Below are 72,089 nucleotides of genomic sequence, written 5' to 3'. Positions count from 1 at the left end.
CTGGGGCCAGGCACAAGGAGCCACATTCCAGGAGACCCAACCTCAGGCACATTGCTGCCTCTCTAGCTACTGAAGACTGACAAGCCTACAGGCCAGGAGATAGCTTGAAGAACACCCAGAACCCTCCCTAGACCTGAGCATGCTCTTCAGACTGGCTGGTCCAATGAAGGAGAAGTGTTTTGTTTTGCTTTTTTTTTTCTCCTTCCTCTGACTTCACAGTCAACAGGCTTTTTGTTCCAAGGAAGCAGCATCCTAATTTGGCTAATGGAAGTAGTAAGGGAGTTTATTTGTGAGATCTGGGTGACTCCCAGATCTCCAGAGGGGCCCAGACTAGGTCCGACACAACACAGCCAGAACCACGTGTCCACTGTGTACAGAGGTGTTTGTCCTCTCAGGACCCTGCTGCCCAGCTGTGGCTTCTGAACATTCTCTGATGGTAGAGGGGGTAGTTAGATCTTTCTGCTGATGTCTGCCACCCAGGGAGATTCTTGCCTCCTTTTCACAATAAAATCCCAGTTCAGGACCAGGGCCAGGACATAGGCACTGTACCTAGGTGACTGGGACCTTAGTTCTGGGATTTTAGTTTCTAAAAGCCAGAAGGGTTTTTGCTTAAAGGAAGAGTCAGTGGCAGACAGACACAGGTACAGAAACTTCTGCTTTATAGGGCAGAAGAAAGCTTGTCACTAGCCCTACTGCCTCCCTTGACAGCAGAATCTACCTTCCAGAGTCCAGGCCCCCATGCTCAGGGGGAAGACATGAGCACACCATCCAAGAATAGACTTAGGGTCTCTAGGAGACCAGGGAGGAGTGTTGTTCAGTGCCTGTGGATCCTCCCAGCTCTCCCAGCATCCCTCAGTACCTATGGCTCCTCCTAGCACTTCTCACACCATCCCCTACCCTAAACTTCTCCTTCCTGGGAGCTAGACTTTAGATTCCCTTCCCCAAGCCTGATCCCTGTATAACTCAGCCATTTGGGTTGTGCTGTACTCTTGGCACTGGCCACCTCTCTTGGTCAGTGATTCTCTCTCTCTCTCTCTCTCTCTCTCTCTCTCTCTCTCTCTCTCTCTCTCTTCTCATGGTTTAGTCTGCCGGCAAGTTCAGTCTGGCCTCTTTCCTCTGTCTGCTTTCTTCCTTATAGCTACAATAAAAACCTTCCCCGTGCTTTAGGAGTAGTTGTGCCCCTTCTACTATTTAATTTTTCATTCAGATTGTGAAGTTGATTTTCATCCTTGAAGCCATACTAGAATCACCCAGATGATTTAAACATTCCCAGCATATGGGGATTGGATCAGAACCTTGGGACCTGGAACCTGCCCACAGTTGTCTTTTTTTTTTTAACATTTTGTTTATGTATTTGTATACATGGGTGGTGTGCATGGTCAGAGGACAACTTGCTAGAGTCTGTTCTCTCCTTCCACCACATTTGTGCACAGGATCAATTAAGCTTGGTAATAAGCTCCTTTGCCCACTAAAGACATCATGCCAGGCCTCGTGAATATTCTTCAACTTTCTACTTAACTGATCTTACCTCACATCAAGGCTGGGAGTCATGTGTCTTAGTGTGAAATCCTATCTTGACTGTGTTCACTAGGGAAGGAGGATTAGAGAAGTAAGGGACTGGGGAGCAGTGCTCCTGAGTTAGAAGTAAGGAAACAGCCAGGTAGGGCACCTCAGGAGGGACATGGGGGTGGGCCTGTCTTTGCATTCCTGTGCCTGAGCCCCAGGTCCAAACAGGAGCCAGGGAGAGCTATTTAGTTTCCCACTAGGTGGATCTGACTCGGTTTACAGAGTTTATTACATCCTCGGGCACAGGGAACAGTCAAAGGTTTTTCCTTCTTTGACAGAGACAAATTCAGTCTGGATACTCAAATCAGTGATCAGAGAGAGTCCTTGTAGCCTGAAAGAAACTTGTGATTTGGACATTAGAAAGGGTGGCCAGATAGACCGGACACTCAACTGGACAGATAGAAGATGTCAGCTGTACCACAGACACACATTCTGGGATTCTGACATCCATCGATATTTAGTCTGTGGTGAGTTGCAACACCCTGTAAGGGTTCCAGCTTGCTCACCTGTAAAACAAGATGGATTCTCTTAGTTCTTTGATAGGGGGTGTGCTGGTTAGTGGTTTTGTCAGCCTAACATGAGTTAGAGTCATTTAAGTAGCGAGAACTTGAATTGGGAAAATGCCTCTATCAGATGGCCTGTAGGCAAGTCTTTGAGACATTGTTTGATTAAAGGTTGATGTGTGGGAAGGCCAAGCCACTGTGATTAGTGGGCCTGGCTTCTATAAATAATGATATCTGAGGAGATGGAGAGATGGCTTAGTGGTTAACACTGGCTGCTCTTCTAGAGGACCTAGTTTCAACTTCCAGAATCCACATGGTGGCTCACGACCATTTGTTTTTCCAGTTTCAGGGGATCTGGAGCCCTCTCATTGCTGCTTAGGACACAGCATGCACATTTTATTCAAACAAACAATAAGTAAATAAATAAATACATACATATGCTAAAAATAGATAAGTCTCAAAAAAAAAAATAAAAATAAAAAAGCAAGCCGAGCACATTGTGAGGAGCAAGACCATAAGCAGCCCTCCTCCATGGTCTCTGCTTCAGTTCCTGCCTCTTGGTCCCTGCCCTGTTTGGGTTTCTCCCTTCTTTTCCTTCATAATGTACTCTGAGCTGCCAAATGAAATGAAATAATTCCTCCCCAAGTTGTTTCTGATCATAGCGTTTAACGCAGCAATACTAAGCAAATTAGTTCAGTGAGTTAGATGTTGCTTTTATTGGCATTTGAGGACCATGAAGAGCTGTGTTCAGTTAATACTGGAGGGAGGTTATCCTCCATAGATCCACACATGACTGTGTAGGTGTCAGGGAGATCAGCAATAACTCTGAGGAGGTGGGGAGCAGATGAACACAGATGGTTTAGTTTTATCATGAATCAACTGAAAAATGTCTTGCATTGGCCGGGCTTTACTCCCAGCACCTCAGGGGACTGGACCCTAAAGACAGAAAGGTAAGTCTAACCTGGAAAGGAAAGAACCTAAAGAAAACTAAATAAACTAAGAAAAGTAAGGAATGCACCTGAGCATGCAGATAAAAGACAAGCTTTTTCAGCCAGGCTGTGGTGATGGTGGGGGCTTCCCTCTCACCTTTAATCCCAGTACTTGGAGTGTGGGGAAGAGGCAGACAGATCTCTGAGTTCAAGGCCAGCCTGGTCTTCAGATCGAGTTTCAAGACAGCCAGGGCTACACAGAAAAACCCTGTCTTGAAAAACCAAAATTCAACCAACTAACCAAACACACAACCAAAAAACAAACACAAAAACTACAACAAAAAAATCCAGACAAACATACAAAACCCAAAAAGTTCTCCAGGACAAGAGAGATGGATCAATGAAAGTCCTTGTTTTTCTTGCAGAGGACCCAGATTTGATTCCCAGGACCTGCTCACAACCATGGTAACTCTTGTTCCAGATGAGAGGGGTGGGGTTTATGCTCTCTTTTTTCCTCCACAGGCAGCAGACACACATGCACTGTACACCTCTAGCATGAATGCATAAAAACTGTTTCCCTTGACATTTTACATCAGTGAATGTTTTATCTAAATTTTCTTTGATATTTAATTATGTAGAGATGTGTGTGTGTGTGTGTGTATACACACACACACACACACACACACACACACACACACACATATATATATATATATATATATATATATATATATATATATATATATATATATATAGTCTCCCCTCCCCCAGCCTGGTACCTGCTTGCTCAGGGGTGGAGTTTCCTGCTCATTCGCTCATTTGTTCTGCCATGCCCACTGCTGGACCGTGCAGCTTTGCTGTTTGGAGCCACACACGTGCTCATCCTGCTACTGGACCCCGAGTTATTTGGCGGGAATCGGGTCCCCTTCCCCCTTCCTTTAATAACTGAGTGTCTGAACAAGTAAAATTGAGCTTTGATCAGAATGAACCTATCTTGGCTCCGTTTCTTCTTTCTCCCCGTCTAGTTCCTCTCTCTTAGCTCGAGTGGCCATCTCAGTTGAACCGTTCTTTGAGAGCTGCTGGCCAGCCATAACAGTTTGGCACCAGAAATGGGACCTGAAGAATGACAGAGGGACGCTAAGAGAAACGCTGTTGGTGTGGAGCTCCACAGGAAAGGCAAAGGATCTTCGTATCGAGCACTGGAGCAATGAACAGGTACACATGCTAGCACTAGCTTAAAATTTCAGCTTTGTAAGGTGTTGCTGAGGGTGCGGTAGGATACGAACTAAGCTTGAATCGGTGCTAACCCAACGCTGGTTCTGCTTGGGTCAGCAGCGTGTTAATCGGAACTTGAAACGGAATCAGGCGGGTCGGCTGCAGCTTTTTAGGAAGCTGCTTAGGTGGAAGAAGGAAGGGTTTAAAGTTATGGATCAGGCGGTTGCCCTTAGTTTTCAGGAGTTGTTTCAGGCCAGAAGAGTAAGGCTTGAAGTACAATTAGTAAGAAATTTTTTAGGTAAGATAGATAGCTGTTGCCCATGGTTCAAGGAAGAAGAAACAGCCTCTTAGTTTCTGAGTAAAAAAAGCTGATAAATGGTTCATGATTAATGTGTTTGACAAAGGTAAAGTGTTCTTTATTCTATGATTGTAGCTACAAAAATTAATATTCTCTGATTGGTCTAAAATTAACTGCTTCATTTGGTTCCTTTTTATTGATAATGTGCTCTACGTTTTCGCATTCAGCTCATAAGTTGTTGGTTAAGATTAATAATTGTTACATTGCTACAGATGGTTAGTGTTAAATTTGATAACTCAAGTTTAGAGTCCTTCCGACACGTGGCATAAGGCAGCCCAAGAGGCTGGGTCTCTAAAGATATTTCTAGTTTAGATAATAATGAACGTGGTTCCAATCCTAAATAGTAAAATTTAAGATAAGATTTAAAGCAATGCCTCTTTATTAAAGCATTAAAGCTTGCTTTAATAGGTATTCATAGGTATTAATTGACATCCAAACTTTGTAATATGATAGTAATGCTTCTTATATTGATTTTAAAGATGATAAATTGTTTTAAACTTGGGTTTTGCTTTCCCAAGGTTGTAAGTATTATCCTAACGTTGCACAAGAAACTTAAAAATTATGGTTAAAACTGCCATTGTTCCATTGACTGCAGCTTGCAGTTTGATTGCAAATTTAAGATTGATGCTCAGATTAAAAAGTATTTTACGTTTGAGTCAATACAGGGCTCTAGGCATCCCCAGAGCGACTTGTGGCCTTCTTGTGTTTTGCAAACAGTGCCTGAGAAAGTTTTTCCCTGTGTTCAAGAAAATTTCTTTTTAACAGTGCTGCAGATCTATTCAGATGTTTAATAATACTTATATTCAGAATTTTGCTTCTAGTGAACTATAATCACTAGAAAATTTTGCCTCTAGGTATGGTTAATATAGCTTTACATTATGTAAGAAAAATTTTTATTGTTTCTGCTTCTATACAAGAAGCCAAGTGTTTTAATCTTTCAGTGTATATTGTTTCCTAAGTGGAAATTATTTTATTAACTAATGCTTCTCAAAGGAAGTTTATCTTAAATCCTTGCTCTCACCCAAGAGATTCTGAGACAATATCCTTTTATTACTTAGTGTTTTAGTTTACTACAAAAGGTTTTACAAAAAATAAAGAAAGCTTTTATAATTGTTATTAATTGGTAATTAAATATTAGTTGTGCTCAAGACAATTCTTTGGCCAGAAAAAACATTATTGTAAAGTCATTTTTCTCATCTTCCCAGCCGATCGTTGGCCCACGTGGGCCCAACTAGCTGCTGTGGGGCGGAGTCTTAAGACACACAGTTTCCCCTGTTCCAGCATATTAATAGTCAATGCTATATCTCTGAGCTCATAATTGCTTGAGATTGTTCATCCCTCAGATACTATTAATTCTCAAATTTGCAATTGCTTAGGCATATTTCTAGTTAATAAATAAATTATGCACATGTGACTCTTAATAACTTTTCAAGCTTTCTAGTTACAACCGCTCCTTAAGAAAAATGATTAAAAGTGCAATTAGTCACTGCCCCTTTACAGCCAAGTATTTAAAACGTTTTGTCAACAAGTTATTAATTCAAAAAGTTAGATATTGTGAAATTTTAAACTTTAACTTCTTAAAAGACAAAAAAGGGAGAAATTGTATCCCCATACATACTATTTAGTGCATTCCCATGCACACTATTTAAATCATACCTTTATATTCAAAATTTAAAATTTAAATGTCAAGAATTTAATAAATGCTTTATAGTATCTTAAAAGGATCTACTTATTGGCTTATAGATTGATCCTAAAACAACTACCTTATTAAGAAAGGGAAAAACAGGTTCTCTCCACAGAACGCTACAGAAGCATATTAGTAATTTGTGTGCCAAGCTTGGCAGGTAAGTTGACTCAGTGTCCTGATTAAAATGACTAAAAAACTAAATTAAATTCATGTTTTAGAGCCCTCCTTGCTTGTCATTTTTCCAGTTTAGACTAGCTTCTAGCCTTTTAACTTTATGGCAATAGTACATCAGAGACTGTATATTCAGACTTAGTAAAATTAGTCATTTAATAGAGTCATAATGATTTTTCTCTTTTCTTCAGTATGACCAGTCACTCTAACTCAATCTTAGACTGGTCTAATATTCATTCCAATGTTAGAGATTCCTATTTTCTAAATTACCTAGCAAAGTTAATTCAGAGCATATCCCCCAAGGTCACCAAAGGCTCATCTTGCCTTTACCTTATTTGTTCTGAATATTTTGCAAACTGATATTAAAGGTCAGTCTGCAGCGGATCGCCATTGGCATCCAGTTACTTCTAATTCTTATGCATTGGTAAAATGGAAGGACCCCCTGACTAACGAATGGAAGGGTCCAGATCCGGTTCTAATTTGGGGAAGGGGCTCAGTTTGTGTTTTTTCACGAGATGAAGATGGAGCGTGGTGGCTGCCAGAGAGATTAATTCGTCAGATGAACACAGACTCTGACTCTTCTCGTAAGTATCATTCTGAAGAATAAAATTTCTCTTGTGTTTAGAATTCAGCTGGGAACAGAAGCCCCCAGGAAAGCTGTTTTCCTTCTACTCTCTGAGCCAGCTCCCCTACAGGAGGCCGTATACTAGCCTTAGCTTTACAATTTGCAACTGAATAAAGTACCTGGACTTCACCAAAAAGAAAATTTGCACTGCTACTTTCTCATTGTCTAGATCTCTTTCGTTTTTCAAGCAGGTTAATCCACATTCTCCAGCCGAAACAGCAGGCGTACATTCCCCTCCCCCAAGAGCACACAGGTGGCAACTACTATCTTCCTTCCAAGGACATTCCTACACGTGGCTTTCAGCCTCACTTAGAATTTAGGTTTACCAGAGGGCTAGAAAAGTAGAAATTTCAAACATTTACAGAGATTGGATTTTATTTTGATAGACTGGCTTAGTCCCTTAGCTGGCCTCTGGCTTTTCACCCTTGCTGTTACTGCAAGGTGTCCTTAGTTCCTCAGGCTATGGGAAGAACAGGAATAAGGAGGAACGACTTCCAGCTCCTATTTTAGCCACAAATCGTGGTGTTACTAATGACATAATTCTTGCCTAGGCATTGCTAAATCTGAGGTTGACAATTCTACTTTAGGAGCTGCACAGTACTCAGAATTGTGCATACTGGTTCGTGATCATACGAATACAGTATGGGTATCGCTTGGTGCGGAGAATTACTGCAGGGGAAGGTCCAGCCTGACCATTTCTGAGTTCCCTGTGCAACATACCTGATTTAAAATGCAGGTTGGTATCTGATTCCAGCTAAAAAACAAAAAATATCTAAGGCTCTGCCTCCTCCTCCCCAAAAGATACCAAGAGCCACAGGTGTGGGTCGTGATTGCACCCACGGGAGGAATCGGGTCAATGTCCACCCAAGCCAAGGTTAAAAGCCCACTCATCTACAGATGAGAAAATCATTTGATCACCTCAGTTAAGCATTGCCTTTTTAAACTTAATTAATAGGGGGGAGAGAGGTTGGAGACTGTACTGTTGGAAGGGCAAGCCCTTCACTGCCTCTCACCCAAATAATAAGCAAATTGGCCTTGTACTATGGAGCCAGCTGTCACCCCCTTCTCCCTGTTTCCTGCCTGTCATCCAAAAATGCGGAGGAATATCAACTCAGTACTATTCTTAATAAACTATATTTCAAATTTGTTCAGTCAAACTTAGCCAGGGTTCCAATACCCTACTTAAAATGCAACCAGGAAGTTACCTATTCAGCACTAATTAGCATTATAAAGTCAGAGCCTACAGCTCAGGGCTATTCTGTTAGTTGCTCACTAGGATAGAAAGGACAGTCTTAGCCAGATACAGTTTACCATAAGAAAAGTTAGGGAATCCCACGGAATCAGGTTTTTTCTTTAGCCCTAAGAATTCAGGCAGAACTATTGAACATCAATAAATTTTTTGCCTCAGGCCAGCCCTTTCTTTTTTTTTTTTTCTTTTTGTTATCAAAAGGGAGGAGATATAGTCTCCCCTCCCCGAGCCTGGAACCTGCTTGCTCAGGGGTGGAGTTACCTGCTCATTCGTTCTGCCACGCCCACTGCTGGACCATGCAGCTTTGCTGTTTGGAGCCACACACGTGCTCATCCTGGTACTGGACCCTGGTACTGTTATTTGGCGGGAAACGGGTCCCCTTCCCCTTCCTTTATAACTGAGTGTCTGAACAAGTAAAATTGAGCTTTGATCAGAATGGACCTGTCTTGGCTCCGTTTCTTCTTTCTCCCCGTCCAGTTCCTCTCTCTTAGTTCGAGTGGCCATCTCAGTTGAACCATTCTTTGCGAGCTGCTGGCCGACCCCAACATATATATATATATATATATATATATATATATATATACACACACACACACACACACACACACACACACACACACACACACAGAGATGCTCGCAATTGAGTGAAGTGCACAAAGAAGGTAAAGAGGGGATTGGTTTCCTGGAGCTGACCTTACACTTGGTTGGGAGCTGCCTGATGGAGGTGTTGGGAACTGAACTCCCGTCCTCTGGAAGAGCCTAAAATGCTGTTAACCACTGAGCCATCTCTCTAGCCCCTTCTATTTGTATTTAAATCCAATAAACCCCATAGTGAACTATCTTTGCTTATGTGTCAAAATAGTTAAAATAAAAACAGTGACACACAAAACGCTGGCAAAGGTTCACAGTGACTGAATTTCTCATAAATTGTGGGTGGGGATGTAAAATGTCCCATCCACCTGTACTGGCAACTTTTGGTTGTCAACTTGACTTCATCTGGAATGAAGTAAAACCCAAGCTGCTGGGAACACCTGTGAGACCTTTTTTTCTTTTGAAGTGAGAGTCCCACTTTTAATCCAGGTTTTCCGAGGTGGGAAGACCAACCTGTAATCTAGATCCTTTGAGATGAAAATGTTCACCTTTAATCTGGCTACACTTTCCCGTGGCAGCCTATAGAAAGAACATGGAAAAGGGAAGCTTTTGCTCTTTGCCTGCTTGCCATTGCTCTCACTGGCAAGCTCATTCATTCACTGGCATTGGAGTCTATGTCTTCAGGATTCCAGTGTCTACTGAAGACCAGCTGAGATGCCCATTGTCATGAACTGAAAAACTACTAGATTCCTGGACTGGTAGACAGCCATTTTTGGACTAACTAGACCACAGCCTGGAAGACACTATAATAAATCCCCCTTTTATGTCTCTGTATAGATTTGCTATCTGTTCAGGTCTAATACACCTTCCTAGAAAACATTTCAGCTGTTTTGTAAGAAACAAAACATAGCACACTGTGGATACTAAAGAGGGGCAAAGGAAGGAGGTTGAAGGAAGGATTACCATGTCTAGGCAGTGTTCCTCCTATGCTCTGGGCAAGCAGACGCAGGAAGGCTACCAGGCGCTTTCCACTCGGACCCGCGTGGGCATCTAAGCCACTGACCCCACTCGAAGGGGGGTGGTGGTGGTGGTGGATGAAAAGGGACCGCCCCTGACCTGGGGCCCAGGGACGCCACCCTGTAGCACTGGGGTTATTGGAGTGAGGGCTGAGGGAGAGAGGTTCCCATGCAGGTGAGAGTAAGCACAGCAGACCTAGATGAACAGAGACAGTCTATGGTTTTAGAGCTTTATTATTGAAAGGCAAGGAGAATGAGAAAAGGTAGAAAGAGAGAGAGACCAGCCATGGCCAAGAGGAGAGAAGGAGGAAAAGAAGAGAGAGAAGAAAGTCTAGAGTAAGAGGGAGTGAGTAAGAGGTTAGAGAGGAGAGGAGAGAGGAGAGTGGAGAGTAAGTGTAAGAGGAGTAAGAGCAAGAGAATGAGGAGGGGCCAAACAGCCCCTCTTCTGGTATGCTGTTATCTTTAATGTTGCTAGGTAACTGGGGAGGAGTTTAACCTGAAGTTCAGAAGCTTGGGACATTGCCTATTTGACTAAAACCATGCTTCTCTTGTGAGGGCTGTGGGGACGGTAACTTTGACAGGAGCTAGAGTTCCAGGAGACATGAAAGAACTTCTGTCCCATGTATGTCAATTATCATCACTGGGTCCTGGGGTTACACCTCAGCTTGACTGGAGACCAGACTGTCAGTGTATAGCCCAATGCCCAACAGCACACAGGGTGGTAAGATGGCTAAGTGGGTAATGGTGCTTGATAACCTGAGGCTAAAACCCAGGATCAATGTAGCAAAACTGACTCCTTCAATTTGTCTTCTGACCTCCACATTCATACACTCCACCTATGAAAGTAGTAAATGAATAAAATTTTAAAACAATTGAGCTGAGCATACAATTGCTGTGAGGTCCAACCATTATGTTCCCGGGCAGTTATCCCAGAGACATGGAAACTCGTGTTCACAGATATACCTTTTTGTAAATGTTCACAGTGATTGTATGTAATGGCCATAAGCACTGTCCAGATGTCCTTCAATAGTGACTTGGTAACCCAGATGCCATGCATTGGTGCAGTCGAATGCAGCTTAGCCATAAAGAATGTCTAGGGAATTCTATGGAGTGAAAAAATATCCCAAAATGGAAGAGAGGAAGAGAGAAAGAGGGGGAGAGAGGTATATGATTATTAAAAGGCAATGGGAGGCTCCTGAGGGGGCTGGAACCATCTGAAGAATTTGGGGGGGGGACAGTTGAGACAGGGTTTCTCTGTGTAACCCTGGCTATCCTGGAACTTACTCTGAAGACCAGGCTGGCATCCGACTCAGAAATCCACCTGCCTCTGCCTCCCAAGTGCTGGGATTAAAGGTGTGTACCACTACTGCCTGGCTTATTTGAAATTTTACAAGTGTCATTTATTTGCTTGTTTGTTTCCAAAATAGGGTGTATATAGCCCAATGTGTACCCAAACTTCATGCTTGCTGTTCAGAGGATGACGATGACCTTAAATTTATGATCCTCCTGCCTCCACATCTGACTTCTGGCACTAAAGATTTGTGCAACCATGCCTAATTATATGTAGTACTGAGTACCCGACCCAGGATGTCATGAAAGTTAGGCAAGCCCTCGGCCAACTTTGCTACATGCCAGCCCGAATATGATTTATTTTTGTAACTACAAGGGAGATTTTGCTTTAAAAATAAACCTGTTCTTATTCATAGCAGTTGCTTAAGCCTTGCTAAGCTGGAGACTGAAGAACTTTCTTGGGCTGCTGAGGGGTGGTGAGAAGGCAGACACTTCTATTGCAAATGAGGACTTCTAAATTTCTATCCAACAACTTCCATCTCCACTTAGGTTGGTGACACAAGGTTTCTGAGAGTCACCTAAAGCCTCAAAAGCCCCAAGGATGCTTATACCTCACGAAACATAGGCAGGGGTTCTTGTTCTTTGCCCTCACCTCTTTCTGAAATCCCTGGCTGCTGGAAGATGTATTAACTGCTGGAAGATGTATCTGCTTCTGGAAGATGTATTAACTGCTGGAAGATGTATCTGCTACTGGAAGATGTATCAGTTGCTAGAAGATGTATCTGCTGCTGGAAGATGTATCAGTTGCTGGAAGATGTATTTGCTGCTGGTGTTCCTGTTCATACCCATCTACAGGTCTCTTGATTATCTTCTCTGTCCCTCTCCTACTCCAAACATCCTCTTTGGCTCTATCAGGGCCAGGTATCTCCTTGTTGCATAAGCATGACATGTTTGTTTTTCAGAGGTTGCCTTGCCTGAATTTTTGTAACCAGCTCCCTCATGAAGGATAAGACCCATCTCATTGCTAACAGTTTTCCCTTCTGAATTCCCATGAGCATGTCTGTTCTGCCCATGACTGAGCTGTATCTGTGAGTAAGGAAGAGAGTTAGTTAATACTTAGTTGTACTCAGGCTCTTGGATGAGGCTCTGTGGGGCTTGTGTCTTCTGGGGCAAAGTCAAGAAGCAGCCCCACATGTCAGTGTCCACACGTGCTGCCGTAGGTGTGCTGAGAAAGCCTATTCATCAGTCTAGTCTAGAATGATAGCACCTCCTTTCCTGCCTCCTCACTTGGAAAATGTCATTGAGCTCACATTATGGGGAAAGCAGGACTCGGGAATTTCCTATGTCTGTGCCATGTTGTGTGATTGAAGAGGTCCTGAATCTTTTCTGATGATGGCAATGAGGACATGTTGCTGTCTTGGATTACCCACTTCCGAGTCTTGCTACTATGGAAGAAAGGTTCTTTCACAGCTGCAAGTGATTCGCTCAAAAGAGAAAACCATGTCCAACAGAAGCCCCCAAAGAGGAAGGACAGGACACTCAGGACATGATATGGAGGCACCAATTGTGCTGTAGAAGACAGGAGATGAAATTGCTTTACATCAATTCTGGTTTTGTTTTAAAACATTTGGTTTGTTGCTATGAAAACAAATATATGGAAAGAATTCAGGTCTGTGACATGAAAGGCATTTCTTCTTCCTAACTTTAGATGCTGTTTCCCTCTACCCTTTGACCAGTTTCTGGCCAGTAGAGGAGACAGACATGGGAGGGCAGCCAATGCTCTTTCTGGAGAAGTGGCCTCAGCCCAAGCTCACAAGGTGTGTGGAGGTGGGTCCGGTGCAATTTTAAACTAATTGATGAACTGCTTTGGGGAGTCTACTCATTAAAACACACTTTTGGTACTGATGGAACCCTAAGCTACAGGGGCCAGTAGGAGGCATGGAGATGCTGGCCAAGGGGACAGTCTTTATAGTTCTGTGTGATTCACCAGTCTGTCTTCTGGGGACAGGGGATAGCACAGTCTTGGTGGCAGGGAGAGTCTCACTGTGACTGCCTGTCTATTTAAAGCTCATGAGGAAACACAAAGAGGAAAATATTGTCCCGTAGGGTAGTCTTCTATAATGTCACTGCTACAGACCCTTCTACATGGGACTCATTAAAGGTCTGGCTCTGAGGACCAAAATGGGGCAAGGGTGTCTGGGATGGAGTAGAAGTGCAGGAACAGTGTGGCCCTTCTAAGTCCCTCCCTTGGTAAAGAGAAGGTTTAACTTACATTGATGTATTAGGTCTATATTTTGCTGTAAGAAAAGATATCCCATACAAATCAGAGAACTTTTAAAGCAGGTGAACTGTGGGTTACACTCTCCTAGGTTCCAAACTGGCCTCAGAGCACACAGAAGAGGGACAACTGAAGTCCCAGGTGAGCTCCTTAAGGGCCCTCTCCCCACCCTGAGGGAGGTGACTTCCTCATAGTCCCTGCCAGGATGGGAGCCCATTCCACCCCAGTACTCCTAGCAATGCCATCCTTTCTGAGTCCAAATGTTTCTCTTTTCTCATACAAAACCATAGACAGTCAATTGCTGTGCTTCCTCTACTGATCCCACCTCTCAGACAGGCAGGCCCACCTCACTAACAACTCTGGAGTAGGCGAGTGGGCAGAGGAGGCAGTGAGATGGGCTTGTGTGTATGTTTGTATGTGTGTGTGTGTGTGTGTGTGTGTGTGTGAGAGAGAGAGAGAGAGAGAGAGAGAGAGAGAGAGAGAGAGAGAGAGAGAGAAACAGACAGACAGACAGACAGACAGACAGACAGACAGACAGAAGGTGAGAGCACTGAGCACCTATCTCAGCGTGTCTTGAGGAACTCTTGGAACTGATTCTCTCTCTGTTACTTGCTGGCCAGTCTGTGCTGGAGACCAGCACTTGGCATGTTGGGAAATGGGATGAGTGGGCCATTTCTTTACTTCAGCAGAATGCTCCCTCCCTCCCTCCTGTCCCCTCTCCCTCCCTTCTCTGTCTCTGTCTCTGTCTCTCTTTCTCAACACAGACCAGGTCTTTCTATAATGTAACTTTGGCTGTCCTAGAATTCGCTATGTAGATACAGGCTGTAGATCAGGCTGTATCTTTGTGTGCTGGGATTAAAGGTATATGCCACCGTGCCTGGCTTCTGCTTTTTTTTTTTTTTTATGGGGTTGTTTAATTTTATGTGTTTAAGCATTGGTCTGCATGTAAGTAGGTGTTCCACATGAGTGCAGTACCTCTGAAAACCAGAAGAGGGAGGCACTGGAGAAAATGACAGTTGTGAGATGCTGTGTGAGTGCTGAGAACCAAATGGGGTTGTCTGCAAGAGCAGCCAGTGCTCTGAATCACTGAGACATCTCTCCAGCCTGTTTTCTTTTTGTTTTAAATCTTGTCTGTTACTGTTGAAGAGCTCTTAGTGACTGTCAGCAGCCCAGGACTTCTCAGGAAGCAGTCACATTCCCTATGGGTCCCCACCGGTGTGCCTTCAGACAGTGGACCGCCTCCCAAGGTTACCCTTAAACTTTTAGTATTTGCTCTTCCAGCATTCCTGTCACTCAGGAACGTAGCAGTAGTACAGCTGGCCCAGAATTTGGGCTATGGCCAGGGCAGCTTTCTCTCTGTGTGTTTTCAGGTGGCACCTGTCAGGCCCTGGTTCTTGTGGGCTGTTGCTACCTGGGCCTCTCTATAGGGCTACTAACACTGGCAGGTAGACTCTCTCCTCATAATGAGTGGGCAATAAGTTGATAGAGACCAATTCGAGGGGCTGTTTTATCACCAGATCTTAGAAGTCACCCATAGCTTGAGGTTGGAACACTTGGAGAAACCTAAGGAGGTTGCCTCTCATCTCTCTCCTTTATTTTATTTATTTATTTTTATTTATTTATTTATTTATTTGACATAGGGTTTTTCTGGGTAGCCTTGTCTGTTTGGGAACTCATTCTGTCGACCAGGATAGCCTCAAACTCAGAGATTCAGCTATTGCTGCCTCCTGTTGGGATCAAAGCCATGCTCCACCACTGCCTGGTGCCTTATTCTTATGTACAGATGTATGCCAAGCTTTTTCAGGTCGCTATTTAGATGTATCTTAGTCTTGTGACTATATGTACCTATGTCTGTGTATCACACATTCTGCATACTGCATTCCATACCCCAAAATTGCTTGACTGCATCTCTCAGGATTGATGTTCAGTTCTTAGGACAAAGAATGCTCTAGTGAAAATTTGCCAGTCCTCTCTGTGTGGCTGAGGGAGAAAGCTATGATGTCAATTTAGTCTCCTTCCTTCCTTCTTCTGACCTCTAAATGACCTGCACCCTGGCTCATCTCATAGCTTGTTAACAAATACCAGCAAGGCCCAGACAGTCATCTCTCCTCTCATCCCCTCCTCTCCCCTCCCTCCCCTCTCCCTCCACTCTCCGTCCCCTCCTCTCTCCCTCCCCTTTCCCTCCCCTTCCCCTCCCATTTCCTTCCCTCTGCTTTCCTCTCCTCCCCTCCCCTCCCTTATCCTCCCCTCCCCTCCCCTCCCCCTCTATTTCTCTCCCCTCCCCTCCCCTCCCCATCCCCTGCCCCTCCCCTCCCATTCCCCTCCCCTCCTCTCCATTTAACTCCCCTTTCCCTCCCCTTTCCCTCTGCTGCTTCCCTCTCTTCCCCTTCCCTCCCCTCCCTTCCCACTGATCATCTTGCTGCTATCTTATGTTTCTTGTTCTTCCCCAGGTGGCGCTGCTTGCAGCCTAAGCTCCATAACTCCCCGTACCAGGTTCAGGCAACCTGTATGAACATTCCAGGTCAGACTGGGCATCTCTCCTCCAGGTCCCACAGTGACCTGAGCAGGGTTCCATTCAGAAGTTGGAGACTACCTCAGAACTATCTGCCATGTCTGTCTTTCTGGGCCTGGGAGATCTCCACTAGCAGGTATTAGCTGAAACTCTGAATGGAAGCCTTGTATAGTCCTGGCCTTAGCTGCCACACTCTGACAGCAAGTGCAGGAATAATGGATTAACCACACCTTGAACATGAACACTGTTGTTAACAGAGTTGCCTTTCAAGGCTGGAGACAAACATAGGGAACCATCAGTTCTAAGTACTTGTGCAGTGTAATTGCATCTCTGGACTGTGACTCTCTGACCTCCAATCCTTTTCCATGCAGCTCTGAGCACGATAGAGTTTTTTTCCTCCTTTGGTCTTCTTACATTGATTTCTGCTCAGGCCCAGAACCTGAAGGAGCGGTCATCTCCACGCTGAGTTACAGTGCCTAATGTTGGCCTTCCTCACTCCAAGGCCCCTGACAAGCCATGCTCACAGTGGTTACTGGAGGTCAGGAAAGGCATTTATGTCCCTGTTGTTAGTCTGTGCCCACTGGGGAGATACATTGGTGGCAACTTTTCTTCTACCCAAATTTTAAGAATCAGCACAGTGAGACTCAGTGGGCCAAGTATGGATGTAATTCCATTGGAAGAGATCTGTGATTGACCCTCTGTGGTTGCTTAATATTAGTTGTTAATTTGACAGGATTTAGAATAGTGATTCTATTCTCAGCCTTCCTAACACTGCGACCCTTTAATACAGTTCCTTGTGCTGTGGTGACTCCGAACCACAAAGTTATTTGTTGTTGCTTCAAACCTTTATGTTTCTATTGTTACAAATCAGATTGTAAATATCTGATATGTGACCCCCCCACCACCACCACCACCAAAGGGGTTGAGACTCACAGGTCGAGACCCACTGATTTAGAATCACCATAGATATATGACACAGGGTGTGTCTTCAGGGGATTATCTGTCAGGTAAATTGAAATGGGAAGAGCCACCCACCTTAAATATGGGCAGCAGTATTCCCCCAGCTAGCGTTCCAGAGAGCATAAACAGGAGAAAGCCAGCTGAGTCCCAGTACTCATCTCTCTGGGCTTCCTGCTGCCATGATAGACTGCATCCTTTTAAACCATCTGCCATAGAAACCCTTTCTCCCATTAGTTGCTTTTTGAAGATATTTGGTCACAGACACCAGAGAAGAAACCAGCAAACCCTGCCAGCTCTGGCTGCATTACTCAGCCACTCTGAGCTGAGGAACTGTCTCTAATAGATCTGCCCAAGGGGATGTCAGTTGTGGCTCAGTGAAGGACTGAGTGTGGAATTGCTTGGAGTCTCCATTAGAGTGAGGTGCCCACTCCCAAGCATCATTCCACAAGTCTTTGCTATACCCCTTCAGAGACCACATCCCCGCAGGCTATAGTTTCATATTACAGCCAACTCCTGATGTCCATTTCCAATGTGGAGCCTGAACTCCTGACAAGAGCCACCATTGTATCACGGCTCTGGCCTCTGAGCACAGTGTCTGTTGAATGGACTGACTGTCTTCACTGCTGACCTCCTACCCAAGCTCCCTGCCACAGTTAACCCTCACTGTGTACCTCTTCCATGCCAGCACCATTCCAGGCTTAACAAAATCCATCCCAGTTAGTATCCAACTGGGCACAGTGAAGAAAGTGCTGCCCAGCCTCTCTTTACCCCCATGATGACTGATCTTAGCCAGTTATCTTGACCCCATCTGGCATCAACTAAAATCCGAACTTGTTGGGTATGTTTGTACACCAGTAGATTATACTACTGCAAGCACAGATGAGAGAGTTGGGGTGTGGTTGGTCCCTGCTTGCTCTTTATCTCCTGCATCCCAGCCTGCACATCTGTGGGTTTGAGGAAGACTGCCCCACCCTGGCTTAAACAAACACCCTCCAAGATGGCCAGGACATCTGGGAAGACTAGGGGTGGGGCTCAGTCATCCATATGGCTATGAAGAAGAACTGGTCCCTGCAGGATAAAGGCTTTCTATGAGCAGCCTTTTGGGTGAAGAGCACCCACACTACTGCAAACACCTCCACCTTATGTTCTCTATGGAAGCTCAATAACCTCATTGGCTTTACAGAATGGACTTTGGCAAATCTTGTTTCCGTTTGACGTTGAGACCTTAGGGGGAACTGTACCATTTTGTCTCCCAGAGGAGGGATTTTAATACTGCATGTGTTTAGTTAGTCTCACTTCACAAAGGAAGGAGCAGAGGTTTGGGAAGTTGTGTGACTTGTGGGCTCACACATATGTCACACGGGTCCTAGTTGTGGGTGAGAAAAGCAGCTGAGGTACAAAATGTCCTTAAACTCCAAACTCCCCTATCACATGGCCACCTGCTCCCATGGAAGCTTGCTCCAGGCCTTTTATCTGGTGCCTAATGCCTGAGAGGTTTTGAGTGGACTTTTGGAGCCAGCCCTGGCTCTGGAACCAGAGGATCAGATTTGGCTAGTTGGTTCTGACCAGATAGAACCTGGTCTCTCTAGAGATTGCTTGTCTTTCAGTCTGAAACTCTCCTTAAATCTTCATGTCTTTTGCTTCAGACACTGAGTTTATCTAAAATTTCCACAAAAGAGGAGGACATTACCTACGAAGACAAACCCTGTGTCCAACATAGGGCTACCCTATAAGGCAAGTGCCCAGCCCACAGGGGGCAATGCCAGGTGATTTTTCTGCCGGGAAAGGCTCCTGGCCAGGATTATGGGTCTGGACATTGGGTCTATTCTCAGTGTCAATTGCTCAAGATGACAATTGTCAAGAGCCTGAACACTTAACAGGTCTAAAGATGGAGAAACAAGCCCCAACGGGAGCAAGGCAAATTTATTAGTTCTCAACCTAAGGGTTAACTTTTTTGGTATACTTCTATCTCCAAAAATATTTATATTAGAATTCATCATAGCAGAAAAGTTACAGTTATGAAGTAGCAAGGGAAATAATTTTTTTGGCTGGAGGTCACCACAACATGAGGAACTGTATTAAAGGATCGCAGCCAGGCAGCTGACCCTGAGGATGTCCCATATGCTCTCAGATGCTGGGATTACAGGTAACTGTCATACTTGCCCATCTATTACATGGTTCTAGAGATCTGATTTCTGATCTTCATGCTTACATCTAGCATGTTTTATGCACTAAGCCATTGTCTCCCCACAGCCCTGTTTTAAAAAATTAAAGTTTTGATGTTTGAGTAATGACAGACCCAAGGGAAGCTGCAGCTGGGACCATGCATCTGTCCTTTGGGTTCACAACTGGTCCTGTCTTGGACAGCTACAGTGATGTTGAAGTCAGGTGTAGGGACACTGCTACCATCCACAGAGCTTTGTCATATCATGATTGTGTGGGTGCACAGACACATGCATGCTGTGTGCATGGTATCTGATGCAGTTTCAGAGCATGTGTAGATCTGCCTTTTCACTGTCACTGATGGCGCTTCCTATGGTTAGAAAATTGCAGAGAAGATTCTGTGGGGAGGCGACCATAGGGTCTTCTAATAATGAACCTTCCTGCCCCATCCTCGGCTCTGTAACCTTCCTTCCTGCCCCATCCTCCTCTCTGTACCCTTTGTCCAGGCGGCTTTCTGCTCACACTCACTTCTGAGTACCCTCCTCCTGTGGTAAATCCTGTGGTAAATAACCAGCTTAGAAATCACAATGGACTAGTTTCTAAGCTGCATTTACCAGAAAAGGGTACATGTCTAGAAGGCTTTGCAGGGCCTTGTGCTAATTTTAGCTTGAATCAAAGAAAATACACTTTCATGATTTGTCGATTACATTTAACAGCTGCAGCTGTTGCTGGAGTGACCTTGACGTCCGTGTCATGAGGTTGCAGCATAGCTCCCTGCACAAGTGACCCCATTGGGAGTGCTTCTGTTTTTTTGGCTAAATTCTACACTTTGAGGGGTCTTTCCTTACTGAGACAGTCTCTGAGAAACCTAGTAAGTAAACTCCCACAGAAACAAGGGGGAGGGAAACACCCTATCTTCTTGATATCAATTTTCTGATCCACAAATTTTCGGTCACTCACTAGCATATTAATGAATTCTGATGTTGGAGGTCTGTAAACAGAAGCCCCAGACTCACCCAGTGGAAAAATAGTCCTGCAGGCTGCAGAAGCAGCAATTGAGTAGTGCACCACTGCCATCTAAGGCTCACATTTAGTGTTGCACCATAGGGTGGCTCTTGAATATCGTGGAATCAAGACTTGTTAGACTGTTCCTTGGCCATTCAATGGGAACAATTTAGTCAACTTCAATGGCTCCCAGAAAAAGGAAGTCTAGTGTAGAGAAGCTGGGGGTCAAGGGGACCCTGCTGGCTACATGGTTTGGTATAGGGCAAGGAGTGGATTGGGGTTAGTTCCACCCACAGCCACAGAAGTGCAAAAGCCACATTCTGCAAGGCTCACCAAGACTTTGTCCATTTTGGGTGGTGCTTCCTCCATGTACTTGATTGGCCCTGGCTTCCTGACAGAAAGTTCATCTTTAGATTAGAAAATAGACTGTGGGACTGTAATCTTATGGATGTGTTGGTAGTGTCCCTAATTCTATGAAAGCTGATTAGCACCTTCACTCCCAACAAGACATCCTGTGGGTGTTCTGGGGTCCCATGGAGAAGGCTAGCTCAGGGTTTGTCCACAAGACAGCTTCTTCCTTGAATAAGTTCTTCTTTTTCTTTTTAAACGTTTATCTAAATTTATTTCATGAGCATTGGTGTTTGGCTTGTATGTATGTCTGTGTGAGGGTGCCACATCACATGGAACAGGAGTTAAAGACAGTTGTGAGCTGATATATGGGTGCTAGGGAATGGAACTCAGGGCCTCTGGAAGTGCCATCAGAGCTCTTAACCACCAAGTCCTAATTAGTATTTTCTATGACAGTTGTCACGTTTTGTTTTTGAGGCATGGTCTCACTATTGAACCCTGACTGGTCTCAAACTCAGTATGTAGCTAGGAATGGCCTTGGACTCCTGATGCGATTGTCAGGTCCCCAGACTGCTGGGGTTGTAAAGACAGATGGAGGCCAGAGGACAACTTATGGGAGTCGGTTCTTCCCTTTCACCATGTGGGTCTGGGAGATAAGACTCGGTCTCTGATCTTGTATTTTTGAGCTTAGGTCTCGCTATGGAGTACAGGTTGTCCTAGGACTCATGACTTTCCTGACTCAGCCGCCCCTTTCTGTGCTCTTCTTTCTACCCCTCACTGTACTCTCACATCTTGTGTGTCTTTGAGTTCTCCATTTGAGAAGACTCCCAAGGCTGGAGAGATGACTCAGTTATTAAGAACACTGACTGGTCTACCTAAGGTCCTGAGTTCCAATCCCAGCAATCACATGGTGGCAGAGAGAGAGAGAGAGAGAGAGAGAGAGAGAGAGAGAGAGAGAGAGAGAGAGAGAGAGAGAGAGAGAGAGAGAGAGAGAGAGGTCTTCATAACTGGGCAGACACATCCATCGATCCTCTTATTCCCCATTATTTGAATTAGTGATCCTGAACTTGCTGTGTAACCTTCGCTCAGCCTGAAGCTGGCTGAGCCAGACCTTGACCTTGTTCCACTAAGGACATTACCTAGTTGGAGCCTTCCTCCCTAGATCACTCAATTGTTCAGCCAGTGTTGCTGTTCCTCTTCAAGATACTGCTACCTGCTGAGAGGCCCCAGAGCTATTCCAGAGACTATGGCCTATTTTGCACATCATCACCTGCAGCCGGTTCCAAAGATCAATTGGTGGGAATGGGCCTCCCCCTCCCCTTTACAAGTGCATTTGCCATTAAACATTTGAACCTTGATCAGAACATTGTCTTGGCTCCATTTCTCTCTCGTCCTCCTAGTTTCCCTTTCTTTAAGTGCCAGCCTGCCACTCAGGTGTACCCTGTCCATGTGAGCCACAGGATGGCTTGCAAGATTGCTGGGTGACATTAGCCAAGGCACATGCCCTGTTTGGCCCTGAGGGACTGCTTGTGTCCAATATCTAAAACACCTTTTAGCCAACAGCACCTTTCTCCTTGAGGTGAGGTGGGAGCAAAGACAATGTCTGGCCAGTCTCAGAGTCTCCAGTGCTCACCCAGGACAGGTGCTCAGTGGGTGTTTCCTGAACATCTTCAGACATTCTGGGCCTCAGTCTACAGGTTCTGTGGCTTTAAGCAGGAGGGCCAATGGCCTTGCTGTGTGTGGAGCCCACTGAGTGGGGAAAGGCTGGCATGGACTCCTCTCTGACTAAATTCTCGGCTGTTCCAGACATCCAAGGACTTTCCCCATGTCTACCACTTATCTCCTTCATCCCCACACTCACTGCAGAGTGAACCATGAACAGGGTGCTTGGGGCAACACAGGAAACTCACAGACCTTGGTTTATTAGATTATTTTAATATGCCAGGCCAATGGAAAGCAAGGACAGAACACACAGGAACACATGAGTTTGCAGGATGGATGGCAGATGTCCACAGCCATGGGCACGCATGTATCTCCTGTGTAATTAGGCAAATGAATACATACATACCACAGCACAGCCAGACTTGGGGGTGGGGAGAATCACAATCCACAGGGGACCATGCTTTAAGGTCAGTCAGAGGCTTTAAATATAGGGGCTGAAACTTCTCACTTTATACAAAACATATATTAAAAGTAAGGATACCACAGTATATACATGCAAGCAGCTTTGGTCGGAGAAAATGAACAAAGGAGGTGGAGCCATGCACAGGAAGGGCTTGCCTGTCTGCTTTCCATCTTCTTCATCCTCACAAAATCAGCTGGGATCATAGAATAATTCAGCTGGTCTCAGTAAGAAACTGAAATGTCCTGTCTGGTGTCCTTAAGGGCCTCCAGGCCCTCTGTGGGCAGGGAAGGAGCCCTACAGCTGAGAACACTTGAAACCTTGGAAGGAACCAGCCTGGACTGGATGGGGAGGGACATCTATTGGATCAGATAGAGGAGGGAGCTGCATCCAGCCAGACCAGGTGAGTGTGATATGCTGTCTGGACCCAGGTCCCTAGAGAGCAGGAGAAATCATGGAAAAATCTACTTTTGCAAGCAAAGCTGAACATGGCAGGTCAAGCCTGTGTTTCTTACAACTGTGTAAAAGCCCATTCCCCTGAGAACTGGCTAGCAGTGCTGGGATCACACTGCAGCAACCGGACAATGGATGGTCCCTCTTGGCACCTTTGTTGAATTCTTCCAGGGACACTTTGCCTGAGGAATGGAAGAGGGAGACTTAGGATTAGCCAGTGCTGTGGTTAAAGTCTGGAAACTTCTGGAAAATGGACAATGTCCAGTCTTCTTCCTCTCTCTCTCTCTCTCTCTCTCTCTCTCTCTCTCTCTCTCTCTCACACACACACACACACACACACACACACACACACACACACATATGGGGACATATGCCATTTTGAAGCACACAAGTGGTCAGAAGACAACTTGTAAGAGCTGGGTCTCCTTTCAAGGTATACGTAGTGTGGATTGAGCACTAGTCATGAGGTTATGTTTGGTAATGAACTCTGTGGCTTGATGTAAGCTGATAGCCCCACCTAGAGGTCTGGAGAGCCACCATGATCTGGGTCAGCTGGGGAGACAGGACAAATTATGGCTGCAGGTCAAATTACATTTCTGTTACTGTGATAAAAATCCCCTGACTAAAAGCAACTTAAGGGAGGAAGTTTTCTTTGGTTTACTTCTAGGTTACAATTCATCACTTCAGGAAGTCAAGGCTTTAAAACCTCACAGGGCAGAGAGAATAGAGGTATGAGCACCTGGCTCATAATGAGACTCTGCACTTTTATTCTGATACTCTTCTTTTCCCTTTATTACACTGTTCAGGCCCCCTGTCTAGACAATAGTAGTGGGGTTTCCCGCATCAATTAACCACCAACACAACCCGCAACAGGCATGCTCATAGACTGCCATGATCTAAATGGATGGTTCTCAGCCTTCCTAATGCTGTGACCCTTTAATGCAGTTCCTTCTGTTGTAGTGACCCTCAACCATAAGATTATTTTCACTGTTACTTCATAACTGTGATTACACTATTGTTATAAATCTGAATATGAATATTTGTGTTTTCTGTTGGTCTTATGCTACCTCTGGGAAAAGTTCATTTGATCCCCCAAACGGGTTGGAACCCATAGGTTGAGAACCACTGATTTTGATAATCCTTCATTAAGATTCTTCTGAGCTGAGCAGTGGTGGCACACATCTTTAATTCCAGTACTCAGGAGGCAGACTGGTGGATCTCTGAGTTTGAAGCCAACATGGTCTAAACAGCAAGTTCTAGGATAGCCAGGGCTACACAGAGAATCCTTGTCTCTAAAAAACAAACCAACAAGCAAAGAAGGACTGTCCTTTATGGCTAATGAGATGGCTCAGCAGTTAAGAGCAGTTGCTGCTTTTGCAGAAGGTCATGGATAAAGTTCCCAGCATCCATAGGGCGGTTCCCAATCATTTGTAACTCCAGTTCCAGGGCGACCCAGTACCCTTTTCTGGCCTCTAACACATTACACAAACATACATTCAGGTAAATGCTCATGTAGAAAATAAATACTAAATCTAAAATAAAATAAAAATTAAAATAATAATAAAAAAAGAATTCTGAGGTGATTCTAAACTGAGTCATGTTGACAGTTAAAACTATCACAGTGCCCCCTAGTGTAGAATCATGTCAGCTTCGGGTGTTGAGAGCTATCCACCTTTGCTGTCCTATTCTTGTCCTATTCTGTACCAGTTTCTCTGACAGCCCAGACTTCTCATCTCTTCAGTGCTAGCAAGTGGCCCCTGGTTTACAGGGCAGAGTATGCACTCAGTGGCCTCCATTGTGAGACACAAACAATTGGACAAGTGCACAGTGGGGACACGGTATCCACTCTGAAACTGCTAAAGCTCCTGGCTTTGACATTCAGGAACAATGGCCCTCCATGTTACGTGTGCCACCAACATAGTGCTACTTCAGCCTCACACCCACACCAGTGGGCTTATCCACATTTCACGGAGAAGAAAGCCAAACCTGGGAAGTGGGCAAGCCTCACTATGGTCGATTGGAACACAAGCCTCCGTGTCAGAGTACACAAGAGAGTAAAGAACACTTTAGAATTCTGACCAGAGGGTATTTTCTTAATTAGTAATTGATGGAGGAGGGCCAACCCTGTAGGTGGTACAACCCTGGGCTAGTGAACCTGAGTTCTATTAGAAAGCAGGCTGAGCAAGCCATGGGGAGAAAGCCAGTAAGTAGCAACACTTTCAGGGTCTCTGTATCAGCTCTTGCCTTCAGGTTGCTGCCCTGTTTGAGTCCTGCCCTCACTGCTTTTGATGATGAACAGTTATATGGAAACTGTGAGTGAATAAACCCTTTCCTCCCCAAGTTACTTGTGGCCATAGTGTCTCATCACAGCAATGGAAACCCTAACTCAGACGACACGGATCAAGCCTACAGCTCAGAGGGTCTACTGACATGCCCATGGTTATAGAGCCCTAGGAAGGGTGCAGGGTGCAGGCTAGGTGTACCTGACCCTGAATTCTAGTCTCCCTCCCTCTATCAGAGCTAAATCAAGTGGGCCGGAAAAGGGCAGGCCTGCATAGGACAGAGAGTGTATACCAAACACCTCTGTGCCATCAACAGTTTCACAGGCTCACCTACTCCCCTCTCCCCACCCCCACCCCCTCTTTCAATCCCCTCTTCCCACTCCACCTGCTCACTCCTTCCATGTTTCCTACCTTCATTGTTTGTGTCCATCTGCCTGAAGATCTTGTCTGTTCGCTTCTAGGGCGTGGACTCGGCCTTGGGCATTTTCATCACGGAGGATACCGTCTTGTAGATGGCCTGCAAAGGGGCATCTGTTACTGTGCTCTGGAGGACGGAGGGTGAGTTATGGTCCTCACTCAGCTAACCAAGGAGCAACGACAGGTCAGAGTCAGGACCCTTCTCTCATCAGAACAAGTCTCACAGACAAGGTTCTGGGCAAAGGGAGCCAGGAAAGTTTAAGTGACTTTCAAGAGCACAGGATACAGCTGGGGCGAGGAAGAATGGAGGGCTCCTTGGTTTGGAGTAGAGGGGAGGTTGTGTGGTAAAGCATCTGTCTGAAAGGAAGATCTTTGGTGGGGAGCTGGGAAATTCTGGAGAGAAGGTCAAAGGCGAAATACATTGATCCCTGCCCACCCATGGGTCCTGAATCTGCAGATTCAACAAACTACAGGTGGGAAATAGTCTAGAAAATGAAACTGGAGGTACACAGTTTCTTGTTATTTCCCAAATAATACAAATTATTATTAAGATCTATAGCCATTGTACTAGGCACTGTATATAACTACTTTACTTATTTTATGGATGCATGTAATTATTTATTTGGGGGAGATGATCTCATGTGGAATTCAGTAGACAACTCTTAGAAGCTGGTTCTCTTTTCCTACCATGTGGGTCTTAGGGATCGAAACCAGGCTGCCAGGCTTGGTAGCAATACCTTAACCCACAGAGTCAGCCCACTGGACCAAATACAGAGATGGTTTAGAGCATGGAGCAGGAAGGATGCAGGGTGCACATAAGCATCGCTCCTGTGAAGAACTGACTGCTGACTCAACCTTTACTATGTCGTTCTGATTTCTATAGGAAGCCCTATAGACAGTTACTGTGTGTGTATGTTATACATGTGTGTGCAGATGAACACCCACCCGTGCAAAGGCCAAACACGAATCCCGGTGTTCACAAGATTCCCTTTTCTCTATCACTAAACCCGGCCTGGGCTTACCATTTTAGCTAGGCTGCCTGCTCAGCAAGCTTCTGGGACTCACTCGTCCCCTAGTTCTAGGGTTTCAGGCATGCTCAGCCACTCCTTACTTTTTCGTGGGTGTTGGGATTAGAACTCAGGTCCTCATGCTGGGTATCAAGTGTTCTTCAACACTCAGCCATTTTCCTGGTTCTTGCTTTGACAATTCCTAATCACCTATCTGAGCCTCAGATCTCATTAGAGGTTAAAAAAAAGACCCGTTTTATAGAATTCTGTGAATAAACCTGATGGATGACCTCAGCTGGGGCTTGATGTCCAGCAAGCAATCGATAGATGCTTGGCTTTTATCGTCATTCTGTGCAAAGACATGCAGTCCTTTAGTACACCAGGTAGCAAGTGGGCAGAGCAATGACCTGGTGTATGGGGCCGGGGATGGGGGTCCTGGATGCCTGCACTCCCCATGCGCCAGGCCCTGTCAAGTGCAGGTACCTGCACTATCTCCAGCATTTCACTGCAGCTGATGTAGCCATTGCTGTCTAGGTCAGACATGCTGAAGGCCCACTTCAGCTTCTGTTCCAGCTTGCCCCGAGAGGTCAGATTCAGAGCAATGATGAACACTCGAAAGTTGATAGCACTGTCGCTGTTGGTGTCAAATGTGTGGAAGACATGTTCAGTGAACTTGGAGGTGTCTCTGTAGGGGAAAGAGTTGGCCTAGATCTTAAAATTGACCACAGTCAGGTGGCCAGTGAGACAGTCATTGAGGAAGTCCTTCTACCACTCCTGAAGCTCATGGTCAGTGAACTCCCTGTGTTTCCGCAGGTCCTGTAGCACCTCAGGACCCAGCTTGCTGTTCTGCTTGCCCATGGCAGCTGGCAGTGGAGACTAAACCTGCAAGGCCAAGACACAAGGTAAGCTGTGGATACCTGAAACCACAAGTCTAGCTTCCTATCATACCCTACCACCATGCTGGCTAAGCAATACCCTCTGTATGTCCAGTGCCATCCATTACAGCAGTGGTTCTCAGCCTACCTAAAGCTGCAACCCCTTAATACAGTTCCTCATGTTGTGGTGAACCCCCAGCTATAAAGTCATTTTCATTGCTACTTCATAACTGTAATTTTGCTATGGTTATGAATCATAATGTAACTATCTGATATGCAGGAGCATCTTAGGTGACTCCCTGTGAAAGGGTCATTCCATCGTCAAAGGGGTTATGATAACACAGGTTGAGATCTTCTGGGCCAGAAGAACTCAAGACCATGATAGTGCAAGCTCTGGCTTTTAGTATTTCCAGGATGACTCTCCTCAGGAGGTACAAAATGGTTTTATATAACATGGCAAAACTCAGAACACTCTAGGGAAAGACAGAAAGAATATCTTTTTATGGCTAAATACAGTCTACTTGGAGCATACATGCAGAATCGTGGTATAAGGGGACAGGGAGAGGCAAGCCTAAATCAGTGGAATGAAACTTTGTCAAATGTCCTGTAAGGGTTACACAAGAGGCAGGATCGAGACAAACTCCTCAGCTCATCAGCTTGGGGCAAAGGGGTCTCATGGACCGAATCCTGACTCTTCGCTTTGAAAAGCTTGTTCTTTTTCTCGTGGGGGACCCGGTGTGTTTGTTTCTTTCCCTGTCACAGATACATTTGCTGATGCTGCATAGTAAATAAATCATGCCTGCATAGGGGGATGTTAGTGGTTCACATTCTTAGCTAACACAGCTAGGGTAAATTTAGAACTAGGTTAACACCATCCTGATTGGACTCAGGGATAAAAATGGAGAACAGGAACATGGCTTTGGCCCTTCAAAGTTCAACTTTTTTGTCAGCAACCCTAATTTTATAAATGACGTTTAAAAACCACATTCTTACACAGATTTCTGGATTAATCTGGGTAAGTAGGGTTTCATGTGGACCAAGGTATAAAAGATTTGAAGCATGTTGACAGGGCATTTATAGACCCCCCCCCCAAGACCTCCTTGTCCCCCTCCATACAATACTGGGAGACGTTACCAGCACATGCCATGCTGTTTTTAACCCTAGAAGAGACACCTGGGAAACATATGGGAGGCCCCACTCTTTATTATGCCTATGAGATATTGTTCTGCCAGGGAGATCTAGAATTGGCATCAATCACTTGGTGAATGTCGATGTGAATGTTAACAGCTGAAACAGCCCCCATGGAAATTCAGGACTGTGCCTCTTTGGCCAGCACACCGCACTGCAGTCTCCTACAAGGTCCAAGTGTGAGATCCTGCAGTGATTGGCCATTGGCCATTAATACTCATTCACTTTCCTACCTCAATTTTGGTTTCTTTCTTTCATAGTAACACACCTGTATAGCTCAGTTATTTTTGAAATGTGTAGAAGAACTAGTGTGGGTGAGTCTCCTCTACCCAAGTCCCAAAGGAAACCACTCTGAACTGCTCAGAGGCTTATGAATTCTAAGCACTAGGTGCTAGGTCCTGTTAAGGAAGAAGAGACATGCACTCAGTATTACCTGCTACCGCCCGTCTTCTTCACCTCTTTCCCAGGATGTTAGTGGTATATGTACATATTTTATTTACTTATCTAGATGACTAGGAGATATTTAAAGTTCCTTGTCCAACACAGACATATAGCAGCTTGATATTGCCCTCAAAGCACACATTTACTTATCTGAACATGTCCTCCCCTGTACAAACAACCAACTCAAATGTCCACAGTATCTTGATCAGAAATAATCATCAACTCAGGTAGTCAGGTGCCAAACATCTGTAATTCCAGAACCGGAGGGTAGAGACAGGATTATCAGGAGTTCAAGGTCATTTATGACTATATAGAAAGTTCATGGCCAGCCTGAGCTACATGAGACCCTGTCTAAAAATGTTATATTAAAAGAAAGAGAACAGGAAGTCCAATAGTGGTACAGGCCTTTAACCCCAGCATTCAGTGACAGTGAAGACAATAAGAGTTCAAGGAAGGCTACCCTGGGCTACAGAGCAAGTTCTAGGATAGCCAAGACTACACAAAGAAACACTGTCTCTCTCTCAAAGACATACACACAAACACACACACACACACACAAACATACACACGGGTGGGTGGGGAGAGAGAGAGAGAGAGAGAGAGAGAGAGAGAGAGAGAGAGAGAGACTGAGAAACAGAGACACAGAGACACAGAGAGATCTACAAATGGAAGATTATGCACAAGGGCATGTGGTGATTGATGCCATCTGTGAGAAGAAGTCCAATGGGTTTGTGAGTGGAGGTCTCCTATGGAAGAACTTACTAGAAAGGTAAAGTTGACTGAAGTGGGGAATTGGCTGAATGGACAGGTACCTTGTAGGCCCTTTTGTCATGTTTTCCTTTGAAATTTTATTTGTTTATTTGTTTTCTGAGATAGGGTCTCATGTAGCTAGAAAGGAGCAAAGACACTACGGTCTTCTCAAAGCAGTTTATTCAAGAACCTTTCAACATGCATGCATGAATCTCTCTCCAGGAATAGTATCTTGTGTATCTCTCCGCCCCCAATCACAATCCCTTATATAACCCCTCAACCATGCCCCATCAGCCCAGTCCATGTAACAGCAGTCCATTGGCCAGAATCATCACTTGTCATATGGTCCAATCTTGCATCATGGTGCACCTGCGCAGTTCTCACGATGGTCATGGCTTATTTTCAGGTGTATGAGGAAGTCGGGTGCAAGTCATAAGACTTGGATGCAGTCCTAGGCGCCATCTTGGGACTGCTGCCACACCCACTCCCCACATCTCCCCCTTCTGTACTTATTGGCAGACAGAATGTCTGTCTTAGGTTGCACCCTGTGGCAATGCCCCTTACCCATCATCGGGAGACAAACAGCATTGGTTTGATCCCTGTCTTAGGTTGGTGATACGCCCAGGGGGTCTTACCCGTCATTGACTACTTCTCTAGCATGCCAAGCCACACATGAGGAGATTGTCCTGTTTTCGCTGCCGCAAAACCCTATATCATCAAGGCTTGTGCTCTGCGCTCACGACTCTGCATGCAGCAAGTGCACCAGAAGGCCAGGATGGTGATTAATATCAGACACAGGGCAAGTCCATCAATTCTGGCTCACTCTTTCAAGCAGGAGATAGCGGTCAGCAATCCAAAGCTTCTGCAACATCAACGGTTAAATTATTCACAGCCGCAGCAGTTTGTAAGGGATATGGCCGCACCGGTGGCTGCGGTGGCAGAGATTGCTACAGCAGTGACAATGGCTGCAGCAAGGCCAAAAATCCCTCTTAGGTCCAAACAAAGTCATAGCAGAAGGTGCCTGAAAGGACCAACGTACAAAGCGAGGCATCCTAGATACAACAGCTAAAAGATATTCAGATGCATTCCAGCACATAGTATAATAACAAATATCACTACTACAATTAACAACATTATTCTCATAACTACCATTATAAACAATAAACACAAAAGGAGGCCACATACAAACAGGCGTAGCCTGAAAAGAAGCATTCCTCCCTCCAGCAAATTGAAACACAGAAGTTTTAAACACATTAGAGCCATTCGAATAAAAACTTGCATTGCCCCAGGGCCCTCCTGCCCCCATGCTTAAGGGGGAAAGATCAGTGAACTACCATTCACCCCACCTAACACCATACATTAAAAGGATTACTAGCTCCTACTTGAGCTGGATTTTGATATGTCCAATTATACCTGGAAAAGGAACTATTATGGACTGTACCTATATAACGGGAAAATGAAAAATAATTCTTCACTGCCCAAGGTACTTTTCTAGATTGACAGCCGATCCAAGGTGGAAGGGAATTACAAACACTCCTACAAAAAAGGGCCCATCTAGGTTATGAGGGTATAGTACTATTGCCCTTGAATATTCTAGCAGGCCACAACCCTCGGATCCAGGTAGCATTAGCGTTAGTAGATACAGCTGAACACAATCACTCATCTGTGAAATATTTTGAATCATCTGAAAACACAACAATCCCCTTAGCTGAAGCAGCATAGATTCCCGCACTGGAGCTATCTCTCCATCCCATGATGAAAAAAAGGCAATTGCAGCAAAGCATTAGGAAGTAAAGAATTGAGGAAACACCTGTGCCAAATGCGTCAATGGCATGGTTTTCAGGAACACAGACATAATTCCCCAATGTAGCTCTTCAGTTCTCACTAGCGGGACCATTCCCAGCTACAGGAATATCCACGTCCTCATCACTCTGCTTGCCCTGAATTGCTCTGGCCAGCCGCTCTGGGACCCACAGCAGTTGTCGGTGATCCTGGGGAAACACACAAACAGACCCTCTCTCCCAAACCAATACTGGGTCAGGACCCATCCAACAACCAGTCAAAATGTACACTTGGATGGGATAATATGTTTGAGATGCTACAAATCTCCCTTGTCCCAGCAGCATGTCGTGATCCCAGGCTGGATGGCCGTTGCTAGCATTTATTGCTGCTTGCTCAGCCAGAAACTCAATGAAAAATGCCTTCCAGTCTAAATATTGGCCTGGTGACAAGCAGGCGAGAGCCAGATTCTGCCAATTGCTTGGAGACATGCAGTAGTGGTGCAGGTTCTCTAATTGCACTCTTACAAAAGCATCACTGACACTGTAAGTATGAACCCCTTCCTCTATACTTTGAACAATCTTCCAATCAAGCAGCTCATGATAATGACTTCCCTGTGCATCCTGAAATACAGTAAAGCACTGGGCTCCCAGTTCCCTCCAGATTTCTGAATGCAGACTATGCCTGGATCCTCTTTAAGGGGCTTACGGAGGCGGCCTAGGTGGCCCTGGCCCTGAAGGTTCTACCTTCATTTTTACTTTCTCTAGACTGTTGGCTATACTCCCCAGATTGTCCTCAGACATATCCCCATAACTAGAATTTCCTTCTGCCTCTGACTTTTGGGATCGCGCCTCTCTCACCTGATTCAGGCCTCATTGCCCTTTTGGAGTTCTGCTCCATATCTTCCCTTATCCTCGATACAATCCCGTATTAGCTTCCACACTGGCAGCACCCCTTTAGCAAGAACTCCCTGTTCTTCTTCAAACTTCAAGTCCTTCCCTAACTTCTCCCACCTGAGCCCTGTAAGAAGTCTTGATACAGAGAACCAAGGAGCGACCTGATCCACTACTTTAAAAACGTTCTCCAGGGTCTCTTTTTTCAGCCGGATTCCTTTCACTTTCAGCAAGTCCTTAAGGGCTTGGCTAACTGTTTGACCTGAGGTTGAATTCCCCATGGTGCTTGGTGCAACTTGTCCCAAAACCAGGAACCTTAACTTGTCCCCAAAACGGGAACTTTAACTTGTACCAAAACCGAGAAGCTTATAGTCTCAATCCAAGAACTTAAATTGTCCCACTTACCCGGGAACCTTACCAGCTAGCTGCCCTGACTGTGATGAGTTCTGAACATCCCAGTACGGGCCACGAATTGTCACCTCCGATTCCGACCAGCAGAAAGAAGCAATGACACTACGTTCTTCTCAAAGCAGTTTATTCAGGAACCTTTCAACATGCATGCATGAATCTCTCTCCAGGAATACTCTCTTGTGTATCTCTCTGCCCCCAATCGCAATCCCTTATATAACCCCTGATCCACACCCCATCAGCCCAGTCCACATAACAGCAGTCCATTGGCCAGAATCATCACTTGTCATATGGTCCCATCTTGCATCATGGTGCGCCTGCGTAGTTCTCACAATGGTCGTGGCTTATTTTCAGGTGTATGAGGAAGTCAGGGGCAAGTCATAAGACTTGGCTGCAGTCCTGGGCGCCAACTTGGGCAGCTGCCACATCTGCTCCCCACAGTAGCTCACCCTGACTTCAAACTTACTACATAGCTGAGGACAACCTGCACCCTTACCTTCCTGCCTCCCCTGTCTAGCAGTCACAGTTGTGAGCCAGAAAGCCTGGCTCTTTTGCAGGTTTTTTGTTGTTGTTGTTGTTTTGTTTCTTTGGTTTTTTGTTGTTTTGTTTTTTGAGACAGGGTTTCTCTGTATAGTCCTGGCTGTCCTGAAACTCACTTTGTAAACCAGGCTGGTCTTGAACTCAGAAATGACCCTGACTCTGCCTCCTAGTGCTGTGATAAAACTTCATTTGCAGTTTTAAGATGTCAAAATGTCTACATGTGTTCTTTTCCTTTTTTCTCTTTCAAATCTTTAAGAATATTTATCTATATAGTATGTAACAAATGATTTTCTTGTTATATAATACATTCTGAGGTTGCCTGGTACCTGCAAAGGCCTGAGTAGTATGTCGGATCCCTGGAACTGGAGTTACAGAAGTTTTGAGCCACCATGTGGGTGTAGGGAACAGGACTGAACTGGGGTCCTCTGCAAGAACAGCAAGAGCCCTCTCTCCAGGATCCCATTCCCCTTAGATTTCATTTTCTACTCAAAGAAGAAGAATCCCCAAATCATAGTCGCCCAGCCTCTATCTCTTGACTGGTGGCATGTCTAAGAACCTCTGAGCTGATAGAACACTACAAGCTAAGGCCTGTCTGGGAGTGGTTTCAGGAACAAGAAATACAGACAGAGCCTTGGTGCTGGCACACAGATCTAATCCCAGCAGTCAGAAAGCAGAGGCAGCCAGATAACTTTGAGCTCCATGCCAGCCTGGATTACAGAGAGAGGACCCTGTCTCGAAAACAAAAAACAACCGAAATGCAGAACTAGGGTCCTGGAGGACCTGCGTAGAGGGGTGCAGGCTCTCTTGAGTCCCCTGGTGAAGGCTTACTGCCAAATCCTCCCTTTTCTTGCTACATGCACTTCCTATCTCACAACCTTGCTTCTACCACGGTTTAGTGTCCTCTTTCCTTATCACCTACAGCCTGGGCTTCAACCACGAGTCAGCCAACCTCTCCCTTGCACACTGGACATTGAGCTTGACAGGGTGGCCAGTGCTGGCTGGAAGTACCCCCAGAAGCTAGCTACATCCATCTCCGAACAGGAGCACACAATACCAACTTCTCCAGCCACAGAGAGTCTGCCCTAAGAGGACAAATGCGACCGCTGGTGGCTGAGGGGTCACCACAGGCCGAGGATAAGCATACAGATGAGCTGCTCTCCATGGAGCCCACTATCCAGGGCTCTAATCCACACCCCAACATAGAGTAAGACCATATCATGACTCTTGTGAAGGGATAGAAATGCCCTGGTTTTATTGTAGGTAATTCATTTTGGAAACTCAATTAAGAAAACACATGTAAAGTTGAAGCCACCCTGGGAACACGGAGGTGTGGAAAGAATAGGGCAGCCAACAGTGGGAGGGTGATACCCCTGGTGATGGTTGGTCCAAAGAATGCCTTAGTGGAGGAGGACAAGAGGTGCGAAATGAGATGTCTAGGGACAATCCAGGAAAACTAATGAGAAGGAAGGGAGGAAGGAGGGGAGGAGGAAAGAAGGAAAGAAGGAGGGAAGGAAGGAAGAAATGAGGGAGAGGGAAAAGGGCATGGGAGAGAGAAGGGAACTGGAGTACCTAGAGGAAGGGAAAATGAGCTGAACCCAGGAGGTGACTACTAGGATGATACTGTCAGAGGCAGGCCCTCGGGAGGCCCTCAGGCAGGAGACAAAACTGTGAAACAATGTGAACAGGAGACCCCAGAAAAGAGGGCAGAGTTTGGGGTGGTAGCAGGTAAAAGGTAGAGAAGTCAGGTTGGACCAAGATGGGAGGTGTGGGGTCCCCTGCTCAAATACTAGTATTGGAGAGAGAAGAGCTAGACTGGTGAAGCCATGTAGCTCCAAGACCCTCACCACTGAACCATTCACACAGGGAATCTTACAATGTGTCTCTGGCCTGGAGTTCACTTAGAAATGTCACCCATCAGATACATCTTGCTAACCAGAGAACTGACCATCAGAGAGCTGCAGAACCTCTCCTAAGTGAGCCAGGACCTGACTCCAGGTTACCCGGGTATGGGACTGTGCTGGTATGACAGTCCCAGAGATTGCAATTTGGAAACAGCTGCGTTGACACCATAGCTAGCACTATGCTTGTGGCTCCTCTTCATGATCAACAGCCCTGCACCCCACAGCCTTGCCACAGACCCTTGGTTTCCAGCTCATTCATGCAGCATCCACTCACCTCATTGAACACACATCACTGCTCTGTCTGTGATTTATCATTTAACAGATGCTACTAAAATGCCAAACTCCTTGTACCTGCTCTGCAGATATCTGCCGGGAGGAGGCTGCAGTGCAGACAGCCTTGGAGGTGTTGGAGGAGAGGCTTCATTTCCCTTATTTCTCATTCCCTCCCCAATGGCTTGAAGATCTGCTCATTACCAAATATTTAGAAGGTAGGAGCTCCAGAACACAGGGCTGTGCCTCTGCCCAGCCTTTGCCTCCTCCCTGGTATCAGGCTGCTAATTAGAATTCATGCTTTGCATTGGTTTTGGACATTCTTGCTGTTGTGGTTATAGCACACACACACACACACACACACACAGAGAGAGAGAGAGAGAGAGAGAGAGAGAGAGAGAGAGAGAGAGAGAGAGAGAGAGAGAGAGATGGCCTTGTTCCCAGGATGTACTAATATTAATTTGGAGGCAGGAAGAACTTTGACATAGCTAACCTCCAAGCAGATCCCGAGTGACCCTCTGTGTATGCAAAGAACAAGGCGTAAGCATCAGGAGGATGGAGACCACCCGGGAACCTTCAATCCATGTTTCAGGGCTACCCCTGAGGTGCTAGAGGTTCATGGGATGTAGAAAAGGGAAAAGGAAGGGTCTGATCCTCAGGACCTGATTCTGAGGAGAAATGGCTTGAAGATCTGCTCCTGCATGTAGGGTGGTGACAATAGTAATGTGTCTGGCCATCTTAAGCACCTGGGAACAATGGCATAAGCAATATGAGATAAGGAGGAAGAGAGGGTAGGATTGACCCTTTTCGGAAACTCCAGTAAAGAAGGGCTCTATGTAAAGAAGCCTTCGTCCTGGAGGGACTCCATGGAGCATAGTCCTCCCACCCTGCCATGTTCCACTACACCCAGATGGGAAAACATACCTTTACAATGCTAAGTGCTGCTGAGACTCTTCAATATCCAACAGCTAGTCCTGAGCCACAGGAACTTTCAGCCACTGCAGTCAGTGACAGTGACCACTATTCCCCTTCAAAGGGGACAAGGATTCAGTACAGACACTTGGGACAGAAGACCAACAGTCATATTGCAAGCTAGCCAAATAATTCTCCAAGAAGGACAAGAAAGCAGGCTCCCAGAAGCAGAAAGCCCCCCACCCCCACCTTAGCCTCTTTTTTGACAGATACACCCCTTCACCTGGGTGAGTGCATCACCAGAGAAGCCCATACTTGAGCAGACAGTCAGGACCTGCTCCAGTGTTTTCCAGTGTCTTGGGTTCTTGTAGTATAGATGCTTGAGTCATGCTGGATTGTGGTCCCTACTCTTGAGTGCCCTGCACTACAAATGCACATTCCTAGGCAGGACAACTAGGTTCTCTGACCAAGAAGATGGAATTTAGTGTAAAAACTGAAGGCCAACAGGGGATTTTGGAAGATGACAGAGCCTCCAGTGAGTGGTAAGCTGTCTCACATGCCTCATCTAGCGAAGGAAAATGAGATTGTGTAACTTGTGATTCATGTAAAGAGTTGTCTAGGAGCCCAGATGCCAGGGCAGGGCTCTTGACTGTAAAGATGAAAAAGAATGCAAGGATGCAGGCAAGGCTATCTTGTCTGAGTTGACACCATCTGGCCAGAACCTCCCCTCTGTCTACTGCCCCTTGGCGCCGGGATAAAGTCATACATCAACTGGTTGCTATGTGAACAAAGATAAGCACCCAGCCCACAGGAACAAGGTCATGATGCCCTTTGGCTGACATGTAATCTTACTGTTAATGTTTGAATGAGCCAATCCCATACCTTTGTTGAAATTCATCGCACCCCTATCCCTTTTTCTTTCATAAAAACCCCTAGCTCTGGAGACTCAGAGTCGACTCCCCTGCCTTCTGTGTGAGGTACATGTCAGTCCAGAGATCTGCCAATAAAGCCTCGTGTGTATTGCAACAAGAAGGATTCTTGCGTGTTCATGGATGCTACCTATCCCTGGATTAGAGTAGGGGGTCACCATATAGTGGGGGGAGTCCTACATTGGGGGCTCGTCTGGGATTTGGGAGCACCCAGAACCCCAAGAATACCCCTTGGAGGTATGTCTGTGTGAGTTTGGTGTGTCTGAGTGCGGTGCCGCTGAATCTGTGTCTCGGTTTTTCAGTTTTAGTATTCTGGCAGCTGCCACTGAGGTCTGTGTGGGTCCAGTGGCTGTGGAAGATGTCCTGAGTCCACAAGCTGCAACCCTGGGAAGACGTTCCAAGGGTGACCCTGAAGGAAGTGCTCAGGGTATGGGACAGCCGGGATGACCCGGCTGTCCTCTGGCAGAGTGAGGGAGATCAGGTGCTCTTTCTGCCACAGGGGGAGTGGACGCGGAATCCCACACCATCAGAGGTAGCGTTTGGCTGGTTGTATAGGTCCAGGCAGAGATGAGTGTGCTTGGACGTTCTGGTGTCCCTTGTCTCTGTCTTCATTTTGTCTCTGTTTTTGATTTTTGTCATGGGACAGACTGTCTCAACCCCGTTATCTTTGACTGAGGACCATTGGACGGACGTTAGGGCAAAAGGACGAAATCTATCAGTAATACTTAAGAAGAAACCTTGGCAGACTTACTGTACCTCAGAATGGCCCACTTTTGGGGTGGGTTGGCCTCCCGAAGAAATGTTTGATCTCCCTACCATTTTACAGGTCTGTAAAGGCCGTTGTTTTTCAGGAAGGATCATGATCGCGCCCAGACCAGCAACTGTACATCACAGTGTTGGAAGATTTAGCACGATTTCCGCCTGTGTGGGTTCGTCCATTTCTCCCACCCCTACGTCCAGGTACCAAGGTTTTGATGGTCTGAGAGAATGCTGAGAAGGGGAAATCAAAACTACTACCTGGAGAAGCCAGCGAAAAATCTATTCTGCCACAGCCAGAAGCCATTTCTAAAATCTACCCAGAAATAGAGTGGCCCCCTGAATGGCCCGACTCACTACCACCACCTGAGTTCTGAGCTGCAGAGATTTACTGCACCCCATCAGCCTGAACCATCTTCCCATTCTCTCTGGCCACGAATATCTCCACTCCTTCTGTATCCATCCCGATGGCTGCCACTGGGCCTGTGCTCCCACACCTTCTTCAGGCTCTCTCCGAGCTCACATCTTAGCCTTCCTGGAATACATTGTCGAAAAGTAAACCCTCTACATACAACCTTCTAAGCCTAACCTCTTTCCAGCTTTACTTTTTCCAATATTATATAATGAGTTCAAGGCCCAGGCTTTACTTTGCTTTTCTTTGCCATTAGGAGCCAGAGCCCTCAAGATCACTGGGGACAGAGTATATTCTTAATACATGCTGAGCACAACCATACTGCCTGCCAAGGTAGACAGCTAGCAGCAAGGCTGTGCCCCAGACTTGTACATACTTTCATCCACAGGCAGGTGGGTGGGAATGAAGGAGGTGCCAATCATCAGAGGGATCTTTCTACTGATCATCCTCTGACTTCTGACCGCATAGCAAAGTTCTGACATAAGATTAAGAACTATCTGACCCAGACTCTCTTCATTCAGTGCCGAGGTGTGTTTGACTACAGAGGAGGCACTGGGTGTACACCAAAGCATCCAAGGGCCTCAGGATGAGAAGAGACACTATAGGCTAGAACTTGTACTCCTCTGACCTCTTTGTCTGCTCCAGCTTCCAGACATCAGTTTCCAGGCTTCACTGGACCCTACCATGCACTTGTGCATGGATGGCATCTGGAGTCAAGGACCCTGGGGCCTAGAGGCATGTATGCAGGTGACATTCAGTCATATAGACTCAGAAACTGCTTTCTTTAGCCCCAGCAGTGCACACCATATTTCATTGTGTTTACTTTCGATTGAGGGGACCTAAAGACCCTCTTTCCGAACACAGGGCTTCTTTCTGGGTATCTCCTTCAGACTCACTGACAACCTGGACAGAGTGTCTATGGAGTGTGGGGGAGTGAAGAAAAAGGCAGCAGGAGATATCCTCTCCCTCCAGGAGACGAAGGCCAGAAAGGAACTCCACCCACAGGAAGTCCTGAGGACACCCTGTGCCATGAAATTCCCTCTATGAATGCTATAGGAACTTGAGTGTCTGGGGCTGGGAGTATGGGTGAGGGAGACCCAGCCACTCCCAGGTCTTCTAGGAACACCTGGTCTAAGTCTCTAGGGAACTAACTGACTTTACTAGAGCCAGGGACAAAAGTATCACTTGACATTTGCCTCTGCATCTTGCAGACCTCTTGAGGTAGCAGCCATTGGGATTAGAAAGAACCATGAAACATGCACAAACTCTGAAACAATGGTGGTGATGCTGGCCTCATGGTTAAGTAGGCCTGGCTGATCCTGGTACTTACAGGGTTCTTCTTACCTCTCAGCCTCCATTTCATGACCTGTCCTCTGAGATCACTGAATTGGCTGTCCCCACAGTCTCTGCAAATGGCACCCCTTTCATCCACAGCTCTAATGCTCTGCAGGCCTATTGGCCTTGGAGTGACTTATCTAGGACCAAGTGGAGGCCCAGGCAAAGCAGGGATCAGAACCACTGGGGGATGATGCACAGGCTCGACAAGCTGCTAGACGATGCTCGTGGAAAAGAAGAAGACAGGGAGGAGAATCCTCCCTCAAAGTTTCAGAAAAGTATTGACAACCAAATCCTAGAAGAAAAACTTCCTAACAAAAAGAAAACACACGAATCATCAAAACGCCAAACAGAAAGGACAAAAAATAAAGTCTCTTCCCTGTGTAATAATAAAAACACACAGTTCAAGAAAAGAATACTAAAAGCTGCAAAGGTAAAAAGCCAGGAAAAACATAAAGGAAGATCTACTAAGATCACAGTTGTCTCCTTGGAGTCTACAGACGCCAGAAGGGTTTGTACACATGTGCTGCAGAAACAACAGATGCCTGGATTTTAATATGTAATAAAATGACTACACCATAAATGGAAAAAAATTAAGATAGTTCACGATAAACTCAAATTTAAACAACCTCTCTCTAAATATACTGACCAACACAAAGATATAGAGGTAGAATCTAACCCGAGGAAGTTAAGGATACACATGAAAACACGGGTAGTAAATAATCTCTTACTGTCTACAAAAGAAGGGAAAGCACACACAGCCCAACACCAACACCACCCGCAGCTGCAACAACAACAACAAAACACAAGGAGTTAGCAATTACCATTTATTGACTCATTCAATAAAAACAAGTTTTGATTTGGGAGAAAATGTAGCTGTAAATTGGCCCAGGACTTTGCGGTTCTTGTGTTTGAAAGCTATACAACTTTATCTTTTAGGTTGGGTGTGGGAGGTGAGGTTTCGAAGATACACTTCTGAGTATACTTTTGTGTCTCTCACTGATCAGTAGTGACTTAATTCCAATAAATTCTTTTTTTTTTTTCCTTTTTTTGTTTTCCCAAACAGGGTTTCACTGTGTAGCCCTGGCTGTCCTGGAATGCACTCTAGACTAGTCTGGCTTCGAACTCAGCAATCTGCCTGCATCTGCCTCCCTAGTGCTAGGATTAAAGGAGTGTACCACCACCACACAGCCCAATAAATTCTTATCCTTTCCATTTTCCTGGCGTGTGAGTTGTGTTGAACCTGACAGGACCCAACAATGTAAAGGCTTTACCACATTGCTGACATTCATAGCATCGGTCACCAGTACGAAAAGTCTCATAAAAAGAATATACATAAAAAGAAGCTCAATGAAAAAGCTTCACCATACTAAATAGATTCACAATGTTTCTACCCAGTTCAAATTCTTCCACGATGAAGATGACTAAAAAATTGTGCAAAGGCTTTGCCACATTAAATGTACTCAGAGGGTTTCTCCCTCAGCCTTTCAATGGCTAGGAACAGATCTCATGACCAAATCAACTCTCAGAAAAGCAAACATTTAAATTGGGGTTTCTCTGCCATGCAGTTTGTCTTGTGTGTGCCTAAAGAATTATGACATGCAAAGGCTTTACAACGTTCATAACACTGACATGGGTTCTCACTTGTATGTGATCTATTATGTCATCGTAGATGACCGTGACATCAAATGCTTTACTACACCGATTACCTTCCTAAGGTTTCTGTCTTCTATGTGTTCTTTAAAAATAATGGAGACTATAGAGTTGTAAAAAGTCTTTACCACATTGATTATAGAGACAATAACTTTGAGAAAAGGCTTTACACATTGATTACATTTCTAAGGTTTCTCTCCATTATGGGTTCTTTTATGATACTGGAGACAACTGTGACCTGCAAAAGCTTTACCACATTGATTACATTAATAGAGTTTCTCTCCAGTATGTTTTTTTTTTACATTTCAATCTTTTATTAGATATTTTCTTCATTCACATTTAAAAAGCTATCCTGAAAGTCCGCCTATACACTCCCCCAACACTGCTCCCCTACCCACCCAATCCCACTTCAGGGCCCTGGCATTCCCCTGTACTGGGGCTTAAAAAGTTTGCAAGACCAAGGGGCCTCTCTTCCCAATGATGGCAGACTAGGCCATCTTCTGCTACATATGCAGCTAGAGACATGAGCTCTGGGGGGTATTGGTTAGTTTCTATTGTTGTTCTGCCTACAGGGATGTAGACCCCTTCAGCTCCTTGGGGACTTTCTCTAGCTCCTCCAATGACGGCCCTGTGTTCCATCCAATAGATGACTGTGAGCATCCACTTCTGTGTTTGCCAGGTATTGGAATAGCCTCACAAGGGACAGCTATATCAGGAAAGTATGTGTTCTTTTATGATATTGGAGATGACTGTGACCTGTAAAGGCTTTACCACATTGATAACATTCATAGAACTTCTCGCCAGTACGTTTAGTTTTCTGACTTTGGAGATGACTGTGACATGCAAAGGCTTTACCAATTACATTCTTAGGGTTTCTCTCCAGTATGTGTTCTTTTATGACCGTGGAGATGACTGTGACGTGCAAAGGTTTTACCACATTGATTACATTCATAGGGTTTCTCTCCAGTATGTGTTCTTTTATGACGTTGGAGATTACTGAGTTGTGCAAAGGCTTTACCACATTGATTACATTCATAGGGTTTCTCTCCAGTATGTGTTCTTTTATGACCGTGGAGATGACTGTGACTTGCAAAGGCTTTACCACATTGATTACATTCATAGGGTTTCTCTCCAGTATGTGTTCTGTTATGACATTTTAAACTACGGAGTTGTGCAAAGGCTTTACCACATTGATTACATTCATAGGGTTTCTCTCCAGTATGTGTTCTGTTATGACATTTTAAACTACGGAGTTGTGCAAAGGCTTTACCACATTGATTACATTCATAGGGTTTTTCTCCAGTATGTGTTCTTTTATGTCTTTGGAAACTACTGCATAGTCCAAAGGCTTTACCACATTGATTACATTCATAGGGTTTCTCTCCAGTATGTGTTCTTTTATGATATTGGAGATGACTGTGACGTGCAAATGCTTTCCCACATTGATTACATTCATAGAGTTTCTCTCCAGTATGTGTTCTTTTATGACATTGGAAACTACTGCGTAGTGCAAAGGCTTTACCACATTGAATACATTCATAGGGTTTCTCTCCAGTATGTGTTCTTTTATGAGATTGGAGATTACTGAGTTGTGCAAAGGCTTTACCACATTGATTACATTTATAGGGTTTCTCTTCAGTATGTGTTCTTTTATGATATTGGAGACCACTGTTACTTGTAAAAGCTTTACCACATTGATTACATTCATAGGGTTTCTCTTCAGTATGTGTTCTTTTATGATATTGGAGACCACTTTGACTTGTAAAAGCTTTACCACATTGATTACATTCATAGGGTTTCTCTCCAGTATGTGTTCTTTTATGACATTGGAGATCACTGTGACGTGCAAAGGTTTTACCACATTGATTACATTCATAGGGTTTCTCTCCAGTATGTGTTCTTTTATGACGGTGGAGACTACTGAGTTGTGCAAAGGATTTACCACATTGATTACATTTGTAGGGTTTCTCTCCAGTATGTGTTCTTTTATGATATTGGAGATGACTGTGACGTGCAAATGCTTTCCCACATTGATTACATTCATAGGGTTTCTCTCCAGTATGTGTTCTTTTATGATATTGGAGACCACTGTGACTTGTAAAAGCTTTACCACATTGATGACATTCATAAGGTTTCTCTCCAGTATAGGTTCTTTTGTGATATTTAAGATGACTGGGTGTTGGTAAGGCTTTACCACATTGGTTATGTTCATGTGTTTTCTCTCCAATTTGTCTTTCTTTATGACATTGGAGATGACTGGGACATGAAAAGGCTTTAGAACGTTCATTACATTCATAGAGTTTCTCTCCACCATGATTACTTACATACCTGCAATGAAAATTGGTACATGTGATATGTTTACTACATTAATTTCCCTGTTCAGTCATTTCATCAAGATGAATAAAGTTTACAAATTGGTCTAATGATAAAGATGTACCAGATCATCTGGTTTTATCACTTTATATGTTCATGGTGTTCTCCCTCATTATGGGTTGTTTTGCATCTTTCGAGATATCTGTGATGGTTATTACATGGCTAACATTTATAATATCCTTTTTATATGGGATATTTATATGATGTATTTCATCTATATGAGGAAAATAGAACAACTCATAGCTTTATAACAGTAATTGCTTTCATAATTTTTCCTGTAGCGTGAATTGTAGCACATTTGAATGTGAACCAGGACAAACAAAAGAATTTACAAATTCCTAGTACCCATAAAGATTTTCTACAGTGTGAGCTTTGGGAAGTTCCCAGTAAAATTAGAAAACCAATTCATTGCAAACTTTTATCATATTCAGAATGTCTACCAAAGATAGAATCTGACAATTTTCTCACAGTTCTGGGATAGAAAGTGGTACATTGCTTCTTTCAATATCCCTATGCTCACATGGCTTTTATCCATTGGGACACATGATATATATATATATTAATAGAAGAGTAACAGAAGGTTTCCACATTGCATCCACACTGTTTGACTTTTTGTTCCTCATAGACATGTAATATATGAATTAAGGTTTCTCCTATGACAACACTCTTGACTCTCATAAACTGTACCCTAAACAAATGATCAATTTCACTATAAGAATATGAGTATCACCAACTTTCCCATGGATTATTTGCTTATTGGAAGGTTTTGCATATATATTTATCACTATTCGATGTGCAATATCTAAGTCTTGTAAGTCTATACATATTGTCAGATCAGTATAGCTCTAATAGAGGTACAAATTGAATAAAGGTATCTCTTAAGGCAATGTTTTCTCATCTTGAGGAATGCTTCGATAGATAAATCAGATAACTACATCGAAGCAGAACATTTTTTTAAGAATATTATAATTAGGGCTGGCGAGATGGCTCAGTAGTTAAGAGCACAGACTGCTCTTCCAAAGGTCCTGAGTTCAAATCCTGGCAACCACATGGTGGCTCACAACCATCAGTAACGAAATCTGATGCCCTCTTCTGGAGTATCTGAGGACAGCTACAGAGTACTTACATATAATAAATAAATAAATAAATCTTAAAAAAAATAATATTGTAATTATATTTACACTTCAAGTATTGATATTTTACACTCCTGATTTTCTTTACAGCTTCCATAACATAGTAAAATTTCTTCAGAGGCATAATTGCATCAGCTTGCACATGAAAATTACCTTTCATTTCTTCTTGAACTTTGACAATGTCTTTCAATATGATGGTTTTCCCAAGTGTAGCCTAAAAGACAGTACCAGAATAATGAATGATACAGTATTGGAAATAAGGCAAAATTCAAGGTACTGTGAATTTTCCTATCACTGAACACTATTTATTCAGCTCAGTCTTCCTTGTTCTCAATTGTAATAACAGAGTATCATCACTCACCGAGACATGTCTTCCCACTATTTTGAAAAGCCAAAGAAAATTCACAGTCATACCTATAACAGTGAGGTTCCAGTAGGTCTCCAGCATCACATCTTTGTAGAGACTCTTCTGGGAAGGATCCAGCAAATTCCACTCTTCCCCAGTGAAGTTCACGTGCACATCATCATAAGTCACTGCATCCTAAAATATCCCATACATGTATACATCACAAAGCATGGTACTGACATCACTGTAAAGTAAACGTATGCTTCCTTCACCATATATTCATGTAATTCTGGTGCTTCCTCCACTGACTTCCTGACACAGAAGTTATAATCTAAGTACCATAACATTTTAAAGGAAATTGAGTTGAAGGTTCACCTGTGTTGCTTATGAACATTTTAAATAAATAGGAAAAAGTCTTTCAAGAGGAATTCCAATTGAGAGGGAGATGTAGGGTGAAACAGATCAACAGTACTGAGGACACATCCCAGAAATTGTAAGAAGAATCACAAACGAGAAAAATCCTGGACAAGCAGTGTGTATTTGTTCATGTCTTTAATCCCAGAGTCACAGGTAGGTATACATCATTGAGGTGGATCCCAGTCTGTTCTATGTAACACATTCCAGGGCAGCAAAGGTTACATATTAAGACCCTTACTCCACTGCAAAAATCAACCACGGAGACAAAAATGATAGAAAGATCTCAGTTGTTTACTATAGTTCCTAGAAAGAAGTATACATTCCCTGCACTTCTGTACTCATCTAGCAGAAACAGGAAGTGTACCACTTTAAACTGCAACATTAGTAAAACTTTACTAGCAATAAAGGCACATTTAATGGACCAATGGACAGATGAAAATATTATTAATATAAGTGTTGAACATAAAAAGCAGCATAAGGCAGGAGAGAGCGATAACTCAGCCGAGGAAAGCGTTGCTGGTCTTCCAGATAACAGTGGTCAATTACTAGCATTCACGTGACCCATGGCTTTATGAATAGGAGTTCTGAATCCACCTTCCAACAACACTAAGGATGAGGCACACTTGATATTCATATTCACGCACACAGGCAAAACACTAATATTTATTTAAAAATTTCAAAACAATCACAAGAGTTTGGGGAAACATCAACACCCAGAATACAATGACCCTGAACCCTCAGGCAGTATTGATGTCATGAGCATATGCCATCCTAAAAACTAGACTATAATCTATGTGCCCACGGGGTACATACGGGGCCCCAACCCCACTCAACGGAGAAACAGAGAAGATTGGGAGGAGGGAGTCTGTGAGGGCAGGGACCTAGAATACGGACAGTGATCAGGGTGATAATGAATATCTAAATTATAGGATAAACAAAAAAAAAGGAAAGAAAGAAATAGGAAAATTTTGAATGTATATACACTTTCATCTTCCCCAAGATGAATCTAGAAAGGCTCCTGCACTGTTTAATGTCTAAAGTCTCTGCTGACACTCAAGATAATATCTTGACAGCCACATCTTGCAAAATCAGAAAGCAAGTTATATCTTTCTAACACAAAATGGCACTGAATACCCCTTCCCATTCCAATCGATAGGAATGTGCACATAGGGAGAGAAGATTGGACCAAGGCAAGAAAAACAGCAGGGCAAACACCAAATCCTATAGCTTTGTCTCAAACACATTGGACTTCAATTGCTAAAGGCATAGATGGTGCTCTTCCTGTAACTTCTCATACATCTCTCAGTTTGGGTACTTCATCTCCCTGTAAGCATCTCTCCATGGCAGATTTCTCAATGTGTTAGTTTTCTCTACTACCTGTGGTCACAAAATGCAACTCAAGCATCAACCGCACCACCTAAATGCAAGGAACTCAGAGTCTTCCCTGGGATCCTGACTTTGTCAAAAGATGGCTGGAATGGTGCTAAACTGAAACCATAGAGAAAGAATCTTTGACCACGCTATTTTCATCTTTCATTTTACAGAAGCGGCACAATGTGGATGATGCTGTGACGTTTGGCTTCTAAATTAATAGACCCTGTCTTCCTTGGACCACATTTGCAGCAGTTTTTGTTTAAGGTTCCATCCTGGGATGAGGAAACACTTTGAATACTCCTTCCATTAATTTAAAACACTGCAAGCAGGAGGAAGTGCTACAGTTAGGGTACCTTCATAGGCATATACCCACAAGGGCATTTTCTCCATTAAGTTCATAGCCACTTTATTTATAACAGTTAGAAACAGGAAAGAATGCAGATGTTCCTCAACTGAAATGTGGACACAAAAAAAAAACATGTTTCATTTACAAAATGGGATGCTATTCAGATATAAAAAACAAGGGCATCATGAATTTTGCAGAGAAATGGGTACAATTAGAAACTAATATCTGGAATGAGGTAACTCAGGCCCAAAAGGACATGCATGTATGTACTCACTTACAAGTGAATAATAACCATAAGTACAGGATACCCACACTGCACTTCATAGACCTAAAGACAGTAAACCACACAAGGCACAAATGAGCATGGTTGAATCTCACTCTGAAGGGGGTATGAAAGAGACAGAAGAGGCAGGTAGAAGGGAGAAAACTGGATGGGACGGTAGTCAAGAAAGGAGGGGAGTGTTAGGAACAGATGTGGTAAGAGACAAGAGAATGACAGAAAGCCAGGAAAATGAAATGAAATCAGCAGATGCTGGGAGGGTTAGGGTAGAGGCATCTGTCGAATGTGCCTGAGAATATGAATGGGAGGGCACAAATGCGGCTAGGGAGGTGACTTAGTTTAGATATATAGCATTGAGTTATGGACCATGAAGAGGTGACATCTTGCAGTCAGGCAGAACCAGCAGTGAAGTGTTCAGTACACCAAGAAAACCAAATATCTTTCCTCCCAAAATTTGTTCTGTCTGCAAGTAAGGTAGGCACAAAGTTGTGGAGAGCTGCGAGAACAATAGCTCGGGACAAGTGGCACCGAGAACCCGGGAACTTCATACCATCACTGGTGCAAGGGACACCCTCCTTTCGCGGTATCTAGAATGGAAAGCTTTGTGGCAAGACTCCTGCCAAGCACAGGCAAGGGCCAATGCCGCCGTTGAAGGGGACCAAAGAACAGGGACTTTTGAGTTGCTTACAGGTCAGGGACAACACGCTACTAACCAGACAAATTACCATTGGGGAGCGTATGCCCAGATCTCAGCTGCCGCCATTAAGGCAGGAAGGCACTCTCTAGGAAGGGAGAGGCAAGTGGACATTTGACAAAGATTACTCAGGGCGCCCAGGAGTCGTTCTCAGACTTTGTGGCTAGAATAACAGAAGCGGCAGGGAGAATTTTTGGAGACCCAGAGGCAGCTATGCCTTTAATTGAACAGTTGGTCTATGAACAGGCTACGCAGGAATGCACAGCAGCTATTACACCCAGAAAGAGCAAGGAATTGCAGGACTGGTTGAAGGTTTGCCGTGAGCTTGGAGGGCCACTCACTAATGCCGGTTTGGCAGCTGCCATTCTACAAGGGCAGAAGCGCCCTGACACGGCTGAGCTCAAACTCTGCTATAATTGTGGCAAACCAGGACACTTAAAAAAGGACCGCAGAGCCCTTGTCAAAAGGAGAGCGCCAGGACTGTGTACTAAGTGTGGGAAAGGATATTATTGGGCCAGAGATTGTCACTCAGTCAAGGACATTCGAAGCAGGCCCCTGCAGCCAGGATTTCCTCAAGCAGTAGAGAATGAGGCGGACCTAGTCCAGCCTCATTTTAATAAAACAAAAAGGGGGAGATGTGTAGAGCCGTGAGCAATCGCCATTAGGAGATGGCACTGGCTTCCGCTGTGCCTAACTAGTAAACAAGCCTTGTGCACAGGTTCAAGAGTGAATTCATACCAAGTCACTGTCCATCTCGGTGCACAGTAATGAGGTGATGGGCGAGCAACAAATCAGGTGGTGACACGCCAAGCTGAGGGCTATATAAGCAGGACCATTTTCCAGGATCTAGGTCTTCCCTCCTGAAGAAGCAATAAAGCTTTTGCTGCAGAAGAATCCGGTCATCTGAGTGTGTTCTTGCCAGCGAGAACAATAGCTCGGGACACAAAGTTGAAACAGAGACTGAGGGAATGGCCAAACAATACCCTGCCCAACTGGTAACCCATCCCAGGGGACGCACCAAGGCTGGCATTACTGAGGATAATTTGTTATACTTGCAGATAGTAGCTTAGCATCACTGTCCTTTGAGAATCTCCATCCAGCATCTGACTGAAACATGTGCAAAGACCCACAGTCTAACACTGGACAGGGCTCAGGGAGTATTTTAAAAGAGTTGGGGAAAGAATTGACGGCCTCTGAAAGAATAGGAAGGCCATGAGGAGACCCTCAGAGACAACTAACCTGGAACCTAGGAGACTCTCAGAGATGGAGCCACCAACCAAAAAGCACACAGAGGCTGGGACGGAGGCCCCCACCATCCAGAGCAGGACATATCCCTTAAGGTGTTCCTGTCTGTGCAAACTCTTTCCCTAACTGAGCTGCCTTGTCTGACCTCAGTGGGAAAGGATGTGTCTAACCCTGCAGAGACTTAACCCTGCAAAGACTTGACATGCCATATGGGGGATACTCAAGTGGTTCCCACCCTCTCTGGGGAGATAAAAGGGAGTCAGTGATGAGGGACTGTGGTAGGTGGAATGGGATGGGTGTACCGATATGAATGTAACATGAATAAAGAAGTAGGAAGATTGGACAAATACTTATCAATAGAATAAAAATATACAAATCAGGCAATAATTTTTACTCAATACTCAATATCTTAGGGCATAAGCCAAGTACAAAAGATTTTTTTGACCAATATATCACACAAATGACCTCTTCCTAAAGTTTTCAGTCCATTTTCCACTGAAATATTATGACCTCAACTTCGTGTGGCTGCATTACTGTCAACACTCCAATCTTCCAGACCCTATGGGAACAACCGATTAAGCTCCATGTACAGCTTTCTATGACTTTTGCCATCTCAATTTCTGATATTTTACATATTCCTTCAAAAGAGACTATAGATTCTGTCCAGCAGCAAAATCGGCTTTTGAAACAATTGCTGTTATTGTTATTTTTTTTGTTCTACCTTGCAACTCTGCTGCTGTGATTGTTTCCTCTGAGCAGAAGCATCGAAGGTAATAAATGTTTGTTTTACATGGTTCTGTCGGATCACAGCCCACCATACTGGGAGCTCAGACTAGAAACTGAAGCTAGAAAATGAAGGCAAAAACATTTGACAAAAACTACTTCCTGCTTTGCTTTCTTGCTTGGTCACTCTCTCATGCTCTGTAGCCTCCCTCAGCCTTGAAGCAGGCTGATCCAGACTTTGACCTTGCTGCCACTAAGAAGGAGATTACCTAGTGTCCTAGTCAGGGTTTCTATTCCTAAACAAACATCATGACCAAGAAGCAAGTAAGGGAGGAAAGGATTTATTCGACTTACATTTCCATAAAGCTGTTCTTCACCAAGGAAGTCAGGACTAGAACTCAAGCAGGTCAAAAAGCAGGAGCAGATGCAGAGGACATGGAGGGATGTTACTTACTGGCTTGCCTCCCCTGGCTTGATCAGCCTGCTCTCTTATAGAACCAAGACTACCAGCCCAGAGATGGTCCCACCCACAAGGGGCTTTCCCCCTTGATCACTAATGGAAAAATGCCTTACAGTTGGATAACATGGAGGCATTTCCTCAACTGAAGCTCCTTTCTCTGTGATAACTCCGGCTGTGTCAAGTAGACACATAAAACCAGCCAGTACACCTAGGGTAGAGCCTTCTGACCTTGATGTATTTGCTCTTCTCCAATACTCTGCTTCCTGCTGAAAGGTCCTAGAGACTATCTGGAGACAAGCCCTGTAGATCGCCTATGGGCTGGCTCCAGGCACAAAGAATGGGCTGACAGAGGATGGGCCTACCCTCTTTATAAGCAGGGACTCTCAGTAAACTTCAGAGGCTTTGAACAGAAAGGATTGTCTTGGCCTCATTCTTTTGTTGCCCTCTGATCTCTTTCAGCCCCTGGCTGCCTTTCTGGGGAACCCAGTTCACATGGCCACAGGCAGCTACAATTCTCACCTAGCTCTCTCATCCAACCTAAGACCACTTGCTTCCCAATATTGCCACCCTTCATGGAAGAGCCTTCCTATATCAATTATCAACATTATCTCTCAGAGACATAGAAACCAGCCATTCTGATAAGGGCACACCTGCAACTGAGGCTCCTTCAGATGACTGTAATCTGAAATGTTGAGTTAAAACAACTATGACACAGAGACAATAATAAATGAGAAAGTTGTAAAATTCCAAAACCAACGATCTAACCATCTCATTACAGGACCCCTGCCACCACATCAGGGAGTTGAAGTAGTGTCTGAGCCAGGATAAAATGGGAAGGGCTCCTTGCTCAGAGCATGGGAAGATACAGTGGAATGGGGAGAAGAGAGGCTGCACTGCCCTGTGGTGACGTGTCCTTAACCCTGGATTCCCAGGTCAGTGAGACCAAAGAGGTGGCCAAACAGCTAGAAGGTGAATAGAGGAGCAGATTGCCCCACAGACCTGGAAATAAGACTGCTGGTCTAAGGAAGATATGTTAATTTTGCTGTAAGGGATGAAAAACATCCTCCCATATACTGACAGCTCCAAGTTCAAAACTACAGAGTCACATATAGACTGAGAACAGGGTTGTTTAGAAGGTTTTTGTCCTTTCCACCGTTTTGCAGAGTCTGATTTTGCCCTGAATGTGGTCAATTTAATGGGTACAGGTCCTCTTGATAAGAAGGACTTAACCCAAGGTGGAGGGTGAGTAATTATATCAATTGGGATGGAAAGTCTCACTTCCTCTCTCAGTAAGAGAACACTAAAGTGGCACACACATAATAGAGGGCCACGAGGGGGCGGTGCAGGCTACGTAGCATATTCCACCACTTGTACAGAGGAGAAAATGGCAGCTGTGAGCCATGGAGCAGAGTTCCAAGACTGCTGTAACTTCTAAGAAATTAAGACCAGGGGCACACGACCCCTGTTCCATGACCTGGAACATCTTCCTAGCCCTTTCTTGCCATGACTCTCCAGCATTTCCACTTCATTGGAGTTCCACATTTGCTTTGTTCATCTCCCTCCATGAGTACTCAAGAAAAATCAAAAACCAAGGTACACAGACACATTTCTGACAGACAGGTCACTGATACAAAGAACAGCAATGACACATCCTAACAGTGGTCTTTCAACCCTTCAGATGGGAGTCCTGAGGGTCTTGGGGTTCCAGTCAAAGCATCAAGGTTTTATGCCCAACTCACAGAAACTGCCCAACTCACAGAGCCAATTGCAATGCAAACACACAGAGGTCTTTTTTATGAGCTTAGTAACAAGGACTCTCAGCAGTCAAACTACCATTAGATACAAACTGAGAGACCAAGTCTAGAGGTTTTGAGTATTTATTGTAGTTACAACAAGAGTGGGGAGTTTGCATACAAATCAGCATTGTTAATATTTTAAAAAGTGTATGTCTGGCATAATGTGCAGGAACCAAGCAAGGGGGGCAAAGAAAAAAAATGACAACCATGATGGGTAAGCTGTTTTTGTTTTTGTTTACTATAGGAGGTCTTAGGTATCTCTGTGTAGCTTGATCCTGCTGATGTACCTTAACTGGCTGTTGATAAGGGGATTTTGTCATGGGATTTTTGCTGGAATGTACAAATGTACATTCTCAAAACGCAAACTGTTTGGGATTTACAAACTCATCTCTGTTGCTAACCCGCTGATTATAGACAGAAACTCGTGGTAAACCACAACCATGCCTGTCTGTAGACTAGACTTTGTCCAAAGACTACCTGACTATCTGTTACTGTAGACACTAATACCAGCTGCCCTTACCACTGGAACAGAATACCACTGGAAATTTCCTCTCCTCCTGTGCAAGCCTCCTATAAACACCATAGACAATCCCCACCTGCCCATCCATTCCTGCCTCATCCCTCTGTCTCAGCCCCCACTTGGGCAGATACTCCCTGTTCAACCACATTCCATGCCTGAAAGGGCACAAGGTAAGCTTCCATAGGTCAACTTCATGATTGATTGATTTACCCCAGATTCAATTTTCCCAGTTGTTCCAACATTGTATTAAACACCATGGGGTACTTGACCTCTCTCCTGTCTATGTCTCCTTGTGGATTACTAAGATCTTCTGTTCCTGCCTGTCTCTTCTCCCAGCTTTTAATATCACAAAGCATCCACTGTTGACCATACCCACCAAACAGGTCAGTAAAATACGAAACTGTCAGTGAACACTCTCTTCAAATCCATGCATCAAACAGTAACCCAGAAACAAAACTCCAACCCAAAAAGACAAACCCAGAGACCAGTACCTAGGTCAATAACCACCCCAACAGAGATGGCTACACACCAGCAAAGCAACATAGAGAGTAACAGCCAGAAACAATTGCAACCAAGAAATCCAAGCTATCCCATCACAGCAGGTCTGAGAAATTAAAGCATGCAACAGATAAAGTGCAAAAGAGGTTGTTTGGGGGAAGGGAGAGGACTGAGAACCTGGGGAAGGGATAGAAGTACACAAGAGGACCTGCAGACAGGCACACAGACAGGGAGAAGAAAGAGAGCCATGAGGGGAGAGATGACAGAGAGTGTGAATGTGCAGAGAACAGAGACAGGGAACAAAAATAGAAAGCTGCTATAGCTGGTGGCTGATGTATATAAAGCATGCTTGATAACAAACACAGGGGATGGAGGCAGGAAATGACATAAGCAGTTGCTAAGTCCCTAAGAGCAGGACATGAGATTAACTGTACACTGACAACTACAGAAGCAAGGTTCACCCGCAGAACAGGTAAGGAAGGACAAAATCTCAGGGATTCAAGATGAAGAGAAAAAATTGATATTTCAGTCAAAAAAATGTGGATTCTAAAAGTTTCATGGCAATAAACAACTGGGACTTCTGCAAAATACGTGAAGGCGAAAATTACAAACGATTGAAATAGAAGAATATCCTCTCCGAAGTCTATAATTTTTCAATAAAACCATAAAAATTCTGAAATTATTAAAGCCCCGTTGCCAAATAATAATCAAATCACTAAAAATATGAAGTAAAAAATATGAAAAAGCTGCAACAGAACAAAATTTAACAAAACCTATACAGTAACTCATTAGGAGAAAGCCTATCCCTTCCTCCAAGAGCAGTGGGCCTTGATGAACAGAGACATTCTATGGTTTTAGAGCTTTATTATAGAAAGGCACGGAGAAAGAGAGAAAGTAGAAGAGAGAGAGAGAGAGAGGCCCCCCTAGAAGGCTAGAAGGGGGAAGGCTAGATAGAAAGAGAATAAGAGGGAAAGAGGAGAGGAGAAGTCAAGAAAAAGGAAAGAAGAGAGAGGAGAGAAGTGAGAGGTAAAAGAACAAAGGAGCAAGAGAGCATGAGAGATAGGCGGGGCTGAACAGCCCTTTTTATGGGCTTTACTGTTGCTAGGTAACTGGGGAGGAGTTTAGCCTGAAGGTCAGAAGCTTGGGACATTGCCTACCTGACTTTTAGCCAGGCTTCTCTTGTGGTGGCTTGGGTGGGGGTGGGGGACAGTCATTTAGGCAGGAGCCTGAGTTCCAGAAGCATGAGGGCATTAATGCCTTCCTTGTCAAGTAAGGAATTATCACCCTTCTGGGGTTCAGACCTCAGCTCAACTGGAGACCAACCTGTCTGTGCATAGCCCAATGCCCCACATGAATGTTGAGTTCTCTCCCAGGGCTGGGAGGGGTGAGAGTCCACTTGTAGGACAGGCTCAAATGCTAATGTAGTGCAAACCACACCTGAGATCTGGAAATGCTCTGGCCCTGGACTTGAAGCACACTTTAACCTTGAGGAAGGGTGAGACCCATTGGCCAATCAAGGAGGCGGGATCTTCCAGGTGCCTTTCCCCAAGTTCACTGTGGCTGTGCAGGCTTGAATGGTTCTCTGTGTCCTGCTCTGAGCTCTGCTGTTGGGTGCTGTGAGAGGACCTCAGGGAAGCTCTGATTTCGAGGCATGGTGAGCACAGGGTTACCCTGCCCCTTGTTCAGACCCAACTAGTGGGTCAAAGGCTTAGATGCACACCTGGGGCTGACAGGGGAGTGTATGGCAGCTCTCCCACATCTCTGTCCAGAGCATAGGTGGAACTCTGGCAGGGTGTGGGCTCTTCCCCCCTTTCCTTTCTTCCCCAGGGCCCCGTTTTAGTTCCCAACACATTCCAGCTCAGGCTAGTCAGCTGCCTGCTCCTGCCCTCTGTGAGCAATGATCCTGCATTACAAGGACCTGACTTCAGACCTTGCCTGAGCTTGCCTCACAGCACTTGCCTTCTTCTTCCTGAAATCCAGGGGAAGAGCTTGCATAGCCCATTACCCAAGGTGCAGTGGGGTTATCAATCTGAGTGGGAGGGTGCCCAGGCAATGAACATTAAAGAGGGATTTTAGGAAACAAGAGTTTTGTTTGTGGCTCAGTGCTGGGCTCAGGGATACTACAGCTCCTTTTCACCAGATGATACCAAACAACCCTGGGAGGAAAGCCAGAAATGTAAGGGAAACACTGTTGAGCCTTCTTGGTAGCCAGCACATCGCCATCAGTGGCAAAGTAGAGAAAAGCCACAGTTGTATTAGGACAGGTTCTCTAGGTAAACATATCTCAAATAAGAATGAATTTCTCTATGGATACAGAAAGTAAATTTAATAGATTGTCTCTCTAATGTCTAATATAGAAAGGCTCTCAGCCAAGGGAACTTAGAAAAATCAAGGACGGGTTATCTCATGTTGCAGGATATTGCAGCTGATATTCACTATGTACCAGAATTCTGAAGAAATAAGGACTTAGGACTTGCACTAAGGAAACCCACCTCTGTACAGTGAAAGGACATAGAAGAACCAACCAGAGTGGTCAGAACTCCTGTTTTGGCAACTGCTGAAACCCAGAGTCACATGACTCCATGGTGCCTATATGACCTCTCTCAAAAAGAAATAATCTTAAATGAGCCCATTTAATGCTTTCTTACTTTACAATTACTTTTCTTTATTTTTTGAAAGTGTAATATAATCTCATCGTTTCTATTCTCTAAACCAACCCATATATCCCTGCTTGCTCTCTTTCAAACTCATTACCTCTCTTTTCATTTGTTATTTTATACATACATGTATATTCCCTAAATATATAAACACAGCCTGCACACTCTGTATAATATTATTTATATGTCTGGCTGGCAACCAACTGGCAAAAGCACATTTTCTTAACATAGGATTAAAGCACATAAAAATACTGGTCATAGCCAGGCGTGGTGGTACATGTCTTAAGTCCCAGCACTCGGGAGGCAGAGGCAGGCAGATTTTCTGGGTACAAGGCCAGCCTGGTCTGAGTGAGTTCCAGGACACACAGGGCTATACAGAGAAACCCTGTCTCAAAAAAAAAAAAAAAAAAAAACAAAACAAAAAACAAAAATAAAAAACCAAAACCAAAAACAAACAAGCAAAAAAGGACTGTTTTCAATACAAGTCCTCCAGCCAGCCAATCTTCACAGTAGAGCTGGTGTAGACCACTAAGGCATGCTGGACAGTGCCACTTTTACCTTGGAGATGATAGGAGACCCATGCCTCAAGAATCAGGGAAAGACACCCACTTCAAAGGACATTTCTACACTGCCACCACTGCAGACAGAAATGAACCCCTACTCCTTTGCTGGTCTCCCCACTTTTCTCCTAGGCCTAGGAACAAGCACTGAAATGTCTTTAAACTGTCAAGCAGTGACTGGAGAAATGGTTTATTGTAAGAGAACTTCCTGCTCTTCTGGAGGTTCCAAGTTTCATTCCCAGCACCCACAACCAAGCAATTCACAGCTGCCTACAACTCTGGCTACATAAGCTCTAAGGGCATCCGCACTCCGAGTGTCACACACAGATACAAATCAATAAAAAGTAAATCCTAAAGAGGAAATCAGACCATGGGAGTCTGAGCACCAAACCCTCTAACAGCTTCATGCTATTCCACAGCCAACTTGCAAATTCTCTCCCCAAGGTAAAGCCCAGTGCTATCTGGACCTAAGCCACCCCTCCACACAGGCCCCATTGCTCTCCCTCACCTCTGATCACAGGCCTTCTGTCTGCCCTGATACATCTCAGCCCTTTTCCAGGATTCATCTATGCCTAGGTCTTTGCAAGCAGGCAGCCTCTACATTCCAGACTGCTCAAAGGTCACCTCTGCAGAGAGGCCTGCCTTGACTTCAGTTTCCTCCCCTCCAAAACCACATCCTATCCCCAAGTTATGCATAACCTTGATTCATCACTACCTGGCACACAACATGACATAATCAACTGTCTATCAGTGATTATCAACTAGGGAGGAGCCTTTTACAAATATAAAAGCTCCAGGCCTCACCCAAATCATATGAAATCAGAATTCAGGAGACAGAACCAGGTTCTTCCAGGCCACAGACACCCCCTCCCCCACCCGGCAACTCTGAACACAGCCAGGACTCAGGGCAGCCTACAACAGTACTTTCAAACCCTAGTGCACACACTGCTCCCGAGAGTGCTGTTAAAATGCACACACTATTTCCACAGCTCTACCATGGAACCTGAGGCTCTGCAAGTTGCACACCACACTGACTGGTGCTGTCAGGTGAAGCATTTTGCAGTTGCAAGGGCCTATGCTCATCAACAGGACTTCCTGCAAGTATGTAGAACAAAGTCCTGAATCTACATCACACAACAGAGTGGTCACCAACCCATATGGCCACCAAGCATCTGAGACAGAGTAATGTTAGCAAAGAGCTGACTTCATTCTTGGGCTACAATGCTGACCAAAAGCCAAAAGCACAGTCCCCCACCATGAAAGGCCTCTGTAAATTCTTGGCCTAAGCAGCCTTCTACATCCTGGATGGATAGGAAAATTCCACAAAAGGCCTAGTTGATCACCAACCCAAGAGTGGATAAATATTTCCCTAAGGTAGGGACACAGATATGGAAGACTGGATGAAACCACCTTGGAGCCTCTTACACCAGGCTTCCATTCAAGGCCCTTTCATCCACATCCCTGACCACATGTAAGCAGTCCCAGTCTTACTGTTCTCTATATCATCGCCATAGATGCTCTGATCACATGTAAGCAGTCCCAGTCTTCCTGTTCTCTATATCATCACCATAGATGCTCTGATCACATGTAAGTGGTCCCAGTCTTCCTGTTCTCTACATCATCGCCAGGGATGCTCTGGCAGACATGACCTCACATCACTGATCTGCCTGGAGAATCGGTTTCTCCCCACGGAACCACAGATTCTTTCAAAGAGAAGAGATGTCTAATCCCTTCACCTAACACACAGCAGCAGGTCCCAAATGCACCACAGCAAGAGCTGGGATGCACAAGGAGTGGTATCATAGTAACTGCACTACTAATCATAAAAGAGAAATTGAATTCACCTGGAGGGAAACCAATTCCACCCTAAGTGATTCAACACGTTCCAGAGACACCAATTCAGATTTCAGGGCAGCATAAAATGATCATCTGTTAACCTACTCCCTTCCAAGGATACACTGAGAAAAAGGGGGCATCCTTCTGACCATAGATTCAAAATCTGTTACCTGGGATTCTGAAGGAGCTGGTTTACAAACAAGTCACAAAGGACTACAACTCAGAATCAAATGCAAGGCCAGTTCCCACTGGAACTGCTGGGCGGAGCCTGGCACCATGAACAGCATCCCCCTTGGAGTCTGGACAGTCTAGATGTTCATTCTCCTTTTGCAGTTAGAACAGCAAAGCGATTTCTAAGGTAACCAAGGACAACAGAACAAGAGACTCATGGCCATGGAAGGAAAAAGTTAAATTTTAATACTTAAGAGTCAATATCAAATTTATTTTTAAAACTACATCAGCCGGGCGTGGTGGCGCACTCCTTTAATCCCAGCACTCAGGAGGCAGAGGCAGGCGGATTTCTGAGTTCGAGGCCAGGCTGGTCTACAAAGTGAGTGCCAGGACAGCCAGGGCTACACAGAGAAACCCTGTCCTGAAAAACCAAAAAAAAACCAAAAAACAAAAAAACTACATCAATGCCAAATAAGCAGGGTAGGAATGAATGGAGCTATGAAGAAGCCCTAACAAACAACAGGAGTGCCCCAAGAATGCACACAATGTTTCTCTATTTCCAGATTATTCTGAAGTAACCAGAGGCTTAAATAAACTAAGATACAAAAATCAAAGCTGGGAAGGGGGTGGGGGGTGGCCCAGCTCAGTTTTCAGATTTATGCCACAACTACTTATTTTCTCCCTTATTTCCAAAGCACAAAGCTGACACCAGTTGCGCTTCTGCACTTTGCAAACTGGGCAAAGTAAGTCACCCAGAGAAAGTCATCAGGAAGTGAAAAGTTTCAAACCACCTACACTCTCACCTGTTACCAAGACAATAAGTTCCTTAGAGAGAATACATGGGGGCTGGGAAGGCAGCTTAGGGTGTCAGGTGCTTGCTGCACAAGCCTGTGAACCTCCATGGGGATCCCCAGGATTCAGGGGAAGCAGAGACAGGCCGTGGGGAACTGATTCAGGAAAGCTTCGCAAGTTCAGCCTCTGTGCTCGTTCAGCACAGGAGCCAACACAAACACACAAACACACACACACACACACACACACACACCCATCCACACACAGGCACACCTAGGGGGAAGGACAACAATTTCCATTTATATGCACACCTTCATCCATTCATCCATTTTCTTCTCCCCTGCTCCATTCTAATTCCAGGGACTATATATTAACTACAGTGAAATCTGGTAAAGCAGCTACCATTTACTAAGTCTACTGTGTACTGTACCAGAACCTTCAGTAATAGACATGATTATCTAGACTGTGAACTGGACTGAAAACGGTAAAAGAGTGTGTGGGCAGGAAGGGTCTCATCCCAATTCATACAACTGGAAAGTGATGGAGCCTGACTTGGAGGTGGCTGACCTAGATATGGTTAGTTTTTTAGAATGCACCATCACTAAGCATTAGAAAAAGCCATGCAGTTTGAGAACGAAGCATCCAGCCAAGTTCAAACTCCACTTGATGTGTCTATAACCTGAACTAATCTCCTAGCCTCAAATTCCTTATCTGCACAGCAGGGATAGTTATTAAACACAACAGTTTGATACCTGTAATACAGGCCACGCACTGGCGAACTACTGCCATTCTAGCTACAGGTGTGCAAGCCAAGAAAGCCTATTTCAGGGGCTGGTGAGATGGCTCAGTGGGTAAGAGCACCCCACTGCTCTTCTAAAGGTCTGAAGTTCAAATTCCAGCAACCACATGGTGGCTCACAAACATCTGTAATGAGATCTGACTCCCTCTTTTGGAGTGTCTGAAGACAACTACAGTGTACTTACATATAATAAAAATAAATAAATCTTTAAAAAAAAAAAAAAAAAGAAAGCCCATTTCAGTCAGAAAATGACAAAAGCTAGACATATTCTCCATTGGGAGCAATCAGGTTTGCCAAAGTTAATCAGATAAGTTTACTAATTCCATAACTCATTTAAGTAGAAGGCCAGGGACTTATTTTTTTAGTTGTATTTCTATGAAATGCGTAACTGTTTGTATGTCACAAAACCTACCCTAATGTCTCATCTGACCATAAAAAGACATTTGCTTAAAGTCTAAGTATTGTAAACATGGTGTGTTATTACACTAGACAGAGAACAACTTTTTGTTTTGGAAGTGAACATTAAATAATGTAGGAGGAGAAAGAAAGCATTATTTTAAGTAATCCACACTGAGTCCTTTCACCCTTCAAATTAGTTCATACACACTATTATCTTAGAGCGGGTGCTGGCTTTACTTAAAATGAGATGAGCCTGCAAAGAGTTCAGGTTTTCCCTGTTTCCAACTCAAATCCATTTTCTGCTTAGGAGGCTGAGTGAAGCCAGCCTGCAATTTAACAGAATGACCAAATCCAGTCTCTCTTTAATCTACCCAGTAACTGAGCTCTTGGGTAATCTCCTGCACTGCATGGAAAAGCAGCTTTGGGTTCATCCACTATAAACTAAAATTAATCAGAGAGAGGCCATGCCAACTTTAATTGCAACTCCTATTTGCCAGGCTTTCCAACATCTGCCAGTATTACTGATACCTAACTGATTCAATACAATGAGAGACGCGTCCTAACTTTATAAACATGGGCTTTCTTTTAAGGACATCACACACAAGTGTCCTTTCCACAGAGGGAATCCTACCTTTTTGGATGTAATTATTTTCATAAGCATTAATGATGTATTTTCAAAACACTGTGACTATCTTCCTAGTGCTTTTCAAGAGCCCTCATGGGGGAGGGGCTCTCATCCCCATCATCCCCCACATGTCTCATTAAAGGCATCAGTGGCACCTAAAGGCCAGGCTGACAAAAGTGGACTAAAGCAATCTGCTCTCACTGAATTTGCTGCAAAAGATTTACAAGCAGATCTTTGGGAAGACAGGAGAGAGAAAAGAAAGGGGACTAGGGTGAAGGAGAAGAACGGATACCCTAGCTCACTTCCAAGAGCAGGATGCTGAACCTAGTATTTTTCATTGAGTCTAGTCCTGACTGTGTAGGTCTACAAAGACAAATATTTTACACGAAGGAATAATAGTCTAGTCCCCCACCCCATCCCCCGCCCAGGCTGACCTCTCCGAGGATGGGAGCAAAGAACCTGAAACCCTGCGAGGGAAATGAGAACAGACAGGAGCGTTCCCAAAAAAAGGCCCAAGGTGGCCTAGCAGCCTCTCCCTAGAGCAGGGAACAAAGGGCTTATGTGTCGGGCACTGCTGGTCCGGCTGCGTCCGGCTTTGGGGGACCAGAAACTTTTCCCGGGTGTGGGCGCAGGCGGAGGGCACTGGGTTTCGGGCACCAGGCGCGGAAGCCTACCGGGTGCCCAGGGCGCAGCGGGATCCCCGCGACCCTTGCCTCCCGCCCCGCGCGGGCAACGCTACCGCTTACCTCCTCGATGGCCGCCACGGTGTTCCGGCACTGGGCCGTGCGCGTGGTGAAGCTAGAGGCCGTGGGCGCCTTGTAGTCCTCATGGGTCTCGGCCACGAATTCCGACACGGAGATCTGGCCCGGCATCGCCGGGGCACAGGGGCGTGGACTGCGGCCGCCTCAGTCGCCCAGGGCGCGGGCTCCGACCCCGCCGCTGCCGCCGCTCGGGGACTCGGACAGAGGGGAGCGCGGGCGCGGAAGTCGCCGCGGGGCGCGGGAGCCTCCGCGGGAGGCCCGGTGGCAGCAGGGGCGCGCGCAGCCCTCAGCTCTGCTCGCTGTGCTCCGGGAGCCGCAGCTTCCGAGTCCTCTGCAAAGGAGCCCAGACGCGGGCGCGCACAGTCAGCGGGAACTGCGCGCCACCAAGCCTCTGTCCGTGACGCCTCCCGCAGAAAGGGGAGGGCCCGGCTGGGGAGGGCGCGGAGGCCCGCCTGGAGGGGCGGGACCCAGACCTGGCCGCCAATCGGGTCGCCCGCCGCTACTGTGTCGCCAGGAAGCGGAGGCCTCAGCAAGGAGGGCTATGTGGGCTCAGGGCCCTTCAGCAGCTGTGGGTTGCTGCGTTGCGTCTGCCTTCCGACGTCTGGGGTTCGAGGGCGCGCCCTCTCTTGAGCTGCGGTGCCCGGCTCCCACCCTGCACCCGCCATGACCTCTAGCAACATTGCCCAGAGGGCGTGGAGTGGAACCATGATACTGGCTTCCAGACTGGAAGGGAGCCCACCCTTTTACTCCCCAATCCCACCATTAGCCTCAGAACCCCCTGAATTCCACACCAAAACCTCAGGAAAGGGCCAGTGAGACAGTGTGGGTAGCTCGCCCCCTACAAGACAGTGAAATCCTCCAGGGCACTTTAGCAGGACAAGATGTAGACAGTTAGTTGGGGATGCAATGATAGGGACCATGTTGTGTCTGTGCTCCTTCTCACAGCCTTAAGAAGCCAGGGGTAAAGGCGGGTGTTTTGCATAGGGAGTTGACCATGGTACAAGCCGAATGGGAATTCAAACCCATGACCTTCGACTTGGAAGAATACTCCAACCCCTAGTAAGCATCCTGTTCCCTAAGCTTGTACAATTAGGGACACTCCCAGTTACCTGAAGACAGTTTTAGGGTGCTAGTCCAGGCTTTACCCTAAGAAAATCGTAGAATGCACTGATGTGCTGTGGGAAGTGGGGGATACCCAAGAGAACCAGAGGTAGAGATGATTCTCAGAGAGTACTCCAACCCACAGCTGACTGATCACAGACACAACTGGGCCAATAAATCATCTGAATTAGGACATTTTCATCTATATCTCATGCAGAAATTCTCAGCTGTATTTTAAAAACCCAGAGGTTCTGAAGACACTAGTCAAAAATCACACCCTCTAACTCCCCGAGGCAAGAGGCATGGTTACTGCTGCTGCCAACAATACAGCCTAGAGAAACTTACAAAAACCTTTTGTGGGTCTGAAAAGAAGGGAATGTGAGGGACATTGTAAACTCAACATGGGAAATAAAAGTGGTCTCCTACTGCCATAGGACAGTAGACCAATCCATCTTTTTAAGGCTCCCATGTACAAATATGCTGTATGAGGTAGCAGCTGAGGTCAGACATTATGTATGGCTTCTGGTATTTTACCAGCACTGCCTGTGAACATCCTTCCATTTAGTGTCTCAGGGTCACACCTATCTCAGCATTTATAACTTGAGGGTATTGTGTTATAGTACAGGCTCTCCTCCACAAGGCAATTTTCTGTTCCCTCTGCCTCTCTTCCCACCTATAAGTTCTTTTGTTCTTCTCTGAAATTGAAGAATATTCCCTGTGACTTTTCAAGGTTTTAGTTTTGGAGACATGGTCTCTGTGATACCTTGGGAAGTAAAAAGAAAGTAGTGTTTTTCCTTGACATAATATAGTACCAGTCAAGCGAATGAATGTGCCTAACACACACACAAACACATAGACACACAGACACACAGACACACACATACAGAGACACACACAGAGACACACACATAGACACACACACACAGACACACACACACACAGACACATACACACACACGGACATACACATAGATATATACACACACATACAAACACAGGGACACACAAATACACACACACACACAGAGACACACACATAGACACAGACACACACATACACAGAGACACACACACATGGAGACAAACACAAAGGGATACACACACAAACAGAGACACAGAGACACACACTCACACAGACATGAACATAATTTAAGGTTTAAATGTTGAACAGGAATCAAGAGAACACTACCCACTCCTTTGTATGTGGTTCTGAGGATTGAATCCAAGGCCTTGAACCTACAGGCAAGTGCTCGAACACAGAGTTACTACCCCAGCCCTCATTTACATATTTTTAATGCATCGAGAAAAGAAGATGCTTAACTGATTGTCTAAGCCAAACAAGGCAGCTGAGTGTCATGACTTTGTTGAGGATTATATTCACAGGCAGGCACATCTGAGCCACCGCATTGTGAGTAGCAAAGATGTTTGTGGAAAAACGCTGCCAATCATCTATGTTATAGCAAGGAAGCCACAGGTGTTATGGGCAGATGAAGGTACACCAGACATCTTTACCAGCCTTGCTTGCTCATTAATATAAACAAATGCCAACTGACATTGATGTTGGAAAGAGACTCATCTGTCAATGACAGCAGCTACTTCTTTGCTGACTGAGTTGGATAATAAGCATTTCTTCTACGTCTTATTTTGTCCAGGCATGGTTAAACTGCAGATTGGGTATTGATGCAAGCACTTGGCAAAAATCAATGGAAGCATGTATGAGAATCAATTAGCTACACGGGCTTCACTATAGAGTAGCGGATATCTCTGAATCCTTTGCAGGCTGTGTACTGTCCAGTCTGTAAGTCAGCAAACATAAAATAAGTGTATTTATGGATATACACACACATCTATTTTCAGAGACTAGGCTTTCAGTATTTACCAGCCCAATTTGAATACAATTCTATCTCTCCTGCCAACAGGCAGAGCAGTGGCCCTCCCAACTCTGATTCATGGTCCTGGAATTAAATACATATAGGATTAAAGCCCTGATACACTGAAATGCAAGCAAAGGCAACTAGTGTTAAAAAATATTATTTGTCTTTCAGCAATTAAGGGAATGCCATTAGTTGTTTTCAAGCACTAAGAATAATACAAACAAGTGCCAGAGAAGGGCGGGGTTTGTTTTCATGGGAAAGCAAAACAAACCAAAAAAATAAGAGTTTAATTAGCACTCCCTATGCAGATAGCTTTTGCTAAAGCTTTTAAAGAGTGCTTGCATACTTTATTTTTTTCTTAGATCACAGCACTCTCTTCATAGCTGGGTGTGGTGGTGCATGCCTGTGATCCCAGCACCAGTGAGGCCGAGTGGGAAGCTTAGGAATTTGAAGCTACAAATTCTGGGCAGCAGAGCCGATTAGAAGCCAGACATAGTAAGATCCTGTTTCTAGACAACAAAACAAACAAACAAAAAAAATCCCTCTTCCTTCAGCGTGTGGATGCATTCATAGGTTTCTCTCCCTCTCCTTTAGATGGGGCAGCCATTTCTCCAGTGTTTTCCTATTGTCTATGAAATAAAAGTGAAGCTTTTGATTCTACTCTAGCCCTTCCCCCAATCCTTCTCCCAGCTACCCTCTGACCTCTAAGCACCTCCAAACCCTGCCTGCCTGTGTAGGGGCCTTCCACTAAGAATAACTTTGACAGGTTCTGTGGGACTCAGCCATGAATGACTGGGAAACTTTTTTTATATTATGCATTTCATAACATGCACATAGTATATAATATGATGCATAACCTTCTAACAGGAACAGATGACCACAGCTGAGTGATTTTTCTCATCAGCCAGGAAAACACTTCCTTAGTCAATGTTCTCCAGGCCCTTGGGACTGAACATGAGCAGCTGTTTCCTTGCCCCTGTTGGTGAAATTGTGGATGTATGCAGTGGACACCCCAAGGATGATCAAGCACACTCCCATAATGGCGAGACCAGGGAGAATGTAGAACCACATCTCCCACCATTACTCACACTCCAACCCATCACTGGCTCCTCAGAGGTGACCCAGCTTTATCTCTCTTCCCCTGAGAAACTTTCTTGAATACACCATTCATTCACCTGTAGAGAGTTGAGAAGTTGCAGCACTCACCCAAGAGCCCCACACTAAAGCATCTGCAGTACACTAGTCCTGCTCAGCAGAGAGTGTCAGCCACATCCTTGAGACTTCAAGCTGCCCTTCCCCAGAGCTCACAGCGCCCCTCTGTGTTTCCCCACTGAGAGCAGCTCTGCTCCTCATTGGCTTCCTGTAGGACAGGCTAGCTAGCTTTTGACCCTGGAACATTGTGAGCTTCCTCATCTTCACACACCTTCATACCCTCACACAAAATCCTTGGCCTGGAACACTTTCTTTTTCTTGACTGCTTGGGAAGTGTCTTGGTCATCTTTCAGAGTCAACCCCAAACCTGAGCCTGAGGGTCCAGCTCTTTTCAATTCTTTCTCAGCCTGTCTGGGCAAAATTCGTGGTCTTGGCTACTCTCCTTCCTTGAAGCATTAGACAGAGAATCTGTAAGGCAGCAAAAAGAAACAGAGCAGAGCACAGCACTAAGATCTTGGTGCATGGGGGCATTGAGAAGGGACATTGTCTTGAAGACTGGGAAGAGGAATGGGATGAGAAACTGTCCGAGGTTAGACCAGGAGGGGGGTAATGACTGGACTGTAGAAAAAATAATTAATAATCATAATAATAATAGATATTGGTGCACAGTGAGACGCCTGCCACCCTTTTCTCTGCCTGTCTCCATCCTAACTGATATGTGAAGTGATTGGTTTTTGGCCAAATATTGAGTCAGACAAGGTGAGAGCACTCATTTCACTGAACTTACAATACATCTCAACCCCAATCTGTTCTAGAAGCTTGCATTACAGAACGATTTGCACTTATCGCTAAAGCATCTGCTTCTTAATATTTATTTATTTATTTATTTATTTATTTATTTATTTATTTATTTATTTATCATATGTAAGTACACTGTAGTTGTCTTCAAACACTCCAGAAGAGGGGCTCAGATTTTGTTAAGGGTGGTTGTGAGCCACCTTGTGGTTGCCTGGATTTGAACTCAGGAACTTTGGAAGAGCAGTCAGCACTCTTAACCACTCACCAGCCCCAGCATCTGCTTCTTGATGCTCACCTCTTTCACTCAGCTTCTGGGAAGCTCTAAAATGGGACAGACACAGAGTAGGACCACCATAAATTTCATTTGTCTTTTTGAGACTGGGTCTTTCTATGGATTCCCTAACCATTACTAAAAAACTAATTGCATGGCACCACTTAGCTTTTGGAAGGCAGAATGAGAGGCGACATGAAATCCTTACTGAGAAAGCCATTAGTCTGCCATCTGCCAAGACTGAATGGGGTCTTCACCCATGATAGGTTAAGCAAGCTGCTCAAGTAGTCTGGGAAACTTATTTACAGAGGAATGAACATGCTGTTTGGGAGGGTGGTGATTGGACCGCCTTATGTTTCCCCACACTGTCCCCAATCAGACACAGTAACTTTCAAGCCTCCTCCTCCTCTGTGTTGGAAGCCTAAGGCTCAAGATGACAGCCATGAACACAGTTCCATATGAATAAAGGAACTCCTGCCTCAATCTGTGGTGTGCCAGTTGTGGTCTGGAAAGCAGCAGCTATCTGGGAGCCTGGTAGAAATGCAGAACTCACTCCTACCAAGACTTAGGGAGACCTCGAGCTAACTCCTTTGCACTTCAACTTTGAGAGATGTTTTTCTAGCTTACACAGGGATAACACCGAAAACAAGGACTTTGTTTTCTCATCTTGTCAGAAGGCTCTTATTCAAAGCATGCAAAATCTATTGTACTATTGGGATTTAATCTAAGAAAAATCAAAGGTTTGGGTCTCTATCATATGTGTCCCCCAGGTTATCCTCTAAATTGATACATGGCTAAGGATAACTTTGAACTCCTGAGCCTCCTGCCTCTACCTCTCATATGTGGCAATACAGTCTATACACAGTTTATTTTGTTCTGGGGTCGGGGCAGGGGCAGCGGGGGCGAGGAGTTACAACTCAGAGTTTTGTGCATGCTAGAGAAGGACTCTATCACTGAGCTACATCTACAGTCCTCCTGTGAGTCCTATTGAGAGAAACAAAATGAGGTGACGTAATAATAACTGGGGCAGGGGCAGGACATCAGCAGTGGCAGTCAGAAAAGGCTTCCTAGAGGAAGCAACTTTCGAGCTAAGTCTGAGATGAAGAGAAGAAACAGCTGAGCCTAAGGGGCTGGGGAGAGTCCTTCAAAGGAATGTAGAGAGCCAAGGCCCTGAGGTGGGAACTTGTTAGCTGTGAGAAAGAAGGCCTTACATGGGTTAGAGTCCTGCGGACAAAGGAAAAGAAAGCCGGTGCTGCAGACATGGGCAGGCACTGATTGCACAGGGCCATAGAACCTTCTAGAGTGTGGGTTTTCATGTCTGCAACTAATACAACTGTCCTTTACTTTAAAAATAAAGAAGACTTGACTCTAGGGAGATGGCTCAGCAGGTAAAGTGGTCACTGCTCCAGCATGGGGACACCTAACACTCGGGTACAAACTGAGTGTGGCAGCTTTTCATCCTGGTGTTGATAGACAGAGGCAGGAGAATCCCAGGGACACACTGCCCAGCACTGTAGCCAATTGGTGAGCGTCAGGTTGAGCAAGAGACCCTGTCTAAGCTTAACAAGACAAGAGGGCAGGGGAGCAATGAAAGGGGATATCCAACAATCCAATGTTAACAGTACTCCAGATACTCACACACATACATACACCACACACTACACACACACACACACACACACACACACACACACACACACACACACTAATATTCCTTTACTGCTCATAGAAAAATGATTTCATGGGTTAAGGGTGGAGTCAAAACAGATGGTAAAGCAGTTACTAGTAATAGAAAGTTGGATTACATCCACCTTTTAAATTAATTAGCTTATGTTATTTGTACAAAATGACAGGGTTCATTATCAAATTATACATGGGTGTGCTTTGGCAGCACACATTAAGGAAGTAAAGGTAGGAGCCACAGTGGGCTCCAGATAAAGGGGGCATCAGGCAGTACTGGCCTTGCTGCCTGCTGCCAAGCAAGCAACTATGGAGTTGGGCATTGTGATGAGCTACAGGCCCCAGAATGCAAGAATTAGAAGCTTTTGTTGGATGATGGGTTTTAGGAGCCTATGAGAGCTCTGGAAGAGTCCCTCCTGACCAAGCACTATCTTTTCATTGGATTCTTAATTCTCATCATGTGTGTCCTCCAAGACCAATCTGGGACTTCCTAAAAGCTTTGCGGAAAAGTAGCTGGCACAGTCAACAGTATGTTAATCACTGACTAATTAATTAATCACTAATTAATTACTTACTAATTAAGAAAATGTCCTACAAACTTGCCTACAGGTTATATAAAGTATATGATTTGCATAGCTAGAGAATACATATCTGGAGATATACATATACACAGATATGAATATGTGTGTATACCCATCTACAAATATTATCACAATCAAAATCGTAAATCAAATGGGTTGGGGTATAGCCTAAAAAAATTTAGGAATGACTGAAAATTCAAATTAAAGCTCAGTGGAAACAGTAGACTATTTAGCATGCAACAAACCCTGTGTCTTAGTTAGGGTTCCTGTTGCTGAGACAAAACACCATGACCAAAGCCGGTGATGGTACACACCTTTCATCCAGCACATGGGAGGCAGAGGCAGGCAGATTTCTGAGATTGAGGTCAGCTTTGTTTAAAGAGGGAGTTCTGGGGCTGCTGGGCCTACATGGAGAAACTGGTCTCTGTCTCCAAAACCAAACAAAACAACCCTGAACAAACCAAAGAACAAAAGCAAATAGGGAAGGAAAGGAAAGGGTTAATTCCATCTTTTGCTTCCACATCACTGTTCCTTGTTAAAGGAAGTAGGGGCAGGAACTCAGGGCAGGTACTGAAGCAGAGGCCAGTGAGAAGGGCTACTTACTGGCTTGTTCTTCATGACTTGCTCGGCCTGCTTATACATTCCAGGACCACCTGCCCAGAGGTGCCCAAATGGGTAGAACCTAACCCTAATAGTGACTAATTAAGAAAATGCCCTACAGTCTTGCCTACAGGTCAGTTTTGTGGAGGCATTTCTTAAAAATTATGGTTCACTCTTCCAGCTTGCGTCAAGTTCATATATGAAAAGAGATAGATGAATAAATAAATAAATTTACCCAGGAAACCCTGGTTTCATCCCCAATACCACAAAATAGGAAAGTAGACAATGGTTGACAAATATAGATTATAGATGATAGTGGTGGTTAATAGAAGACAGATGAGCAGATAGATTGATAGATAAATTATAGATAGATAGATAGATAGATAGACAGACAGACAGACAGACAGATAGATAGATAGATAGATAGATAGAGAAGATGATAGAAAACAATGATTCAGGTGATAGGTAAAAGACAATAGAAGAGAGATGGATGACAGATATGATACTATCTATAGATGATTGGGAATAATAAGGTACATGATCAGCAGATGAAGAGGTAAGAAAAGAGAAGACAGAGCTAGGTAGATAACAAAGACAATAGATGAATAAAGTAGCCCAGCATGATAGCCTGATTCTTTAACCACAGTACTCAGGGGGCAGAGTCAATACGATGTTTGTGAGTTCAAAGCAGCCTGATCTAAATACTGAGTGCTAGGATAGGTAGGGCTATTCAGAGAAAGCTTGTCTTGAAAAACTAAAAATAAAAGAAAACCAAAATGCAAATGAAATAGATGACAGGTCTAGATCATAGAAGAAGATATCACAGAGATTGATTGTCATACAGGAGATCTGTAGTTAATAGAGACAGATACTAGAAGATAAGATTAGCTGGAGAAGTAGATGAAGATAGAACAAATATTAGGGAAGGTCTGGTAAGGGAGCATGGGAATTGTTAGACCACAGAATGAGAGGACAGCCTAGTTGGAACTGGGCAAGCTTTCCACATTTCTCCTTTCATAAGGACAGCAGTCATATTAGTTACTTCCTATTGGTGAGAAAAAACCCAAACCATGACCAGCAGTCCAGAGCTCATGTCTATCTTTTTTCTTCATTTTTCCACAATAGTTTTCTTTTTTTTTTTTTAAAGAAAATATTCGTTTTCATTCTAGTGCAATGGTATTTCACCTGCATGAATGTCTGTGTTAGGCTGTCTGATCTTCTTGATCTAGAGTGACATAGAGTTGTGAACTGCCATGTGGGTGCTCACTTCGGGATTCATTCCATCAACATCAGCCCCACGTTATTTCAGAAGTATTATCCAAGGATGGGCTATAAACTCCAACACACAGAATAGTCCAGCAAAACCTCCCCTCTCCACCTGTTCAGAATGCTGTGTCTTTTCTCATGGCCAGCCTAGGCCTCTCCACTCCTGGGTTGC

General features: G+C 44.8%; 3 protein-coding genes across 3 annotated transcripts in view; all 3 read right to left on the bottom strand.

Moving 5' to 3' along the window:
- Positions 1 to 740, bottom strand: part of LOC147001119 (eukaryotic translation initiation factor 4 gamma 2) — a 4,786-nt gene extending 4,046 nt beyond the window's left edge. Inside the window, exon 1 of the mRNA XM_085830398.1 lies at positions 719 to 740. Within this exon, the coding sequence (XP_085686524.1) occupies positions 719 to 740 (22 nt within the window). The remainder of the gene's footprint in view (positions 1 to 718) is intronic.
- Positions 741 to 27,475: 26,735 nt separating this feature from the next.
- Positions 27,476 to 62,864, bottom strand: LOC147001117 (arf-GAP with SH3 domain, ANK repeat and PH domain-containing protein 2-like). Its single transcript, XM_085830220.1, has 4 exons — positions 62,580 to 62,864; positions 45,710 to 45,836; positions 45,449 to 45,509; positions 27,476 to 27,629 (listed from the first exon to the last, which is right to left on the bottom strand). Exons 1-4 carry the CDS (start codon positions 62,703 to 62,705, stop codon positions 27,476 to 27,478), a joined length of 468 nt encoding a protein of 155 aa, XP_085686346.1. The 5' UTR covers positions 62,706 to 62,864.
- Positions 42,656 to 44,234, bottom strand: LOC147001118 (uncharacterized). Its single transcript, XM_085830380.1, has 2 exons — positions 44,227 to 44,234; positions 42,656 to 44,117 (listed from the first exon to the last, which is right to left on the bottom strand). The coding sequence occupies exons 1-2, from the start codon at positions 44,232 to 44,234 to the stop codon at positions 42,656 to 42,658; spliced, it is 1,470 nt and encodes a 489-aa protein (XP_085686506.1).
- Positions 62,865 to 72,089: the final 9,225 nt, after the last annotated feature.

Source organism: Mus caroli, unplaced genomic scaffold, assembly GCF_978045245.1.
Source record: "Mus caroli unplaced genomic scaffold, Mus_caroli_1 scaffold_14, whole genome shotgun sequence".
In the NCBI taxonomy this organism is placed as follows: Eukaryota; Metazoa; Chordata; class Mammalia; order Rodentia; family Muridae; genus Mus; species Mus caroli.
The sequence above is the reverse complement of the archived record's forward strand: the minus strand, read 5'-3'. Positions and strand labels throughout refer to the sequence as shown.

Excerpts from the sequence above, each read along its gene's own strand:
- LOC147001117 (XM_085830220.1), bottom strand. The coding sequence starts at position 62,705 with ATGCCGGGCCAGATCTCCGTGTCGGAATTCGTGGCCGAGACCCATGAG. Across the intron at positions 45,837-62,579 it reads CCGTGGCGGCCATCGAGGAG|GATGCAGTGACTTATGATGA; the intron begins GTAAGCGGTAGC and ends GGGATATTTTAG. Across the intron at positions 27,630-45,448 it reads AGTTCAAGAAGAAATGAAAG|GTTTAGTCTCCACTGCCAGC; the intron begins GTAATTTTCATG and ends TTGGCCTTGCAG.